Source organism: Ammodytes marinus, assembly GCF_949987685.1.
Source record: "Ammodytes marinus genome assembly, chromosome: 16".
Classification (NCBI taxonomy): Eukaryota; Metazoa; Chordata; class Actinopteri; order Uranoscopiformes; family Ammodytidae; genus Ammodytes; species Ammodytes marinus.
In genome coordinates, this window is record NC_137220.1 from 5,871,794 (window position 1) to 5,943,026 (window position 71,233).

Consider the following 71,233-nt stretch of genomic DNA (forward strand, 5'->3'; position numbering starts at 1 on the left):
TAACTGTTACCTTGTCCTTTATACTCAGACGTAGCGCTGTAGGACTTAACCTTATTACGTAAACTCTGTAAGAAATATCTGTGCTCTGCTAAAAGCTGAATTTCCCCCACTGGGACAAAAAATAGACTGAAATGAACTGAATACAAAATACAGCCAAGGTTGAAAATCTGAATCTGACACACCGGGGACCCTTATTAATGTTGAAAAACCCCCCAAAAAAGTGAATTTTGCATAATAGGGTGACCTTTGTGAATGCTAGCGTGGCTAATATCAGCCTGAATAAGGAAGGTTTCTTCTTTGCAAACTAAGTGAAATTGACTGGGTGTGCCCATGGATGAGTGTACCAGCTGTTATATTTCTTATAAGATATGTACCAAGCTTGGGGGCGCCCTTAACTCAGTTGGTAGGGCGTCCCCCCCATGGGCCTCGGCCAGCAGCGGACCCGGGTTCGATTCCAGCCCGCGGTCGTCCTCTGCATGTCACTCCCCTCTCTGCCCCATTTCAACTCTGTCTGTACACTTTCAATAAAGCATAAAAATACCCCCAAAAAAATATATGTACCAAGCTCGAGTCCCCTGAAACTGCACGATCTCACCTATAATAAGTGTGCACCAGCCGACGCTCCTCTGCCTCTGTGTTCCCACTTCACTTTAAAGTAGCATCTGCTTGGTTGCTAATGAAATGTCAATTATCGGCATTGCACTTGTGTGAGAAAACACTGCCTGCTCTATCAATAGGGCTAAATATAGCCGCTGATGTCAAATCAATCCACCTGCAAACAACCATCTTCAAAAGGCTTTCATTGTGTCACATCCACCTCCAAGCCAGCTGCTATCAGTCATTTTATATTGTATCCTGTGTTTTTTTTTGCTTTTTGTCTCTTGCCACATGTCCTCTTGAGTGTTATCTCTGATGGCTTCCTGTGTATTTCATTGTGAGCACGTTGGTGGTGACGGGCATTGGACATCCACAGTATCTTTATGTCTGCACTTACAAGCATCTGAAACATTTGGTAAACATTAGAAAAATAAATTGGATTTGCTGTCAAAGCGTTGAGGGTCTAATGTGAAAAATGGCTGTTTGCAGTAATGTTGTATTTCTTCTTGCTTGTCGGCTTTGTGCATATTAGACTATGAATTCTAGAAAAAGCAATATTCTTATTAACAATTTTGTTTTGCAAGAAAGAAACGTCCTCCTTATGTTCCTCGAAAACAACCATGTTAATACTTATTTCATTTTCCCACTCCTCGGATCGGAAGCAAATGAAGACAAATGTAATTTATTCGGTCAGATAACTATTTCATTTTCTCTCTTCAACAGAGCAGATGGGCGGCAGAAGGACATAGCAGCAGAAGAACTAGACCACATACTAGGGTGACGTCTCTCTTCCCGGGGTCCGGAGATGGCGGATGAGACGTGGGAGAACGGCAGCTTTGCCACCAACCCTTTGCCTGGACTCCCAGTGTATCTGCTCATGTTCAACGACAGCGATTTCAACGAGACGCTGTTCAACTCCACCAACTCCACCATCCCGGAGGTCGCCGAAGGCCTCAGCGTGGCAGGGGTCCTCATCCCACTCATATACATAATCGTTTGCGTCATCGGATTGGGTGGAAACACTCTGGTGATCCACATTGTCCTGCACTATTCCAAAACAGAGTCAGTGACCAACATCTACATCCTGAACTTGGCGATCGCCGATGAGCTCTTCATGCTCGGCTTGCCTTTTCTCGCCGTCCAGAACACCCTCCAAACATGGCCGTTTGGTTCTTTCATGTGCCGGCTAGTCATGACTGTCGACTCTATAAATCAATTCACCAGCATCTTCTGCCTTACTGTGATGAGCATCGATCGCTATCTCGCTGTGGTCCACCCCATTCGCTCTTCAAGATGGCGGCGCCCTCAAATGGCCAAGTTGGTGAACGGCACTATCTGGGCGCTGTCGTTTCTAGTCGTTCTACCCGTGGTCGTCTTTGCCAACATCCAGAAAGCGGGCGGCACCTGTAACATCGCCTGGCCGCAGCCGGCTAACATCTGGCGGGCGGCTTTCATAATCTACACCTCCACGGTTGGATTCTTCTGCCCTCTTCTCATCATATGCCTCTGCTATCTGCTAATCGTTTTCAAGGTCCGCAGCTCGGGTAAGAAAGTCCACGCCACTTCCACCAAGCGCAGAAAGTCAGAGAGAAAAGTGACGCGCATGGTCGTGATTGTCGTTGCCGTCTTTGTCTTCTGCTGGCTTCCATTCTACGCCCTCAACATCCTAAACCTGCTAGTGTCCTTGCCCCCAGAATACCAGGGTCTGTACTATTTTGTGGTAGTTCTCGGATACGCTAACAGCTGCGCCAACCCAATCGTGTACGGCTTCTTGTCAGATAACTTCAAGAGGGGTTTTCGGAAAGCCTTGTGTAGGTCCACGAGGAAAGTAGAAAACCACGAGCCTATGGAACGCCAGCAGCGGCGTGAGGAAGCCAGGAATGCGCTCATGCCCAGGGAGAGTCTGCGACGGGCGTTTCGGGACGAAGATGACGATGACGAGGAAGACGTTTCGGAAATGACTGAGATCTACAGAATCGCCCAAAATGGCAACAGCAGCTTCCAGCCACAGAGCTCTCAGCCGCTGCTCTCGGGCAATGGAGCTACTCCAGGGGCAACCGAGACGCCGTCGTCCCCAGACAAGAAGGACAAAGCTGGGGACATGAAAGGGAAAGATCCAGTGAATGGCTCCACGCTGACTGTGCCACTCATCCTCAATGGGAACAAGAACGGCAGCATTAAAACTCTGCCAGAGGAAAGCACTGAACAGAGCACCTCATTGGAGATCAGTTACTTATAGTGTGAAATAAAACCGATATAGCCCCGTTCACACATGTGCTGCGACTCTGAAATGATCCGGTGTTTACACTGGTGAGCTGTAAGTGTGTAGTATGAAAACAAATGTCCGAGGCTGAAGGAGCAAAGTACTTTTAGGCAATGAAATGACAAAAATGTCTGCAAACTGAAAGGATGTAGAAATCCACGTCCTTCTGGTGGTTTGAGCCAACGAGGAAAACATCGCACAAGTCCGGATGCCGCCCCTCTCCCAAATTACCCGGAGTATTTTTCATACCACATGAACAATCTACTGCTGTGTGCAGCATATTGAAAGGTAGATCCGGACATTTTTCAGGTCGGTTAGATTCTCTAAACATTTTCCGGAGACTTTGGGTGAGGGGCTTATGTTACTGTGAAGTGATCTCAGTATTACAACACAGGGAAGAGCCTGATTCTAATCCACAACACTGAATTGTTGGTAATGGAGCTAAAAGCCCATTCAAAAAATACATAAACACTTTACTCACCTTTTTTTTTTTTTTTTTATGAATGGACTTTAAATTGTTATGAGCATTTGAAGGACTTCTATCAACATACTCAATGTATGACTGTTTATTTCATTTCATTTAACTTTTATTTATCCTCGAGAGACCAATTGAGGGGTGACCCTCATTTTCAATGACGTCGAGTTAAATTGTTATTGTTATATTGTGTACATATGCATGCCTGAATGTACAAAGCTGTGCCTTTATTAACTATAATATACATTATGTACCCTGTTGATTGTTGTAATTTTAGATGTTTTATTCCACAATGTGACAATCATTTGCAGCCATCTGCACATTAGCTGAAATGCTACTTTGATGGCATGGCCTGAAACCCCATGTCAAATTAATTGTGTGTACATGCTACTTGCCGCTAATGTTTTAATGGTAAATGTTATCACTGCCGGGATGTTCTTGTATTGTTACGGGAGGTGGTCGGGTGGATGGTTGGTGTACAAATTGTTTTACATAGCGGGCGTGTCCCAAAACCTCTGTGGTTGAGGTTTAATGAAACATTGTAGTATTAATACATGTTAATATGTTAATATTATTGCTTCTTGTCACTTTTGATGTTTTCTGCATTAAACAAAAACTAGGATCTCACCTTAGCCTCCCCCAAGTGCTACCAGTAGCCAAACCTAATCATAATTTCACTCTGAGGCTCAGTCGATGTGACCTAACTTTGAACACTACAAAATTTCAACCGGATGTAGTAGCGCATCCAGGTATTTTAAGGATACTGCATTTGGCATCTAGTATTGGGACATCCTAAAACTTTTCGTACCAAACTAAATAGCAGGGAAGAATGTGTACTGGAAAGCACCTGTAGTCAATACACTCTGATCTTAAACTCAAGATCCTCCATATCCACGAGGATTAATATTAATATGATTTCAGGTGTTTTATATACCGCGGAGAGAGACTGACAATCTGCTTGTGACATTTCACTAATACCTCAGAGAAAAAGCACGAATGCCACAAATTCTCTTCAATTATTCATAGTGCTTACATATGTATTTTTCACACAATTTGTTCTTGCAGGAGGCGAAGTGTCAAAAATGTTATTGGGGGCGCCTTTAGCTCAGTTGGTAAGGCGTCCCCCTCCCGGGCCGGGCCCAGCAGCAGACCCGGGTTCGATTCCCGCGGTCGTTCTCTGCATGTCACTCCCCTCTCTGCCCCATTTCACCTCTGTCTCTCTGCACTGACAATAAAGCATAAAAATGCCCAAAAAATATCTTTAAAAAAAAAAATGTATTCAGCCGGTATTGCTTTTCCTTTCAAACTCATTGGCTGTTGCATATTAGACTTATGATAACATTATCTTGAATTCGACAGAGTTTCATGCCTTTTCATAATGCATGAGATGTTGAGCTTTTATGTGGTTTTCTATGGCTTACATTCAGGGCCTGATTTTGGCTTTACTTTTGCCATTCCTCTGAGCAGCTGATACTGTGACCCTGGTACGCTGGTGAAGGATTTTTTTTTGTGTTTTGGCAAAAATACACCAGCGATTTGTGAGAGAAAAAACCTTGATCTCCGGACAGAAGCTCGGAATTCATAAATGCATCTCGTTGAACTTGAAAACTGGCCCCGTGCTGCCTGCTGCTTGTAGATAAAGATGAAATGAAAAACCACTAAATGGAACAAATATTGCTTTAGTCGTTTCTGTTGATTTTTCATCCTGTTTGGTGTTGTATCATTTTGCATTAGTTCAACATACAGCCCCGAAAAAAATTAAGAGACCAGTCTGGATTTTTCTTAAATCTTTATCTCTACATTACTTATTGAAAATGCTCTAAATAACAATATTTTTATTGTGAATTTGGTAGAAATGTTGTCAGTAGTTTATATTATAAAATCAAAATGTTAATTTTACTCAAACATGTGCCTCTAAAGAGTAAAACAAGAGACACTGAAAATTTGGAGTGGTCTCTTAATTTTTTTGAGCTGTAGATTATGGTTGTTTTAGTGTGAAGCTAAATTATTTATATATATTCTGCATAAGTATGACACTCAAGAAATAAAAGTGAATCATTAACCCTTTTGTTGTCAGAAAAGACATACGCTTAATATGTGGGATATATTTCAGTTATTATGTTGGAGTATGAATTGCACAGTTTTGGGGTGGTGTCCATATTTAGTACGAGTGCGTTTGCTGTTTTAGAGATTGAAACTGAGACACATGACTGATATCACAGTAATCACATGATCACGAATGAATGTCCTAAATGGATGTTACTTGAGTCAGAATCAGTTTGAGCTGAAGACTTACATTTTCTCTTATAAGTCAGACAACTTTCAAATTTGTGTTGTCCGACGATGCATCATGTGACTAAATCAGATTAATACTGGTATGGCATCAGAGGAAAAATGTGACTGTTTCATAAGCATTTAAAAGTCCCTCTTTGTCAATTTAACAAAGAAGATAAAATGAGACCAGGCCTAAACAATTTGATTAAAAACAAATCAAAATCAATCACATAAACGGGACCTTATAGTGTCGTACCAAAAGGTCTGAGTACTCAATACTTAAGTGGGGGAGAAGGTGCCATTACTCCCCTTATTAACAAATGAGTGCCAACGTAGTGGCACTCATTACCCCTGGTAACGTAGTTTTTTTCTGTATAAAGGCCGACTTCACCAATTGGAATATGAAGGTGTATTGAACTCGGATATCCTATTTAGTATAAATGTGCAAAAAATAAATAAATCGGATCATCCTAGCCTGAGAAAAGGCAGAAAGAGTGTTTTATGGTCACACTGTCTAACACTATAGTTTCCTTCTTGTGACATCACAGTAAGGGTTAGGATTAACAGGACAGCAAGGGAAGACTGAGGGAAGAAAAACCTCATTCATTATATTATAATAGTGATTTCATAATGATAGAACGCCGGTTCCGTATGGGTGAAGTATTCCTTTAATGACAAAAGGCTCGTAATTATATACAATATATATAATTATATACTGGAACCTGATATTGAGAGGGCAGAGTAGAGTACTGGCAGCCTGTGACAAATGCCGGTACGCAAGAAAAAAATAAGGTACTTGAAAGCGTAAAATGTGGAAGTGCAGAGTATACCAGCCCACTTTGAACACTGAGTACTGATATACACACCTATGGAATGTTCTCCAGCCAATCAGAATAGAGTATTCAAACAGACTATAGTATAACATGTGAATAAACTCTCCACCACTGAAGAAAATCTGCAGTTATTTTGAAGTAACAGCCAATAAGGCGACGTCTCTATATCATTCATCAAAAACTGTCGTGACTTATTTAGGTGTCATGAAAATAAATCACGCTTCGTTTGGGATTGTGGCTTTTCGATACACGCTCGCCCCTTTGGTTCCAAAACTAAAAGCTCGAGATCGTCCGTCAGTTTGCAGTATTTATTTAACAAAAACAAACGCTAACATGGATCATCAAGATAAACTTTTCCCTCTAAATTAAACCAAAAGAGCTGTCACTGAGTGGTCAAAAAACTGTGCCGCTTCATCTTGCATATTAAACAATTAATCGAATATAATATTAAACCAAAAATGGCTCTAAAAAAAACTCACTCACTCATTCATAAATGTATGCACCACCCACTATCAGTAGCAACGTTATATTTAGCAGGCGGGGGGAAGACAGAGAAACAGAAGCACTTTGATATACAGCTGTTCGCACCCCCCACACACACGCACACACGCGCACACACACGCACACACACGCGCACACACACACACACACACACAAGGGATTTGCCCGGTTGGTGCTTTATTTACCCAGCCCCGGGGCATTGGCAGAGAGAGAGTATAGATCTGTGTGTGTTTGTGAGTAAAGCTATGTATGTATGTATATGTGTATGTGTGTGCGTGTGCGTGTGTGCGTGCGTGCGTGCGTGCGTGCGTGTGTGTGTGTGTGTTTTGGGCTATAAATATTGAGTGTGTGAGATCCCAGACTCCCCACTTTGCTTTACTGGTGGCTTCGCTATGACTCACTGTGATTCTCTTGTCTGCCAGCATGCATTTTCAGCATGTTTTTGGGAACCCAATGTATCATAATAAATCAGACAATTTACGTGTGAACAAATCCTTCTGTAATAACCTTCAGAATAGTGCTAGGAACGATTTAGGACAGTTTAGTTAATGTAAGTATTTCAGAAGTTGAGATTTCTGGTTCGGACTATCGAGAAAAAACAATTATGAAGATAATAATGGCCGTTAAAGATGGTTGTATAGGAGAAATATACAGATGCAAAAGTTTAGTGAAATAAACACCTTAATGTATAATCTTAAATATTTTTATTTTCAAAACTGCCAACTAGATTTTGGAGCATTTATTTATACTAGTATTGGGAGAGTAGAGAGTTATTATTTATGTGTGTGTGTGTGTGTGTGTGTGTGTGTGTGTGTGTGTGTGTGTGTGTGTGTGTGTGTGTGTGTGTGTGTGTGTGTGTGTGTGTGTGTGTGTGTGTGTGTGTGTTTGCATGCTTGTGTATTGGGCTATAAATATTGAGTGTGTGAGCTCCCAGACTCCCCTCAGTGCTAACCCACCTGTGTTCACTTTAATCTGAACCGGTGACGGTAGCTTTCGCGATGACTCACTGAGACTCCATCGCCCACGCACAACATGGAACTCCAGTTAATTCTGATGGATGCTCCCGGTTTTCCAGGGTGAAAAAGATCAATCATTAGTTCAAGAGTTAGTGGAAAAGGAAAAGCAATGCCTTTTCCCCCTTCTGGCTGGGTCGGATTAAATATCTCAGTAGCTCACAATCACACACACACACACACACACACACACACACACACACTAGAACACACACAGAGCCACACACACACACACACACACACACGAGAACACACACACAGCCACAGACAGACACACACATGTTTGTACTGCTATACTTGTGAGGACATTTATTGACATAATGCATTCCCTAGCCCCTTACACTAACCCTAACCATCCAAACTAAATGCCTAACCCCAACCCTTACACTAACCCTAACATAAACCTAATTCATATTACCTGAATCTTAAAACCTATAGTGTTAACCCTCAAACAGCTCCTTTTAAGGCCTGTCCCAAAGTGAGTACCGGCAAAAAATGTCCTCACTCTAAAAAGGTATAAAACTACACACAGACGCACACACTGACACAGGCACGCACATACACAAACAGAGAATAATGTTTGTTTTTTTTCCACAGTGGGTTGTAAACATGATTAGAGCGAGATGCGTGGGAGTTTTGATTACTTTTTGTTTCCAAAACTCGACCCACAAAAGTGTCAACGCTGTGAATCTAAATTCAAACCATCAGGACAAAACGTGAATCATGACTGTGCTGGGTAGTGGTACAGGGCGGTGGAGAGAGTTGGATGTGATATGTGTTTGTTTGTTATTGATGTAATTTTAAAGCTGCAGTTTCTATATTTTGTGCCATAACGACAAATATGTCACTGGATATATTGTTTAGAATTGAAGTATGAGGAAATAAAAAAAAATGTGTCTTTGTGAAACTGTTTTTGTCTTTATTGGTAAATAGAATGCACAATGAACTTATACAGTGTTTTTTTCCAAAGCGCTTTACAGAGCACGCACGCACGCACGCACGCACGCACGCACGCACGCACGCACGCACGCACGCACGCACGCACGCACGCACGCACACACGCACACACACACACACACACACACACACACACACACACACACACACACACACACACACACACAGCTACACAAGAAGGTTTACAGAATGGTAAAGTACCAAACGCTTCACTTCAACGTTAATTCATGCAGACGTCAAAACAATTACGAAAATACCGTGAAGCAACACAATCTGAGTCGAATCAATTAGACTGTGTGTGTGTGTGTGTGTGTGTGTGTGTGTGTGTGTGTGTGTGTGTGTGTGTGCGTGTGTGTGTGTCTGTGTGTGCGTGTGTGCGTGCGTGCGTGCGTGCGTGCGTGCGTGGGCAAGCATAACACTTTCTCCAGTTGACTTCACCTCCTACGTTTTCTGTCAGGTGGCAACAAGAATATTAATAAATAATGTGTTTTGTCCTAGTATCTCATGTCAGGAAGAAGATAAACATGTGGTAACAGTTGTATCTTAAAACCACATGACGTTAAAGGTGAAGTGAGCGATATATTTATGTGAATATACGTGTTAAATTGCTCCATATTCATACAGTGATAACGTATACAGTGTGTGTATTTCATAACTCCGATCTCTCAGTCACCAGCTCTGCATGTAATCTGCTAACTGCAGTCACTGACAGGAAGTTAGCTAAAATAACCATTTCGCTCACAGCACCTTTAACAGGATTGTATATAATAGCTTTTGACCAGATGGCAGCGCTAGAGCAAATGTCTGAGGATGGTTTAAAGTCATTAAGATTCTTCCTCTGCGGAAAATTAATGTTTGTACTGAGTTTAATGACAATCCATCCATTAAGTATTGAGATATTTCAGTGTGGACCAAAGTGCTGAAGAAGTGCCTCCATGTTAAATTGTTGCTAAATGAATCTGTTAGTGTGCCCACCTGTGCGCATTAAATGAAAGGCTGTAAAAAACCTCCACAGAAACAATCAGTCACCCTTTCCCATTAGCCAAGAATCATAATGAATACGACACACACACACACACACAAACACGCGCCGTTTAACCATCTGCTCTCGGCGCTAACGGACGGCGGTTTGGATGAGTCACGGCCAATCTGCTCGACCTGATGCATCATGGGAGAACGCTATTCTGATTTAATCATGATTAGATTTTTCATTAATTTTCGAAAATTCAAGATTATGTAAAAGAAAAAATGATCTGATAAAAGCACAAAAGATAAAACACAAAATATAGATAAAGCAATCTGATTATATTAGAGAGAGAAAAAGGATAAGTTTGAGAAGGAGCAGACAGAAGCATAATGCTTATATATTCCTGCCCCTACTCTACAGTAACTCTGCACAAACAGTATTCAAAAGTCATGCATTGAAAAGGTTTTTGAAGAAGAAGTGAAAAGGTTAAGGTTAAGGAACAATGTATGTCCACAATGTGAAAAAATGTTCTTCTGCTTCACAACAATCAACAACATTGGCAACAAATACAGGACGGCAGTAAAATATAAATATGTATGTATAGCGCTTGGAGACACCATGAATAAAACCAAGCAAGAGTGAGGGGGACTGAGGAGCTGTCATAAAGGCAATACAGGCAATTTATAATTAAAAATGTAAAACTACTTAGCCTATAGTAAGTATTGTAATATGTATTAGTTTAACAATTGAATAAAAAAATGGAGCTTGTACTGAAATGTATGATTTACAAGGCAATTAGGGATTTTGCCTGTTCTGAAGTGTAATAATTCAACATTTTAATTAATTTAACCTGTAAGATTTAATCATTTAACACTTTAGCCGTTATTCAAATATATAATATAATATAATATAATATAATATAATATAATATAATATAATATAATATAATATAATATAATATAATATAATATAATATAATATAATATAATATAATATTTAATAATCTAATTTCAATGAAGTTCAAGTTTGTTTCTAATATCAATATGTAAATCTAATGTATTCATTATTAATAGATCGTCAGTGTTGGTAAAACTTTTCTAATAATGAACAGTTTTCTGTCTTTATGCTGGCGCTTTATCGTGCCGCTGTGCTGCCCTCTAGCGGCCACAGTTCGGAATTACATCAAAGATCAATGTAAAGCTAGACGTGATGACACTACTACTACAGCACATCCGTTTGATCCTTTCAAAATAAAACAATAAGCCACGAAGGATTTAAACGTTCATTTTGTGTTCGCTTACATTTCTGGCAAATAGAGTGTTAGTAAAATCACTATGTAAAAAAATTGATAAAAAAAAATTGGTAATTAGAAACAACATAACGAACATTAAATAAAATACTGGTAATAACTGTCATTTAGCCGAATACGCTACGGCTACGCGAACACTGCCCTCCTGTGGCCACAGTGAGGAACTGCAACATGTTTTAAAAAGCGTCAAATCAGACGATATGGCACATCTTGATGGCTATTTTTTCTGTCACCATTTTTAATATGGTATTTTAATGACAGTCTCAGGACCTCAAATACGTGGTAAATTGTTGTCACAAAATGAACAGACATTTTTTATTATTCATTGTCAATTCCTCGTAAGGTTAGAGGCAAGCTAGAAGCTAGCTAGCGCTGTCTAGCATTACCCTCTTTGAAAATTACAAATGCTATGTCAATGCAATGTCAATGGATATACTCAAATACTTATTCCACTAAGACAATTGAGACAATCCAATTTATAGCCTTATTATTAATTCAATAACAACAAGCAAGCAAATTAAACAAAACTGCAGAGCAGAAGTCACCTGTGCTAATGGGTAATTCCAATAAAATGCATTTCTCTCTAGCGTGGCACGGCGGCCATAAAGACGGGAAATTGAAATAGAAGCTCCTTACCATAGTCAGAAGACGTTGTCGCATCGGCTCACGTTGCTCTGCCTCCTCACATATTGGCGGTAGCTGGATAGCTGCTGATAGCTGCTAGCATCACCTGTAGCTTGTGTTTCTCCATCTTCCTCCGATTACCATACACTTTCACTTTACTCAAGCACTTGGCCAGTAACAGTGGTAGACATTAATTGCATCTGGATAGCTGCTTCTAGCCCTATTTGATTGCTATAGTAGACTATTAATCACTGACTTTGACGGACAAAAACATATTTAGCTTTCGCTGCACCAGCCTCTCATTCTTTGCTTTTTATCTATTGTTTTTTCGGCACCTCCTTTTCTTTTCCCTTTGTGTATGGCCTACTGTTGTTCTCCACTTTTGTCTTTAAACGGGACTTGATATTGAAGTTGAAAGTAGCTATGCAGTTTGAATGATAAACCGGGTGGTGTCTGGTTTACCGTGAGCATATGCTGCCCTCCGGTGGCCACAGTGAGGAACTACATCACATGTAAAGCTAGCGATGATACAATGCAGCAGCACTTCCCCTTAATCCTTTCAAAATAAAAATGAAGAACCTAACATTAAAACATGAGGCATCGACGTTTCTCACATTAAGGTCGCCCGCAACGCGTAAGTGATATTTGTTTGTAGTTGTAGTTCACAAACCTGACCATCGGAAGAACGTTGAAAATTGAAAATAACCGTTGGTTTTAGTCTACTGGTGTAAAAGCTGTCATCCTAGGCGTATTTAACATCATATTTATGGCTAAAAGTGAGTATTAGTAATATCATATGTAGAAAGCCTCATTATTGTGGTAATTAGAAACAACAGCAACATTAAATACTTGTATTAGATCCATGGTAATAACAACTGTCAAGCTTTTATGTATAGTAATATGCTGCCCTCTTGTGGCCACAGTACGGAACTGCAACGCATGTTAAAAAGCGTCAAGTGACCAGAGGCGATGGCATAAAGATGCTTCCGATGGCTTATACTGACCCAATTGTAGCAATCAGAAACTATTTTTTTAAATTATCTGTAGCAGTTATTAAACTGGTGGTAGATTAATGACCGTCTCGGGACCTCAATGACGTGGCAACTGTATGAAACATTTAGAAAAGTTTCACTTCTTCATTGTAATTTCCTCGTAATGTTAGCTTTAGCCTACTGTTAGGCTAACACTACAAGAAGGTTATCGACTCTAACCTAAAATTAGATATAGGCAAATAAGGTAGTCTTTTACATTTATTTAACTTTGATAAAAAAAATATTAACTATATATTTCAGCCGTTTTGTAGTTATGGTGGTTAGTTAACACTGCAGCTGATCGCATCGGGAATCAAGCACACCACAGTTAGCATAGTATTACGCTTCCGGTTAAACCCGTCAAAATAAAAGGCAGAGAACACAGAGATGTAGTAGCGCACCATGACCACAGGAGGGCAGTGTAAACTCGTGAATATATGCTTAGGAAAATCCCTCAACACTAGTAAGCGTTAGGGCCGACAGACAAACAAATAAATAAATAATTTAGAAAATATTTAGCAATAGAAATACAAATTATTAGTTTAATATAAACTTAAGTTGAAATCTTCTTTCAGTTCGATTTTTTTCTGTATATTTTATCATTCTAAATGTTAAAAAAATGTCTAATGTTGTATTTGCTTGACCGTTTTGTTTCTTGTATACATTCATTATGTTAAAAACATATCTTTACAGTATGATCATCTGACTTCAAGATGATTTTCCATGTATAATTTACCTTACATTATCAATAACATATAAAATGTGTAAAATAAAAAACAAAAACGCTTAGCTATACACTATGGCATACTAACATTTATGTCTAGTCCTTTCTACATTAGATGATAAACCTTTCAAATCAAACTTACAATTGAAACGTGTCAAAATGAACCAACCACATGATGAGACGACAGTGTTTCTAACATTGTGGAGGTCACTTGCAATAGTGTGAACACAGGGTGACCAAGCATTCATAAAAGCAGAATATAATTAATGAAGTTACAATTACAATGAATACTAACAGGAGGACCATCACTTACAATAATTTATTTCTTAAATTAAATTAAATTCAAATGTACTTACAAATTATTAAAAAAATAATGAAAGGGAGGCATGCAATATCTCTTCTTAGAGCTTATGAAGAGATTAATGTGTTTGAAGACCCCTAGCAAAATGGAGATTTACATTATAAGTCTATTTTATTTCAATACATTTATTTATATAAAAAAAACATTTTTACTATTCTATTATACTGTTAAATATTTTACTTTTATACAAATTATCCTTCGTATCCGGTATGCTTTGATATTTTGAGAAGTCTTATTTTCATGTTTCCTTTGCCTTGATATTGTAAAGGAATTCCTTTTCAATAAAAAAAATGAAATGTTAATGTTGAACTTTTAAACAATGACTGTTGCAGACAAAATACACGTTATAATAGATAAATGTCATGTTTATTGTTTTTTTACATAGCTATCTAAAGCATCATGACTACTTTATAACAATTGTAGCATTTATTGTGACATCGGTCTCTGTGAAACGCAACGGCAGGAAGCACTTTTCACTGCCGCGTCACTTCCTTTCTCCGCGCGCTCCGCCGGGTGTTTCTCACGTTAGCCGATCTAGATTTAAAAACGGAGTCTCCAGGCGACCCACCGCTCCCGGTAAGTTTATAACGGAACATCTACATAAGCCTCAAACGTCTGTGTGTTCAGTTCACATGTTCGGATTAATCGCAGCGCGTCCTGGGGTCAGTTCACATGGACTGTCCATCTGTTAGCCTGTTAGCTTAGCATGTTCTTCGCTAGCGCCACCTGGCAAATACCACTAGCACACACACACACTAGCACTACTAGCCACCGTTAGCATGTGACTGTACACTCACACACACTCATACGCACTGCTTACACCCTGTACACCACACTAATGTTGCACTCACTGCTTACACCCTTACGCTATGCTAATGTTGCTAACGTAAGCCAGCTGCTTCTGAAAACTAAGAATATGTCATGAAGGACACAGGGTTTAAAAAGCTCTGTCATAAGACTTAGATCAAGTTTATTTTCTTGCGTTCTTCAGATTGGATCAGATAAGTTTATTTTGTATTTAGTCCAAACCATCAGCACCATGGATCAGTTATAACCCATCAGCGCAGACCTTGTCTTTCTCTCATGGATCAATACAAATCAGCTGGATTTCCGTTTGAATCGATTAAGTTGCTCTGTTTCTAATATAAGTGTTTTTACTCTGTCTGGTTTCACATGCCGTGGAAATGTATGCTTTTATAACTGGTAATTGATTGAAAAGCATGTAGTTGAAAAGGCCTTAACTGACCCCACACAGTGTGACAGTGACCTCCTTATTGTTGGACACATTGTAATAAATGTCTATATGTCTATATATTATCTGATTGAATCACTTTACACTTCCGATCTTAATTTTTTATTTTCTTGTTTGGATCTGTCACTGACAATATTAATCTAGAACCATTTTGATCAGTGTTTAATTCAGTTATTGATGAATAAGAAATGTGGATATTTTCTCTCAGATGTGGGGACATTCTGCTTTCCCTGTTTTTATTCAAGCTTTAAATTCAAACTAACTTCTCCAGGTGTCAGAGAAATTGTGATGAAACTTTTTAATTAATAATGATGACTAGCCCACTGAGCCTATTAGTGTAGTTCATTGGTGGAGGAATGAGCGCTTCTAGTTGCGTGAGACCCTGTGTATCATGGGAGAGAGATAGGTGCAGAACATTATGGTTGTTTTGAGTAATATTAGGCAAACTAAAATTATGAATGTATTAGATGCTTAAGAACACAACATTATCAGGGATACATTTAAGAGCTTAAACTATGTCCAAAGGAAACCCAGACAACCTTTAAGGGGCTATGTTGGGCTCCCTACAATTATTCTACTATCCATAGAACATGAAGAGATTTAGTCACTAAACTGTCTCCCTCTCCACTTCAGGTCATGGCCAAGTTCAACGCCCCGGTCATCCAGGACAACCCGTCCGGCTGGGGTCCATGTGCCGTCCCGGAGAAGTTTAAAGACATGCCCTACCAGCCCTTCAGCAAGGGAGACCGTCTGGGAAAGGTACGTTATCCTAATGTTAAGAGACATGAGTAATCGAGTTAATCTACTTAACAATGTCCGGTTTGGGGCGAATGTGGCTCAGGTGGTAGAGCGGGTCGGCCAATGATCGAAGGGTTGGCGGTTCGATTCCCGCCCTGCCACCTGTGTCATGGTTGTTGTGTCCTTGGGCAAGACACTTCACCCACCTTGCCTTGTGTGAATGTCTATGACTGCTATATGTTTGTGGTAGTCGGAAAGGCCGTAGGCGCTGAATGGCAGCCACGCTTCCGCCACCGGTATGACTGTGTGTGAACGAATGGAACCTGGAACCCTAGAAAAGCGCTATATTAATCCGATCCATTATTATTATTCTTTGTTTTCTTCTCTTTTCCTCACGTTGTGTTTTCTCTCCGTCAGGTTGCTGACTGGACTGGAGCCACTTATCAGGACAAGAGATACACAAGTGAGTGAGACAGGTGTTCGCCCAGATGGGAATCCACCCAAAATGACTGTGCCGTTTATATTTGATTAGATTGACTGTGTGGTGGTAATACACACACATTAAAGCTCCTTTCATCCTGATCACAAACCCGCTAACATCCGGTTCAAATGACAGGTAGACACAGGTATTTATGGCCTTCACCTCCGATCGGCATTGATAAACACGCTGATTTACTGGACAATCAACTATTTTAAGACGGATAATTAAGTCTCCTCATTAAAACATTTTCAAATAACAATCATAACCTCTTTTCAATGCATAGTTTATGGAAGGGTCAAACTATTTTAAACACCATTAGTTGGTTCAATACAATAGCACCTGATCACTGGATGTTTTCAAGTGTATTTCTCAATGTAATTCTGTATTTATTTCGTGTCTCCAGATAAGTACTCGTCCCAGTTTGGCGGCGGCAGTCAGTACGCTTACTTCCACGAGGAGGATGAGACGAGCTTCCAGCTGGTGGACACGGCCAAGACGCAGAAGACGGCCTACCAGAGGAACCGCATGAGGTTTGCTCAGGTAACGCAGCACAATGACACACACTCACTGGATGTCACACGTTGCCTTAAACAGGGGGAGGGTACCCGTGGGGTCTTCAAAGCATTAAAAAAGCATTGAATTTAATATTCTAAAAATAAGGCCATTTAAAGTATTGGATTTCCTTACAAAGGTCTATGTTTTTTTTTTGATTGACCTTGTAGAATAAAATAAATCAGAAACACTTTGTCGAGGTAAGGCCATGGAGAGGGTTTGTTATGTGACAAATAAGCACTTTTTCACACACTATAAAGAGCTATTGTTATATGAATGAGTTTAATGTTTTGTATTAAGAATACTTTGAACTGCGTACAGATTTTCATTTATATCCAGTATGGCCATGATGTTCATTGCATTAAATTACATTTTTTGTGGCATTAAAAAGCTATTCTAAGTTCTTTATTTAAACTAGGACTAGGATTCCTGGGGGTAACCTGCCTAAATGTATCAGTTAATATTTGAGCTTGTCCCATAACTGTCTCACTGTTTGTTTCAACAGAGGAATCTGCGTCGGGACAAGGACCGCAGGAACTTGACTCAGTTCAACATGCAGACGCTGCCGAAGAGCGCCAAGCAGAAGGAGAGGTGAGACTGAAGGAAAAACACATGAAGAAGAAAAATGTCCCGGTGTGAGATCATATCTGCACACTTTCCCTGCGTTCCAAATCGCATACTCTTTCTTTTTTCTATTCTACATACTACATCTGACCATAGAAATAATCTAGTTAGGATGCATTAGGCATACACTTGGGACATACTTTAACTTATTTATTTCATCATAACATTGCGCCTTGATCTTACCTCTTGCTTTTATATCCGTTGCTTCCCCGTCTGTTTTCATATAAAGGCTCCATCGATGTGACGTCACTTCCGGTGCGCACTGGATTATGGGTCAGAATCGCCCAAATAGGATGCAGTTTTCAACACTAATAATCTTGGTCGGATGTAGTAGACACCTGGGTTTTTCTCACCATACTAAATCTGGCCACAAGAATCCGGACATCTTAAATCTTTTTTCTACCATACTGAATAGTAGATAGTATGGGTATTGGAACGCAGCCTTTGTCTTGAGTTTAACTAACGTTTGTGTCTCTTCCAGGGATCGTATGCGTCTGCAGAAGAAGTTCCAGAAGCAGTTTGGTGTCCGTCAGAAGTGGGACCAGAAATCCCAGGTCGGTTCATTGATTTAAACGTGGTGCTGGATTTGCTGGTTGTACCTTTTTAAAAATGATTAACTTCATGTTCTTGATATGAGAATCAGTAAACATGATATGTGATAGAAAAATGTATATGTTAAAATGGGTTTAAAAACGACTGAGACATTTTTATGGACGTTTTTCACCATTTTCTGACATGATGACAAAACAAGACATCAAGTAAAATGAATGAATGAACGAAATCTTTATTCCGAACGATAAAAAAAACGTTTTTTATTCGTTTTTTCAGCTGCATGTATTTGTTGAGTGTGTTCTTGTAGCAGGCTATGTTGTTAACGGTTCTTTTGGATATTTCTCTCCCTTGCGTGTCCATGTTGTCACTGGCCCAGCTGAAGCCCAGGGACTCGTCTGTGGAGGTGCGTAGCGACTGGGAGGTGAAGGAGGAGATGGACTTCCCTCGTCTGATGAAGATGAGATACAACGACGTGGCCGACCCCGAGGACATGTGAGTTACAGCGGCTTTGGCTCTTTGTCGTCAGTCATTAAAGGTGCAGTCAGTGATTCTGGAGAATGCTTGTGGTCAAAATCAGTGAATATATCTCGCCACGACCTGCTACCTGTCCGTACTCTGAGTTCGCTGGAAAGAAAATCTGGTGTTCTCTGAAACGCAGATCTCAACTTCTAAAGCACTTACATAAACTAAACCTTTCATATTCCTTCTTAGCATTATTCTGAAGGTTATTACAGAAATATTTATATTGATTTTGACAACATGCTTTCTCCAGAATTGTTGACTCCACCCTTTTAAGGTCGAAAAATTTCTTGTAAACATGTCTTTGGATGCATTGAGAGGCAGCAATAGGCAGACTGTGCTGAGCTATGGTTGTGTCTGTGTCGTGCAGTGAGTGCTGCGGTGCTTTGGAACACTACGACAAGGCCTTTGACCGCGTCACCACCCGCAACGAGAAGCAGCTCAAGAGCATCAAGAGGATCTTCCACACCGTCACCACCACTGACGATCCCGTCATCCGTAAGGTAGGGAGGGTTTTTTTATTTATTTTTTTATTAACAATATGGCATAAAATGGAGGTTAAAGAAAGTGAGGCAAATGAAGACCATGTTGCCTTCACTGATACCCACCTCCCAAATGAAACAGCAGAGAGAACGTCCAGGTCTAGAGGGGAAAGCCCTGGCACCACTGCGTCTGCTTACAAAGTAAAAGAACAAAAAAACAATATGGCATAATGAACATGAAGAAATTGAATTTTTATTTAAATCAACATTTGACATATGTATATAAAATATTACTCATATTTGACATATATATTTTGACCCCAAAAAAGGGTAATGTTCAAATAATGAGCAAAGACACTCTCTGATATGAAACAGCTGTATAAGGAGTGTGTTGGTTTTGATGTGTTAACGTGAATTTGTTTTGCTCTGTTCTGTTTGCAGCTGGCTAAGACTGTGGGTAACGTGTTTGCCACTGACGCCATCTTGGCCACCCTGATGTGCTGCACGCGCTCAGTCAACTCCTGGGACATCATCGTGCAGAGAGTCGGCAACAAGCTGTTCTTTGACAAGAGAGACAACTCTGACTTTGGTGAGTGTTTGAAACCAGTACAACCCCGGTTTGTAGATCAGGACTCAATTGGTTCAACTTGCAAACCTTCCAAGAACCAGTTAGCTTTTCCCTGGGCTAGAGAGCCATGACATGACGTCACTGTATGCGTCACCGCTCTTAAATCCAGAAAATAAGTACACGATTTTAAAATAAAAATAGCAAGCGAAACATAGCCAAATTTAATTGAGAAGAAGTTACGTTCTTTCTTCAGAGATACACGTTTAAGTAAAAGTAACAAAATATATTACAAAAAAATTACTATTAACAACAACAATTTATCCATAAAGTTACTCAAGTAATTATAACGGAGTGCCCACCTCTACAGTTTTACAAAAAATAAGACGGTAAGCCACCCTACCTGCAGTATACCAGTAGTATACCTTTTCCACTAACTGTATTGATGCAGGAGCTTTACGTTTCACCTCCTTGTTGTCTCTTTAACACTGACCTGTAACTTGTTCCTCTCAGATTTGCTGAGTGTGAGTGAGACGGCCAACGAGCCACCGCAGGACGAGGGAAACTCCTTCAACTCTCCTCGTAACCTGGCCATGGAGGCAACTTACATCAACCACAACTTCAGTCAGCAGTGTTTACGCATGGTAAGACTGCTACACACCCCCTATAACCCTCTGTTTAGCCTTTTATTTAACAGACAGCTACAAGTTACACATTCCTTTGGTTAGGTTTCCAACAGTCCAAAAAGAAAATTCCATTTCCCAGGCCTGAAAATGGTTTGGGAAAAGTTTTGAGTCTACTGCTTATTTCTGCTAGTGTTTTATAGTTACGCGAAATAGTTCTTTGCATTACTATTTTTTTAAATCTTGTTTGCTTGCTTATTTTAAAGAATAATCTGGCAAACCTACTTCAAGCTACTTAAATAAGGTGGTACAAATTTGGTACAATATAAAAGTTTTGAAAAATGATTGGTAAAAATGTGTGAACTTGTATGCTCCTTTTGTGGGCTCGTAAACATAAATGGATCCCTATAACTCCCTAAATGGAATTATTTTATATCTTTTTTTTTTTTTTGTTGTTCAGGGTGGAGACAGGCACAAGTTCCCCAACCCCAACCCATTTGTGGAGGAGGATGCGGACAAGAGTGAGGTGGCATCTGTAGCCTACAGGTGAGCACTGAGCCTTGCTGGTTGGTTTACAGTCACTTCACACAGACAACTCTACAAGCCTGTACAAAGGTTAACATAAAGTTGCTTCGATGAGCTCAAGATGAGCCCCTTAAAATGGTAATACAACTAAATAATACGTAATGAATGATGATTTTTTTCAGGTACCGTCACTGGACGCTTGGAGAAGACATTGAGCTGATTGTGCGCTGTGAGCACGATGGAGTGATGACCGGAGCCAACGGAGAAGTGTCCTTCATTAACGTCAAGACCCTCAACGAGTGGGACTCCAGGGTGAGGGCAGACACCAGGGCGTTAGTCTGACAGTAGTTGGGTTCCTATCACACTGTTGTTATGCACATTTTTAAAATATTGCATCAGAAAAGCGTGATGGAAATGCCAAAATATGAAGAAATAAAAGATTATCTCATTCACAAATGGTTGAAAAAGTGAAGGCTACCTTTACCAACTTCTTAAAGGAAACGCACCTCATTATTTATTTTTATTTTTTGCAAACTTTCACAATATTTGCTTCACATTTTTATGGAAACCCGGCTATTGTCTGATGTCCACCTTCACTCTCTTGTAATGGTGTAGATCCAGCTGCTGTGTAGTGAAACTGTGTCTGTTTTTCGAGAATATTCAGTTTTATTAAAGAACGCTCTTGGTTTTTCCATCAGAGTTGTAACGGAGTGGACTGGCGTCAGAAGCTGGACTCTCAGAGAGGAGCCGTCCTGGCCACCGAGCTGAAGAACAACAGCTACAAACTGGCCCGCTGGACCTGCGCTAGTATGCTGGCTGGATCCGAGTACCTGAAACTGGGGTAAGAACACACACTCAAGGGGGTCTGTTGGAGGTAGAGATGGAGGCCAGATCACATGTGTAGGATTTAGCTTAACAGAGCTGTGTTATAGATTCTTCTGCAGCATCACAAAAGAACGACACAATCAGTTAATGTTGGTAGTGTGATGAGAAATATTGCATATTTTATGTCTCTTGCATAATACTATTTCTCATCACAATATTTTATTAGTATTCATAACTTATTACACTCAAACTTATGCAGTCTAGTACAACTCTCCTGCAACCACAATTAAGATTATAATGCCAAGTGTTTGTTGAAACGGTTTTTTAGTTAGTGTTAAAATCCTCTCTATGATCATTTTGGAGGCTTTAGTGGGACTGTATTGCATTACACAGACAGGGTTTTTGTATTGGTTAGCTAATTCTCAGTGTCTAATGCAGTACAGTTCACTGACTCGACAAACTACATTCTCCAAAATGATACTACAGTTGAATCATCACCTTAATTTTCAATATTTGATCAAGTTTTATTTTTAATGCATTTGTTTAAAATCCTTGAAACAATGGTTTTACTCATTCGTCCCAACCCCCATTCATATCTGTACTCTGCCACATTCTTCCTGTCGTAAAGAATCCCTCGTCGTAACTAAGACAATATGCTCATATTTTAAGAGACAAAGCCAAACTTAATTAATTTGCGTCTGGCTGTTGTTTTTTCTCCAGGTACGTGTCTCGTTACCACGCCAAGGACTCAGCGCGTCACGTCATCCTGGGCACGCAGCAGTTCAAGCCCAACGAGTTCGCCTCGCAGATCAACCTGAGCATGGAGAACGCCTGGGGAATCCTCCGCTGCGTCATCGACATCTGCCGCAAGCTGGACGAGGGGAAGTACCTCATCCTCAAGGACCCCAACAAGGTCAGCCGCCATTTTCTTTTCTTTTCTTTTTAAGATTTTTTATTTATTTTTTTCATTTATTGGGCTAGTTTTGGAGAGACAAAGTTGAAATAGGGCAAAGAGGGGAATGTCATATAGAAAACGACCACAGGCTGGATTCGAACCGGGTCTGCTGCAAAGACCACTGAGCCTCTATGGGGGATGAGCTTACCACTACACCAAGAGCGCGCCCCCAGCAGTCACTTTTTAGTCACAAAAGACTATGTTGAGCTGATGCTTTGCAGAGGTGTAAATCGCTGGTTTCATCACAATACGATTTTTTTGTCAAAATCAGTGAATATCTCCTCATGATTCGCTCCCTGTCTGTACTGTGTGCGCCCTGAAAATAATTCATTGCCCACACCGTACAGACAAGAAGCCAACAGTGAATAGATATTCAGTGATTTTGACAACAAGCTTTCTCCAGAATCACTGACTACACCTTTTTTAAAGATGGCTATATGCATCGATGTTTTAGGCGTTGCATACAGCTCGAACGTTCGCCAATGAATAGATACATCGATTTATATTGTTGTATCGTTCAAACCCTAATCATTTGTCGTGTGTTTTTTCTTGGTCAACAGCAAGTGATCCGGGTTTACAGTCTGCCTGACGGAACCTTCAGCTCTGATGAAGAGGAGGAGGAAGAGGAGGATGAAGAGGATGCAGAGGAAGAAGGTGAGATTCAGTTGTTGCTGCTTTTACTTTGCATGTGACGTACTTTGATATCATTTACAGTTTGAGCCCTGTTTTTTGGATTCTTATAAGTTAAATGTGAAATGTTTGGCATCAATAAACATTGTATTGTTTAAAATATTAAAAAACTGCGATTTTTCATCCATGGCATAACATTTTTTTTTTTACTTTTGGGGTTGAGCAATACATTTCATTAATTAAAAATGTATTTATTTTACTTTGTAAAATATCTTGTTTTAAAAATCTACTCACTTCACTATCAAGTTCAAAACTTAACAATGCAATTTTCATTATCAATGCTGAACTATTTTGAACTTGAAGTTCTAAAAATATATTTCAGTCATGTTTTTCTTGTTGCATTTTCTTGAAATTCTACATCGTGAAATATCCCCAAGCATGCAAAATAAGTTTATGTTTTAGCCTTATTTCCCTCCAATGAACTTGGATTAAAATGTATATTAATTCAAACATCCTTTTATCTTTTACGTTACTTTTCTTGTCTTTGTATAAATGTGGTGCTCTTTTCTGGGCTTTACAGTTATCTGAAAACATAGATCTGTTTCTGTATGAATCCTGTTTTGTTTACTGAAACTTTTTTTTTCTCCAATTTATTTTTAGAAGAAGAGATTTGAAGTGTGGACCAAAGCAAGCCTTCACCCGACGTAAAGAAACACAATATAATTCCTTTGGACATTTAATAAAGCAAGAGATTGGCCATCTAAATGTGTCTTCGGCTCATGTGTGTTTATTTATCAAAACATTAGACATAACCCATTTCAATGAATACATCTTGTGCTACATATTAACAAAATTTACCAAATTCACATAAACTCGAGGCTTAAAACATAAAAGAATCAAACGCATACATATTACTGTTTATTAATATATATGCTCAGAGTGTACATTCATTTAAATGTATTTACTCGTATAGCATTTTCATCAAGACAGGATTGCAGAAGAGATTTGCATTGCAACAAAATAAACATTTGACCGATAAGCAAAACACATACACCACTTATTTTGAAATAGCAGATTCAACTGATCACATTCCATAAAGCAAAAAACATTTGTTTTCATATCTTTTTTTAGGATAATGTTAACTTAACATTAAAGGCTTCAAATGGCTCTTCTAAAGTTAACTAACATTGCAATCTTGCTTTCGCACACAATTTCAGTTAAAGCATTTGTTAAATACATACATATTAGAAATCTTCACATGACAAAAGCTACGATATATAGACTTTGACAAGGAAAGAAAGAGGTGGAATTCGTGTTTTCTGCTTCTCTATGTTTCCAGATGTCCCACCCTGGGACGCAAACAGACTTTAAAGGGGTTTCAGGGGCTCAACTCCCCTGTACTGTGTGCAGGCAGCCAGGAGGCCTTACTTTTTGGTATAATGATAATTTTCAAACAATGCCCCTTAACTGTGTTATAATAAGCACATACCGTGACCTGTTGTAAGCTATTGTTTAATATCTAAGTAACACAAGATAGATATCTTTGTTTTTGCAATTTAGATGTAAATTCCAAGAACTGGTATATAAATCAGTGATTCTTGAGAAGTGGGACAAAACAGGGTGCAATGTTGAAAAAATACAAACTTAAATTACATGTATGTATCCAACATATACTAAGTTACTGAGCTAAGGTTTGACACAACCGCCCAGCTTTTGTCTTTTTTAATCAAAATTTACTTTTTACCTTGCTTCTCCTTTTTAGCTTGCCATTCCTTATTTTGTGTCAACTCCGTCAGACACCAAAAAACACAAATAAACGTTCCCTCATTTTATGCTAGACCCATGAGATGTATAGTGATCACAAATATTCACCAAAACTGATAGACACAAAAAAATATTTTCAAAATGTATATGAATATACATGTTTTTGATTTCTGACCGTGTTGACATATTTAACGTTTCTTAAAGGTGCAGTGTGTAATATGACATCATCAAGAAAGTTCTACAAAGTTCTAGAATGCAACACTCCCTGGGTAACCCCAACCCTTTCGAATAATAACAGAAGCTACAGTGGCCTTCAAGGACAAGAACAATTCTAAATTTTAAACAATGCACCTGATGACATTCCAACTATGACACTTTCAAGATGGCGGCACTAGGCCTTGGTCCAAAATATGCAGAAATATGGACATATAAGAGACCCTTTCTAAGGGAAAAATAAATAATAATAAAAAAAAAATTCAGCTATTATGCACTAAATTAAATGTACTTATGGATATTATAATTACTTTCTACAAAATCTGCTAGGAAATAAAACCCAAAATGCTACACACTGCAGGTTTAAACATAACAAATAGAGTTTTTCTAGTAGCAGTTTGGTTTTTCTGTTGATGATAGGTGCTAGTATGAACTACTTCAGGAAAATACAATTATCGAAACATTTCATATAACTTCTTCAGAAATTGTAAGTCGGTGTTGACGTATGATGGTTGTGACGCAGGACTTTCAAGATTTGTAATGTAAAATATTCTAAAACTACAACACTAATCAGAGCCTGTCTGACTCTAATGTACTCTGCACAGATAGCTTGTGACAACAGGTCCTTCACGGAGACAGCTGCCCCTCATATTGCCTGATTTTATTAAATTTTAATGAAATGTCTGATGGTGGTGACAAAAAGTGTCCCCCCACTTAGAAACCTTATAAAACATGAATATTTTGTAGTAAAACATTTTTTATTGATATGAGAGATTATTTAGTGTTGCCTTTGATGTAAAAATATCTTTTTAATCATTAAAGTACATTTTTAATAGGTGTTATTGCATATGAAAGATTGAAACCTTCTCTGAGGACACACTGTTTTTGACGTCATGAGAAGATAACAAGTGTCATAAATTTGACATAATAATAAAATTTAATTTAAGGGGATAATTGTGCTCCAGACATTCTATTCTTAATCCCTAATAACATCTACAATTTTAAATATTTTTATTTTTAAAGATAACAGCAGTTACATTTTGTCCCAGCCTTTTGTCCCGGTTCTCAAGAATCACTGAAATCTGATTCTTTCATCACCCCTCACCTCCACTCAAGCCAAGACCACCAAACCACCATAACTGGGATAGAAAGTGGCTGGTGGGAGGTGCTATTAATTTTTTTTAAAGAAAGAAGAAGAAGCAACACAGCAAAAACAAAAAACAAAGCACCCTAGAAAAAGCACTTTCTCTGAGGGGATCTTCCTGGTGTCAGTAGACCTTCGCTCATGCAGTCATAGGTTGTCTCCAACAGTCCATTTCTGATTTTTTGTTGCCATGCTCCTTCTAAAATGGAGTGTCCAGGACAGCTTTGTTCTTCCCTGATGCCACCAGACCTTCTCTCAGGGAGTCGTGGATCTTCTGCCATGCGTCCATCTCTGAGCTCCAGAGTGCAGCTCTGGCTCTGATGAACTGGGAGACTTCAGTCTCGCTGCCTCTGGCCAAACTGATGCTGTCTTTACAGATGAAGAAGATATCCATGCCAAGGAAAAGAGCATTCAATGCGATGGAAAAGACCCTGGCTGACTTGGAGAGGGCAAGGGAACCTTTGGCTGCTGCCTGACCAATATCTGGGATTTCTGAGGCGACCCTGGGAACATTACTTAATGCTTTACCTTCCTGGACCGTCCCCTTGCCAGTAATTGCCAATACCTTTAAAGCAGAGGCATCTTCAGCAATTGATATAATTCCACTTCCAATAGAGCGAGATTTATCCAACAACTTTAATACTTTGCTATACTCTGCTTTCAATTGAATGGTAGTGTCTAATTGGCCGGTCACCTGTTCCAGACAAGCCTGGAGAGCCTGAACATCCTTCATGAAGCTCTGTAAGACTTCTTTGGCTTTCTTTGTATGTGTAATGTTTACTCCAATCTCTGTAGCTGTGGTAACAACACTGTTGACTCCACTGGTTACTCCTATTGCTGTTCCACCTATGATCAGACCTAGAGACACTCCAAATGTTACAGGAATTAATGCCAAACCAATGATTAAAAGCACACCTCCAGCTACCCCAACTGAGCTGCTTACCACACTGGAGATCTTTGCCCCCTTATTCATCCTGTCTAGCTTAACAGCATTCTCCTCGAGATATTTTAGAAACTGCAGCATCCTCGGCTGTCGCGTGCTGAACTCATTGATGAAACCAGAACAAGACACTCCTTGGAACAGGAACACCATCCTAAAGTTTGGGTCCATCCTTATGAAGAGGAAAGAGAAATGGATAAAATGGAACATGAGGAGAGAAGTTTCAAAAAGCATTCTGTAATTTTGAATGTTTAAGTGAGTAAGTGAGTGTTAATAATGTATCTGCTGTGGTTTAGAAAAGGGTCTAAAACATACTATAGCTTGGTTGGTACTGTGGCTGTTTTTCAATGAAGCCATAACTTCAAAATTGTACTAACAACATATTTGGCCAAATCAAATTGTACATGGTTAAAGCTTACCTCATTTTAGCAAGCTGTTCAATGTGACAAAGCATCCTTTGTATATCATCTTCAGTCAAGTCCACATTGATAACAATATGAGTTTCTTTGATGTTTTTCAGGTAAAAGTCAATGTCAGAGCTGTGAAAGACAAAATTACTTTAAATGATACTGAAGGTTCTGTAAAGTGTATCTTGCAAAAAAGGTACTTTATGTTATAACAATAAAAACAAAGTGTGCTGTTTATGTAATGTCAGTTTACCATTTCTCCAAGTTGTCACAGATTATCTGGGTGGTCTGTATGTATTGGTCCAGCTGATATGCCAGGACTTCCACATTCTGAAGTCTGGGAGAGAAGAAGACACTTGCATCTCTTTTAAACTTCAGGAGCAGAGGGCAGATTAGCCGTGCAGCAACGATGAGATGTTGAACATGTTCAAGGCAGATCTCTTCGGGCAGATGTAACATCTGGTTCTCTCCATCAAACACATGAAGTGAAGTGACCGCCAGCTTCTCCACTGCATCCAGGAAGCAGTCCAGCTCACCCAGAGTGTCCTTCAGCACAGCAGCCAGGTCAGGTTGGTTTATTTTGTTTTTGATCTTTTTCAACTCTGTCTTCCTGGCACCCATCCATGTAGAGATCGTCTCACAGAATCCTTTCACTATGTTGATGTCGATGAATGTATTTGTGATGTAGTCGTCAAAGACCTTCTGCAGGTTCTCTCTGTAACACAAAACACCAATATCCCATGTTTGGTATCTTCCTTGATAAGCAATCAAAGACATGGTGAAGAGGGCCCAAAGGCCCTTCAGTATAAAACAAGTACAGCTTAGTTAGGCTTTCTTTGAATCATATGGCCATGTGTCATGTTTATTAGATACTTTTGTAAGTATGATTATATGACAATAGTGAAATATTGAAAATGTTTTGCACAGTTAAAAAAATAATTAGCTGATGCTGTGTGCTGTAAAGGCTCGGTATACAAGCTGGTTCCTTTCATAGAAATAGGAACAGGAATCTATCTCCAGGGAATGAGAAGGTGGACTCTTTGTAATATAAGTGTCTGAGACAAAGGCTCCGCCTGTTGTCAATAAACTGGTTACTGAGTGTACATTATGGAAGTAAATTAGTGTCATCGGATTTTGAAAATAAAAAGCCATTGAATTTTAAGCACTGAATATTTATGCATTGAAATAACGTATCTGAATTTTTTGCAGCATTGAAATAATGTATCTGAATTTTTTGCCTCTGAATTTAACTCATTACATTTTAAACAACTCATTTTCACCTTTATTTTATAATTTTCTCAAATTCAAAATCAAATATTCAACGTTAAAAAATTCAACGTGCCAAATTCAACTGCAAAGTCCCATGTATGAAATTCAGAGTAAAACTTTGGGGACCCAAGGAAGAGCAATCGATCATAGATGCTAGATCGCGTTCAACAAAGAGAGCAAGTGGGAATATTAGCTTGTTGCCTTTGATTCCCCTGACTGATGCAGGAAGGCAAATCAGGTTTTAGCCATGTCAAACGGCAACACAAGTAACGATGGTGCTTGGGTGAGTGAGTACAAACATGTTTCTATATAGGGAAGAATATAATGGCTAGCAATGGCAAAACATTCAGATACGTTATTTCAATGCATAAATATTCAGTGCTTAAAATTCAATGGCTTTTTATTTTCAAAATCCGATGACACTCATTTACTTCCATAGGTACATTCCACTAACAGCTGTCAAAGACATTGAATCAGTACACTATCAGCTGTAAGGCCCCTGTATTCAATGTAACCTGCCATATAAAGGGAAAACAAAACAAAACTTTGTAGGAATTTGAAAAATCTGAATGCGCCTTAGCCAACAAAGTAAAACATAAAAAAAAAAAAAGTTTAATGGGAGGAGAACCAATGTGAAAAAAGACACACGGAAGAGGCTTTTCTGTTCAAAACCTAAAGGTATCACATTTCTCTCTCTCTCTCCTCACTCTGTCTGAACTGAAGTATCTGCAGTATATGTTAAGACTGGCAGGTTATGGACAGCTAAGAGCCAACAACTAACAGTGAACACACAACAATACATAGCACAACACACAAATACAAAATCACCACCCTGGTGTACATCAAGCACAGATTAGTTACAACACTCAATATCAATGAGTAATAGTGACACTACTGACAGAACAGACCTCAACAGGAGAACAGGAAAAATGAAGCCGCAAATTCAGAACATAATCAAACAAAAATTAATTCACGTTTTTGTTTTCCTACATCAATAGGGAGCAGTGAGCTATACAATTATGATCGCAAAATACTGTACACCTTTACACTTAACAGAAAGCCATTTTCAGAACTGTATTAAGTCTTGTTTAACTTGCATTCACGTACCCGTGTAGTTAAGTAAAAATAAATGTAAACTTACCTTGACATTTTCACACCTCTTCTTTACAGTGCCGACCGTTATTTCCAGGTTTACATGAAAAAAATTGAGATTCTCAATGTGTTCTCTAGTGTCACAGAGCCAGACAAAGTACAGACCTTTGGACCCCACTGTGTATTTATGATACTGACGTTATCAAGGTAACTCTTTATATTTCCAGGAGTGGCTGTGATGCCTCCACACCAAACAGAGTCTGTCACTTCTGTACTGAGCACAAAGAAGCATTATGAGACTATAATATGGGTCGCAGATTAGGAGTGTAGGACCAGGATGCTATGTAAATAAAAGGTAAAGGTTGGGCTGAAAAGCTCATAGACAATAGGTATAAAAAAAAATGAGAAACATTCAAATACTTCAAATAGCAGCATAGCTCCAGTGGTTGAAAGTAACTATGTACATTCACACAGGTACAGTACTTCAATACAATCGTTCTGAGTTATATATTTTCCCTTTATCCCACTACATGTATTTACCTTAGTTACTTTGCAGATTACCATCAACAATACACATTATGATAAACAAATAAATATGACAAATTGTGATTATTGAACATCAAGTTTTATTGATCCATTGTGGGAATTCACAACTCCACCTTTACCAGCTGCAACATCAAAGTGAAGTACATATTAAGGCATAAATAAAAAAGTATTCATTAATATGATGTACAGGATCATTCTGCATACTAAGTACTTTCACTTTTGGCACTTTTAAGTATCTTTACATTGTCAGGAAGCTCCCTTCAAACTTCATCATAGCAACAGTGAGAGACATACACATTTAAAGTGGCAGTTGACTACTATATTTGTGTCTCAAAAAAGAGAAAACATTAATGTATATTGGATATTAACACAATATTTCAGATAAATAAAGACAGTTTGGTCACCATAGGCACAATTCAGATATTGAAGAAGAACAAGAACAGAGGTAAGTCTGTAAATCAAAAAATACTATAAAATAATATAAATAAAATAGAAAATAAGATTAGACAAGTAATATATACAGTACACATGACTAGTGTTGCACTTAGCTCATGCTCTGCTGTCAAAGTACATGCAAGTAAAACTATACCACTTAATATAACCATACACCAGAATAGTATACAATACAGAAATATAAATTGATGTTTTTATATAGAAAAAGTTATATAAATTATCACGTTTTTTATTTTGTTTATCATCATGTCAAGTTCGTATTACTAAATTACATATAGTAGAGTTTAGGTTTCAAAAATGTCACAAGTGCTTTTAAGTTAAACAAGTTGACTCAATAACTTGGATCCTGTCAGAAGGTGTACAGTTGTTTCAGAATGACTCAGACACATTTTAATTATATTAAATGCTGAACAGTATTATTATAAGCAGAGTTTGATTTCCAAATACATTAAATGGATCTCATATCTGATATTTTGATTTGTATTTAACCTTTATACCCATCATACTCAATCTCATTGAGAGACGGGGTCTCATTTTCAAGAGAGACTTGTTCATCATACCGTCAGCGTTGGCAGAAAGGCACACAGTTATCTCGGCTCACTGAGCTCTACTGAACTACACAACCAGTTTCTTCCGTCAGAGTTTCATCCACTTCGTCAAATGCCGTTTCCATTTCTGTTTCCGTTTCACTGTCTCTCTTCATCTCCTCCTCTGGGTAAAATGGAGTCTCCAGGACAGCTTGGTGTTTCCCTGATGCCACCAGACCTTTGCTCAGGGAGTCGTGGATCTTCTGCCATGCGTCCATCTCTGAGCTCCAGAGTGCAGCTCTGGCTCTGATGAACTGGGAGACTTCAGTCTCACTGCCTCTGGCCAGACTGATGCTGTCTTTACAGATGAAGAAGATATCCATGCCAAGGAAAAGAGCATTCAATGCAATAAAACCGACCCTGGCTGACTTGGAGAGGGCAAGGGAACCTTTGGCTGCTGCCTGACCAATTTCTGGGATCTCTGCGGCGACCCTGGGCACATTACCTAAAGCTTTACCTTCTTGGGCTACCGCCCCGCCAGCTCTAGCAATCAATTTCTCGCTTTTTAACATTTTAGCCGCAGAGACCGCATCAACAAGTGAATCAATACCTTTTGCAATAACACCAGCTTTATAAAGCACCTTGCCTATTCCTAGAGCCACATCTATCTCGTTTGTTTCCCTTTTCATAACCTCCTCCAGACAATCCTGGAGGATCTGAACATCCTCCATGAAGCTCTGGAAGACTTCACCGGCTTTCTTCTGACACGTACTGTTTACACCGATCTCTGTTGCTGTGGTAACAAGACTGTTGACTCCACTGGTGATTCCCAGCCCCACCCCGGTCATCGTCAGGGCGAGAGAGACTCCAGCTGTGAACGGGATCAACGCCAAACCAACGATAGACAGCACACCCCCAACTGCCCCCACTGAGCTGCCTACCACACTGGAGATCTTTGCCCCCTTATTCATGCTGTCTAGCTGAACAGCATTCTCCTCCAGTTCATTTAGAAACTGCTGCATCCTGGGCTGTCGCTCGCTGAACTCACTGATGAAACCACAACTTTGATCCTGGAACAAGAAAACCATCCGGAAGTTTTGGTTCATCCTGGTGAAGAGAAAAAAGGTCAAGATTGAATCAATGAGAGGAAACATCTCAACGTTTAGCATTAGGGCAGAAGGATTCAGGGACAATAATGTGGAAATGGTTAAAGTAGTTTGGGGCCGAAAAAATATGCATGGGTAATGCTTACCTGATTTCATCGAGCAGATGAATGTGATCAAGCATCCTTTGTGTGTCGTCTTCAGACAAACCCACATCGAGGTCTACCAGATCTTCAATTGTGGTCAACTTTAGGTGAAACTCAGTTAAAGAGCTGTGAAAGACACAGTTACACTTACTTCCTAGAAAGAGACATTACATTTGGAAAATGTACATTATTATGAAGAAGTTTACCTTTTCTCAAATTTGTCACAGATTATCTGGGTGGTCTGTATGTATTGGTCCAGCTGATAAGCCAGCACTTCCACATTCTGAAGTCTGGGAGAGAAGAAGACACTTGCATCTCTTTTAAAATCCAGGAGCAGAGGGCAGATTACCCGTGCAGCAGAGATAACAACCTGAACATGTTCAAGGCAGATGTCTTTGGGCAGATGTAACATCTGGTTCTCTCCGTCAAACACATGAAGTGAAGTGACCGCTAGTTTCTCCACTGCATCCAGGAAGCAGTCCAGTTTCTGCAGGCCCATCAGAGTGTCCTTCAGCACAGCAGCCAGCTCCTCCTGCAGCTCTGCACGCTTGCTGGTGTTCTCGGCCCTGACTATAATATCCATCATCATGTTTAACTCCGACTCCCTCCCAAGCATCCATTCAGAGACCCTCTCACAGAATCTAAGCACTGTGTCAATGTTGATGAGGGTGTCTGCGGCGTAGATGCTCAAGGCCTCCTGAAGTTCTTTCCTGGAATGACAGAACAACAGTTTGAATATTGTTTTGAAATCTCACGTTCAATCCACTGAACCATGGAACTACTGAGCTGTTCCCATCTGGCAGACGCTACAGAGCTACCAACACAGGAAACCCCAGTCTCAGCAAACTAAATAAACCAAAAAATATTTTTAAAAAACAGATTCAATTCTGCAATCCTCCAAGCACTTTAAATCCTTTTTTGTTGTATCCCTATGCAATGACAATAAAAGCTTTCCTATTTTCCTATTGTGGAATTTGTCTCACATTGCAAGTTCTAATGTGTCTCCAACCTTTGCTCTGTGAAAGTGCATGAGAGATTTGGCAGAAATGACCACCACTCCGCCATTGCTGACAAATAAATCTGGGCATTCTGCCAGAGCCTCTGTTTGAGGTCATTGTTACCATTTCTTGGTTTGGCTCAGTTAACAGGAGGCCCACTATCTGTCTGCCCACAAGACAAGTGTCAGCATTTCTTAAAGCTATAGTGTGTAACCTCTGTTGCACGCACCCATGAGGATTTCAAATTATTTATTACAATGACACTGTTGTTGCATATACATGATGTAAGCCCTCATTGATCTTGATTTTATTCCTTCTGCTGTACATCCAGGTAGAATCAACTACTGAAACATTTGATGGGCACTCCTCCTTGAGCTCCTGTGCCAGTTTAGGGCGGTGACACCAGTTTGTAAACACTGAAATACTGAGAAATACTTTTGAGAAGCTAATAGGTTTTACCAAGTTTGTGTCAACTCATTTGGCAATGGCTTGAATCTAACCGTTATCATTCGTATGGAAAAGTTACGCACTATAGCTTAAAGAGTTGTGCTTCACCTGCAAAATGTCACTAAAAGACACAGAAAACAACAGCAAAAGACAGACAAATAGGACTACGAAGAGTTGCAGGCCAAAAAGGTTTGGACCCACTGGTCTTTGTCTAAAATCATTCAAGTTGTATCACTGTTCATGTTTTTAGTTGCATTTACACAACTTGACCAGCAGGTGTCGGCAGCTCACATGTGTTCACCATGTTTTCACATAAACGAAACAACAAATCAGCTGTTTGGACCATCGAAAGAGAACATTCTATATATGTTGGGTACAATAATTTGCTGCGTAATACGTTGTAAGATGTAAAAATTATATTAAATTGATGATGAATAAAATTACTGAGCTAACCAACGCTAAAAGCAGGTGTTTAGTTATCTTTGTTGCCTTCGTTTTCTAAAATGCAACATTCTAAAAGCACAAACTAAAAACTATCAAATAGTCTAGGCTATATGAGCATTAAAATGTCAAACATCTTCATAAAATAATATCAATTGTGTTGTGTTCAATGTTTCAGGCAAAGGTCTGTATAAGCAGTGTACACACTTTGTTTAGCCTATTTCACACTTTGCTGTTGCTAGGCTATTGGCTCTTCTTGCATTTTCTATGCCAAAATACATCAAAATTCAAACTGTTTACCTTGCCGTCGACATGTCTCCTCGCTTTAAGCTGTCTTCAGTTCCTTATTGACGCCTCGTCGTATCTGCGTGGTTAAGAATAGTATGACCAACACTGAAAATTTTATCATGGCTATGAGGTTTCGTTTTCCTTTCCAGACGTCACCTAGCTAAACCACACCACACCCTCTATATAACCGAATGAGAGGCTCGTTATCAGGTCAGCTTATTCAGGAAACTGTGCGCGTTAGCACACCTTTATAATTGGTCCATGGTTGGCAAAAACAACGTGATGAGAGTCAGCCTACAGCACACGTTATCATTTGCAAAGTTTATTTCCTGATGTTGCCTTCATTGAGTGTCGGAAATGTAGGCTTCACCTCCGCACCAGATAATAAGGAAAATAAAATAAAGTTTTGGCGAGCACAAGTGTTAGGGTGTGAGTGAGAGTGCACTGGGCAACTGAAATGAAGGATCATACCAAATCTCTGCGTTTTATTCCCCTTTTGTATACATTTATTTGTTTTTTAGTGCATTTGCATGACATTAAACCCAAATCTTCTCAAGTAGGCCTATGTTATCAAGTCAACCTGCAGCTATTATTAATATAACATCTGGAAATGATGCACGACCGAATTGCTGTCCCCCATTTTAAGTCTTTAGACGTTTTTATTGGTTACAGTTACCATTTAAAAAATAAAATAAACATTTGATGTTCTGCTAATGTTAGGTTTGATGGAGGGGAATGACTGACACTATATTAGTCTTATTGTGTATCTGGTAGAAAGTTGAAGTTGCTACTGTAAACAGCAAAATTACGAATAAAGCAAGAAAATAAAGAATTATAGGAAAACTATGAAAAGTGAGAAGAAAGCTTGTTTTTTTATTATGAAGAAAAACAAATGTTGTTTCCTCTCATTATTCAATATTCATAAAGTTTTCCATAATGATCTTGTGGTCTTGAGAGAACAAAACGTATTTTCTCATGATAAAAAGTTATTTATTTTATTTTCAGATTCTGTACCTGCAGTGTCTGTACAGCATCTGTAGTTAACACTTCACTGCACTAGTGCTTCGCTCACAAAGCTTTCTCTATCTCTCTCTCACACACACACACACACACACACACACACACACACACACACACACACACACACACACACACACACACACACACACACACACACACACACACACACACACACACACAAATGCACACTGGTAGAAGACAACAATGACTCATGGGATCAAATGATGAGCCACGTGGCTATCAGAAACGATGTGGAGCGACCAACATCCCTTAAAGGGACACTACTTAGTTTTGTTAAGAAGAAATAAACCCATTATCTCTCCTACAATAGAAATGTGGAAGCAGAAGCAACTGTGTTGAAAGATGTAGGCTACACAGAACTCATATATCTGTATAAACATTAATTCAAGATTTTACTTAAGCAAAAGGAAAAAAGTACAATCTTAAAAGTATCTTATAGTATCATACATATTACATTATTGGAATATTAGTTTCCTGCTTGATATTCTAATCTACATGGATGCATCAAAGTGAAGTGGTTGATCACACATTATGTGTGTCAAATTTTAATCTTAGTACATGTTGAAAGCAATACATTACAAGGAACTATTGAATTTATTTTCATCATTTATTTCAGGAATTCTTCAAACATCATATGAGAGGGTTAAATGGAATCATTTCATCTTTGTCTATTTATAAAACCATACAGTGAGGCCTGCTTCACTGCCCCAGAGAACTCCTCACTGGAAAATACTTTCTTCAATTTGGGTTTGAGCGCCCCATGGTGGTCAATATACCAAATTGTATACAGTAGAAGTGGAAACACTGCTGACATGGCAGTTTCCTCACACCAGATCCAAATTAGGTGCAATAAAAGGTAAAGGCAAAACAAACCAATGTGCATAACAAGGCATCGGTAAAAAGAACATAATAATAAAGTATTAGCACTTTCTGTAATTGTATCTTTACAGTATCAGGAACAAATGATGAATTTTTTATATATTAAGGTTTATTTCTTCATATAAACACATTTTTAATATTATGTAATTAAACTATACAAGAACAATACAAATCAATTAAAACCACAAGCAATATGGTATAATATGACAGTACTGCTTTAAGTAACATAGAAATGTGATTAGTAGCAGCAAAATACAGTGCACGTAAAATCATACCATCTGTGTATAGTCTGTGTATTTAAAACACAATAGAGTATATACTGTAGAACACGATTTAAAACCATTAAACATACAATATACTTACATATACATATGTTGTCACAATCAATGACAACAAACACTTTTCAGATTGAATAATACGTAATAATGCACATCATATAATTCCTATAATTATGTGAGTAAATCCAACTTTTTATTAACATTTAATTATATAATTCATAAAATGTATTCATTTAACTTATTATCATCAGTTGAAGTGTGCATTACTTTTAGGGAGATGTTTGATTTATATGTGGTCATACCATCAGAGTGGGCAAAAAGGAACACAATAATCTCTGCTTACTGAGCTTTACTGAACTACAGATCAATTGTTTTCTGTCAGTTTTTCATCCACTTTGTCAAATGGCATTTCCCTTTCTCAATTTTTCTCTACTTCTCTGGATAAAACAGAGTGTCCAGGACAGCTTTGAGTTCCTCTGCTGTCTTCAGACCTTCTCTCAGGGAGTCGTGGATCTTCTGCCATGCGTCCATCTCTGAGCTCCAGAGTGCAGCTCTGGCTCTGATGAACTGGGAGACTTCAGTCTTGCTGCCTTTGGCCAGACCGATGCTGTCTTTACAGATGAAGAAGATATCCATTCCAAGGAAAAGAGCATTGAGTCCGATGAAACCGACCCTGGCTGACTTGGAGAGGGCAAGAGGACCTTTGGCTGCTGCCTGACCAATATCTGGGATCTCTGAGGAAACCCTTGACACATTACTTAATGCTCTACCTTCTTGGGCCAACAACACCTCGCCACTTCTTAACGTCTTAACAGCAGAGACACCATCGACAATTGAATCAATACCCTTTCCAATAGTACCACCTTTACAAAGCACCTTGCCTATTACTCCTAGAACCACATCTATCTTGTTTGTTTCCCTTTTCATAACCTCTTCCAGACAATCCTGGAGGATCTGAACATCCTCCATGAAGCTCTGGAAGACTTCACCGGCTTTCTTTTCCTGGTGACGGTTCACTCCGATCTCTGTTACTGTGGTAACAGCACTGTTGACTCCACTGGTGATTCCCAGCCCCACCCCGGTCATAGTCAGGGCGAGAGAGACTCCAGCTGTGAACGGGATCAACGCCAAACCAACGATAGACAGCACACCCCCAACTGCCCCCACTGAGCTGCCTACCACACTGGAGATCTTTGCCCCCTTATTCATGCTGTCTAGCTGAACAGCATTCTCCTCCAGTTCATTTAGAAACTGCTGCATCCTGGGCTGTCGCTCGCTGAACTCACTGATGAAACCACAACTTTGATCCTGGAACAAGAAAACCATCCGGAAGTTTTGGTTCATCCTGGTGAAGAGAAAGGTGGAAATCAAGAAAGAATAAATAAGATGGCACATGTCAAAAATTAGCATGTAAACTCAGTACGAAAAACACATTGGGATTTTACAAGATGCATAACATCCAAATCAAGCAATTATAAGCAGAAGTGTACAGGTAATTAAGGTTGATGGGATATAATATGTTTTACAATACATATGTTTTACACCAAAGTTCTGAACAACATTTTACCTGATGGTGTAGCTAGATGAAGAATCTGAGGTTACCAAAGTCAGGATTTGTCTCCTTGACCATTGTTATTTTTATTAAATGTCATGCAGATCCATCCAACGTTGAGGGCCAAATAAAGAATGCACAGGTAATGCTTACCTGATATCGTTTAGCTGACGAATGTGATCAAGCATTGTTTGTATGTCATTTTCAGACAAATCCACATTGAGATCTACAAGATCTTTAATTGTTGTCGTCTTCAGGCAAAACTCAGTTAAATAGCTGTGAAAGACACAGTTACAGTAACTCATTAGAAAACATTTTAATTTGCTTAATGTGCACAATATTTTGAGGAACGTTTTTTTTTTAACCTTTTCTCCAACTTGTCACAGATTGTCTGGGTGGTCTGTATGTATTGGTCCAGATGATAAGCCAGCACTTCCACATTCTGAAGACTGGGAGAGAAGAAGACACTTGCATCTCTTTTAAAATCCAGGAGCAGAGGGCAGATTAGCCGTGCAGCAACGATGACAACCTGAACATGTTCGAGGCAGATGTCTTTGGGCAGATGTAACATCTGGTTCTCTCCATCAAACACATGAAGTGAAGTGACCGCCAGCTTCTCCACTGCATCCAGGAAGCAGTCCAGTTTCTGCAGGCCCATCAGAGTGTCCTTCAGCACAGCAGCCAGCTCCTCCTGCAGCTCTGCACGCCTGTTGTCAGCAGTCATCTGGGTCACCTTACTCTTCATGTATCTAAGAAAGGCTTTTCCCTTGTCCTGTGACTTGGTAACATGATCAATGTTTAAGTCGATGTTGTCGGCCCTGACTTTAATATCCAGCATCATGTTTAACTCTGACTCCCTCCCAAGCATCCATTCAGAGACCCTCTCACAGAATCTAAGCACTGTGTCAATGTTGATGAGGGTGTCTGTGGTGTAGATGCTCAAGGCCTCCTGAAGTTTTTTCCTGGAAGACAGGATTACAGTTTCTGAGAATTTAATGATAATTCAAACAATTCCCTTAACTGTTGTTGACTTTGTCCAAAATTGATGAACCTAATGCCTTTCTATCCTTGGTTTGTTCTGCGACAATGAGGGAGAAACCACTCCGCCATTACTGATATATAAATCTTGTCACCACGACCCCTTGAACTCCTGGGCCATATCCTCTGTTTGCGGTGATTGTTCATATTCCAAATTGGACAGAGTTTAGATAAGAGAAATTTCCACATACACTTTTTTTTAACTTGAAAAATATAATCAGAGTCTCTTAATATTGAGAATCTGTTCAACGTGTCACACTGGCATCATAGCCTAAGGCTCAAGAAGTTGACAAAGATATTAATGTTCTCTCTTTCATAATTAAGAAGTTTTTAATTAATTGTGTTGTGTTGAATATTTCCGTCATTGAAAGATCTGTATAGACAAACTCTTTACTTATTTGACACTTTGCTGTATCTTCCTGGGCCTTTCTCTATTTTTTTCTGTGAAAAATAAGTAAAAAGATTCAAACTCTTTACCTTGCCGCAGACATGTTTCGCCTTTCTGTATTGTGTCTTCAGTTCCTTATCGGGGACTTGGTTGTATTACCAGTGTGGTAAAAATCGAAAATATTACCAATATTGCAAAGCTAATCAGGTCAGTCTTCAAAAGCTGTGCTAGAGATCACAGCTGCTGTTGCCGACCGATCAGCTGAAATGACAAACAAATCCCAAAACTTCGACAGGTAACATTCAACTGTGTTCGTATTGGTTTTGCTTTCTACACATCAACAGATTAAACCACACCCTCTTTACTTGTCTAAAAGCTGGTAAGTCTAGTAAGTTCAGTTAGAGAGGGTAAGTGCCTGTCTGCGCAAACAAAAATGAAGTGATAAAATACCAGGCTGCAACATACCTTCACTCTTTAAAGGTTATTTCCTGATGTTGCCTTCAGTTGCTGTCAGAAATGTACACAAGAATTGATCCCATAAATTGAACCGAATAAACAACATAGTTTCCCCTCTGCAGAATAATGCTCATCTCCTGTTTAGTTCCGATTGGCCACTCCAAACATTAACATGATTTGGATTTTTACAACCACATCATAACTACAACCTTACCTTGGTATATTAACTATAACCATGGACAGGCTGCTCATCTATTAACTTGTTCATTCATTTTATTGATTGAATATTTACTTTTTTTTAATACCAATAGACATTTGTGCAACAGCTTTAATGAACCTGCACTAATGTGCACAATAACCCAACAGACTTTCTTTTTGAAGAGCCTACAAAACAAGGAATGTAAACATTGATGCTGACTGACTTTCGATTCCCCTGAGGCTGAGCTATTGGTATGTGGATGTTGTATAGCAACTTTAGAGGGAAGCTGTACAAATGATATCCTCATGTCTTACTAAATACTATTATATAAAGTATTGTATGTTTAATTGATTACTTGTAGGTCCCTGTGGCAATAAAAACAACGACAGTACAGCTTGTGCTGTCATTTCACAACTGTGTTTGGTTAAAAATACTTTTCCAAAGGAGAAATAGCTTTTTTATCCCATTTCCATCCCAAACTCTGAACATAACCTTACTCATTCAGTATTAGTTTCCATGGTAATCTAGACAGGTTTAAATAAAGCCATACACCTTCGTGACAATGAAAAATGTTGCCTTTAGACTCAACACACCTCCCTTATCTGTCAACCTCGCTTCCTGGTTCACCACTCTGATGTTTGCCACAAAATAAAAAAACAGATGTAGTCATGCACGTCTGGTGTAGTGAACAAAGGGGTTGTGAGCACTGTACAGTCAATGCAGACAACGTATCATGCCAAAGAAAATAACAGGCCAAGTTACTGGCGCCAACATGGGCATACTTTTGTAGACAAAAGGTCACGGTCATAGGACAACCAAGTATTCACAGTACCTTCCAAAACATTACCCACAGGCATGCCACTTTAACCTCTTAACATTGTGCTTTAACACTCATTACCAGTGGTGTACCGCAACGTTCAATTGTAAGGCAAGGCAAGTTTATTCATATAGTACAGTTCAGACACAATTCAGGCCACTCAAAGTTATTTTTAAATTAATAGAAATAAAATATTTAAATATAATTTAAAAAAATTACAGGTTAAATGGGTAACAGAAATGTCTTGTAGGCCCTATTTTTGTTTTCTATTTACATGCTTCCACTCGGTCAGATCATCTAATGCCACAATGCGTTCTTTGAGTATAGCGGAGACGACTCACAGATATACCTTCGGCTGAAACCTGGCATGTCATAGATTGTCAATGATAGTAATTGCTGGATGGCACAACACGCTTTATAACACAAAGACTATAAAATCAGAAATGATTTTGCTCTGTCCCCCCAACCCCATCATATATCTTGAAGTCAACCTTGTTCCCTTGTCTTCTAATGTGAAACCTGTTGCAATACATTTGGGAGCAATGTTTGACTCTAATCTAAGTTTTGAAACTGATCAAAAAAGTTGTCCAGTCCTGTTTCATTCAAATGCTTCAAATGATCATTTTCTAAAGCGGGGGTCAGTAAAATTTGCCAAATTTTGTCAAATTGAGTCCCGGTTTAGAAAATTATGCAGACCCTTTAATAGTCTTATTGTGTATCTGGAAGAAAGTTGATGGCTACTGTAAACAGCAAAATTACGAATAAAGTAAGAAAATAAAGAATAATAAATGGAAAACTATGGAAAGTGAGAACAGAGCTTGTTTTTTCATTATAACAAAACCAAATGTTGTTTCCTCTCATTATTCAATATTCATAAAGTTTTCCATAATTATATTGTGATCTTGAGAGAACAAAACGTATTTTCTCATGATAAAAAGTTATTTATTTTATTTTCAGATTCTGTACCTGCAGTGAAAGAAGAGGAACAGGAAGAGGATGGGCAAACAGAAAGAATGAAATGGAGGAAAAAAGTAGGTGTAAAGATAACAAGAAGGGGAATAAGTTACAGAAAAAAGAAAGTGATTGGTAACATGAGGACAGTAAGTAGGCAGTGTGATTTGGTTGTTACTCATTCCTTTCCTCTAACAAGCAGACAGCAAACTGATCAACTGATGAACCACGTGGCTATCATGAACAAAATGTGAAGCGACCAACATCCCTTAAAGGGACACTACTTAGTTTTGTTAAGACGAAGTAAACCCATTATCTCCCCTACAATACAAAAGTTTAAGCATAAGCAACTGTGTTGAAAGATGTAGGCTACACAGAACTCATACATCTGTATAAACATTCATTCAAGATATTACTTAAGCAAAAGGAAAAAAATACGATCTTATAAGTATCTTATAGTATCATACATATTACGTTATTGGAATATTAGTTTGCTGCTTGATATTCTAATCTACATGGATGCATCAACGTTTATTGGTGGATGATATGTTATGTGAGTCAAATTTGAATCTTACATGTTGAAAACAATACAAAACAAACAACTATTGAATTTCTTTTCATAATTTATTTCAGGAATTCTTCAAACATCATATGAGAGGGTTAAATGGAATCAAATCATCTTTGTCTATTAATCAAATCTGCAGTGAGGCCTGCTTGACTCTGCCCCAGCGGACTCCTCACTGGAAAATAATTTCTTCAATTTTGGTTTGAGCGCCCCATGGTGGTCAACATACCAAATTGTATACAGTAGAAGTGGAAACACTGCTGACATGGCAGTTTCCTCAGACATGCATGATCCTGTAGCAGCAACACATGTGCAGCTAACAGAACAATAACACAGCATGACACACAACGTGACACACTGTTACATAGCAGAAAACATATGAGTGTTGACAAAATATTTGGTCAAATAAAATCAATCATAGTTAAGGCTTACAATTTAGTCAAGCAGATTATTGTGACACAAAGTGTTCTTCTTATGTCCACATCGTAATGTGTGCTATATAAAAAGATTCAGATTAATAATACAAAATATAATGAGAATTATGATTCATTTTATTGGATAAAATAGGACCTTTATTGATCCATTGATAAGATGTACAATCAACCAAGCAGCATATATGCAAACAAGAATTGTCTCCAGAGTTAAAAGTTACAAAATCAAACCAATGTACATAACAAGGCATCGATAAAAATAACATAATAATAAAGTATAAGTATTTTTTGTAATTTAATCTTTACAGTATCAGGAAGCTCTCACCACACATCATTATGACCACACTGAGAAAAAGACAAAATTATAAACTATGAATAAATTAAGGTATATTTCTTCTCATGAACACATTTTAAGATTCTCAAGAAATAAACCGTAACACTTTATTTCAAGGGGTATGCATAAGACTGACATAACACTCTCATTACACTGTCATAACCGTGACATGACACCTGTCATGAACATTATAAATAGTTACGACTGTTGTCAGAAAGTGTCCTTCGGTCAATTATGTCACGTTTAATGCATCATTGACATTGTATGAGATGTCTTTGTTATGACAACCTGACATAAAATAAGACAAAATATCTTGTCGATCTCTTGGTTATGTCAACTTGACATTAGCCAATAACATGACCTCTCATAAACATGTCATAGGCCTAATAATCAAATGTAAACTTTTTCGATTATGTCCAATTTTTGACATTTTTTACTTAAAGGTGCAGTGTGTAATATGACATCATCAAGAAAGTTCTACAAAGTTCTAGAATGCAACACTCCCTGGGTAACCCCACCCCTATAGAATAATAACAGAAGCTACAGTGGCCTTCAAGGACAAGAACAATTCTACATTTTAAACAATGCACCTGATGACATTCCAACTATGACACTTTCAAGATGGCGGCACTAGGCTTTGGTCCAAAATATGCAGAAATATGGAAATATATGAGACCCTTTCTAAGGGAAAAAAAATAATTCAAACTTTTTTTTTCAGCTATTATGCACTAAATTAAATGTACTTGTGGATATTATAATTACTTTCTACAAAGTCTGCTAGGAAATAAAACCCAAAATTCTACACACTGCAGGTTTAACTTGAGGCAAACAGAATCATTCATGACAGTTTAATGTAATCTTACCACGTAAATCGAAAACGTTTCATTACATTTGATTATCAAGCCTGCTATGACATGACTACTATATAATACAATTCAATACTAGTGATTATTAGTGTTTGTATTTATAACACAATAGAGTATATACTGTACAACACAATTTAACAATAACACATTAAATTGGTCTTATATGTGGTCATACCATCAGAGCTTGCAAAAAGGAAGACAATCATCTTTGCTCACTGAGCTCTACTGAACTACGCAAGCATTGTTTTCTTTCAGTGTTTCATCCACTTTGTCAAATGCCGTTTCCATCTCCATTTCTGTTTCACTGTCTCTCTTCATCTCCTCCTCTGGATAAAACAGAGTCTCCAGGACAGCTTGGTGTTTCCCTGATGCCACCAGACCTTTGCTCAGGGAGTCGTGGATCTTCTGCCATGCGTCCATCTCTGAGCTCCAGAGTGCAGCTCTGGCTCTGATGAACTGGGAGACTTCAGTCTTGCTGCCTTTGGCCAGACTGATGCTGTCTTTACAGATGAAGAAGATATCCATGCCAAGGAAAAGAGCATTGAGTCCGATTAAACCGGCTCTGGCTGACTTGGAGAGGGCAAGAGGACCTTTGGCTGCTGCCTGACCAATTTCTGGGATTTCTGAGGCGACCCTGGGCACATTACTTAATGCTCTACCTTCTTGGGCCAACAACACCTCGCCACTTCTTAACGTCTTAACAGCAGAGACACCATCAACAAGTGAATCAATACCTTTTACAATAGCACCACCTTTACAAAGCACCTTGCCTACTCCTAGAGCCACATCTATCTCGTTTGTTTCCCTTTTCATATTCTCCTCCAGACAATCCTGGAGGATCTGAACATCCTCCATGAAGCTCTGGAAAACTTCACCGGCTTTCTTCTGACATGTCATGTTTACACCAATCTCTGTTGCTGTGGTAACAGCACTGTTGACTCCACTGGTTACGCCCATTACTGTACCACCTATGATCAGACCTACAGATGCTCCAAATGTTACAGGAAGTAACGCCAAACCAATGATGGAAAGCACACCCCCAGCTGCCCCCACTGAGCTGCCTACCACACTGGAGATCTTTGCCCCCTTATTCATGCTGTCTAGCTGAACAGCATTCTCCTCCAGTTCATTTAGAAACTGCTGCATCCTCGGCTGTCGCTCGCTGAACTCGTTGATGAAACCACAACTTTGATCCTGGAACAAGAAAACCATCCGGAAGTTTTGGTTCATCCTGGTGAAGAGAAAAAAGGTCAAGATTGAATCAATGAGAGGAAACATCTCAACGTTTAGCATTAGGGCAGAAGGATTCAGGGACAAATGCTAAATTGTGATTTTTCTGACAGATATTTTGACGGATCATTATTACATTGGCTACCCCACACAGAGTAACAGCCAAACCTAGACAACCCTAGTTGTCCTAGACAACATATGACATGATGATGGCACTAGAGGAAGAATCAGAGATTTGCCAAAATCAGGTTTTATCCCCTGGGCACAGTTCTGTACATCAAATTTAATAGCAATCAATTTAATCTGGAAATGGTTAAAGTTTGGAGCCAGAAAAATATGCATGGGTAATGCTTACCTGATTTCACCGAGCAGATGAATGTGATCAAGCATCCTTTGTGTGTCGTCTTCAGACAAACCCACATCGAGGTCTACCAGATCTTCAATTGTGGTCAACTTTAGGTGAAACTCAGTTAAAGAGCTGTGAAAGACACAGTTACACTTACTTCCTAGAAAGAGACATTACATTTGGAAAATGTACATTATTATGAAGAAGTTTACCTTTTCTCAAACTTGTCACAGATTGTCTGGGTGGTCTGTATGTATTGGTCCATCTGATAAGCCAGCACTTCCACATTCTGAAGTCTGGGAGAGAAGAAGACACTTGCATCTCTTTTAAACTCCAGGAGCTGAGGGAGAATTTCCCGTGCAGTAGAGATAACAACCTGGACATGTTCAAGGCAGATGTCTTTGGGCAGATGTAACATCTGGTTCTCTCCATCAAACACATGAAGTGAAGTGACCGCCAGTTTCTCCACTGCATCCAGGAAGCAGTCCAGTTTCTGCAGGCCCATCAGAGTGTCCTTCAGCACAGCAGCCAGCTCCTCCTGCAGCTCTGCACGCCTGCTGTCAGCAGTCATCTGGGTCGCCATACTCTTCATGTATCTAAGAAAGGCTTTTCCCCTGTCCTCTGACTGCTTAACATGGCCAATGTTAAGGTCGATGTTGTCAGTCCTGACTTTAATGTCTCTAATCATGTCTAACTCCGACTCCCTCCCAAGCATCCATTTAGAGACCCTCTCACAGAATCTAAGCACTGTGTCAATGTTGATGAGGGTGTCTGCGGCGTAGATGCTCAAGGCCTCCTGAAGTTCTTTCCTGGAATGACAGAATAACAGTTTGAATATTGTTTTGAAATCTCACGTACAATCCACTGAACCATGGAACTACTGAGCTGTTCCCACATGGCAGACGCTACAGAGCTACCAACACAGGAAACCCCAGTCTCAGCAAACTAAATAAACCAAAAAAATATCAATAAAAGGTTTTGTTCTGCAATCCTCCGAACACTTTAAAAGATATATTTTTTAAGGTGTTTTGACATGACATGCAGTGAATGGCCCGGGCCGGAGTCAAACCCAGTTCCGCTGCTACAGGGACGGAGACCTAATGGTAGGCATTCTACTCACTACGCCACAGAGCGGCCACTTTAAATACTGTTTTATTTATCATCTATCTATCTATCTATCTATCTATCTATCTATCTATCTATCTATCTATCTATCTATCTATCTATCTATCTATCTATCTATCTATCTATCTATCTATCTATCTATCTATCTATCGCATTTGTATCCCTGTTGAATGTCCTGTTTTTATGTTCTTATGATGGAATGCATCACGTGAACAAATTCTGTTGTATTCCTATGCAATGACAATAAAACAACAACCATTCCGCCATTGCTGATAAATAAATCTGCATTCTGCCAGAGCCTCTGTTTGAGGTCATTGTTACCATTTCTTGGTTTGGCTCAGTTAACAGGAGGCATTTCTTAAAGCTATAGTGTGTAACCTCGGTCACACCCATGAGGATTTCTGAGTTATTACAATGACACTGTTGTTGCATATACATGAGGTAAGCCTTCATTGATCGCTGTCTGATTTGATTCCTTCTGCTGTACATCCAGGTAGAATCAACCACTGAAACATTTTGCTTCTTGAGCTCCTGTGCCAGTTTAGGGCGGTGACACCAGTTTGTAAACACTGACACACTGAGAAATACTTTTGAGAAGCTAATAGGTTTTCCAAGTTTGTGTCAACTCATTTGGCAATGGCTTGAATCTAACCGTTATCATTCGTATGGAAAAGTTACGCACTATAGCTTTAAGAGTTGTGCTTCACCTGCAAAATGTCACTAAAAGACACAGAAAACAACAGCAAAAGACAGGCAAATAGGACTGCAAAGAGTTGCAGGCCAAAAAGGTTTGGACCCACTGGTCTTGGTCTAAAAATCATTCTTCTGTTTTGTTTTGTTTTTTTTGCATTTACACAATTTGACCAGCAGGTGTCGGCAGTGCAAATGTGTTCACCATGTTTTCACAGAAACAAAATCACTGAAAAGAGAAAATGAGACTTATATATACTGTATTAAAGCAAAGAGTATTTATTCCATAACAAGAGTTTCTCCGAAGGATCACTTCTGGCTGCTCAAGGCAGTCAGGAGTGATACAGGTTGTAGGAAACATCACATATGTATGGTACATCTCCATCACAGGAGGCAGGTTGTATACACTCACTTTATTAGGTACACCTGTTCAATGGCTTATAAAAACATATAGCTAATCAGCCAATCACATGGCAGCAATTTAATGCATTTAGGCATTTAGACGTGGTCAAGATAATGTACTGAAGTCAAACCGAGCATCAGAATGGGGAAAAAAGGGGGTTTAGGTGACTTTGAACATGGCATGGTTGATGGTGCACGGCAGGATGGATCCATACTTTCATGTTGTTCACGCCAAATTCTGAACCTGCTATCTGAATGTCGCAACTGAAATCGAGACTCATCAGACCAGGCATGACTTTTCAATCTTCTATTGTACAATATTGGTGATCCTGTGAGAATTGTAGCCTAATTTTCCTGTTCTTAGCTGACAGGAGTGGCACCCGGTGGGGTCTTCTGTTGCTGTAGCCCATCTGCTTCAAGCTTGCTCGTGTTTTGCGTTCAGAGATGGTATTCTGTATACCCTGGTTGTAACGAGTGGTTATTTGAGTTACTGTTGCCTTTCTATCATCTCGAACCAGTATGCCCATCCTCCACCAACCTCTGACATCAACAAGGCATTTTACGTCCACACAAAGGTCGCTCACTGGATATTTTTTCTTTTTCGGACCATTCTGGGTAAACCCTAGAGATGGTTTAGAGTGAAAATCCCAGTAGATCAGCAGTTTCTGAAATACTCAGACCAGCCCTTCTGGCACCCTCAACATTGCTATGTTCCAAGTCACATGGCTAAATGCATTGAGTTTCTGCCATGTGATTGGCTGATTAGTTATATGTGTTAACAAGAAAATGGACCTCTGCACCTAATAAAGTGGCCGGTGAGTGTACATTGGTCAGACAGGAAGTCTACAGGTTGGCTGGATAGAATTTGGTTTACAAGAGGCTGTCTGGGGCAGACAGTGCTGGGTACTAAATGTAGGCTATGACATGCGTCTTAGTTTGTTTATTCCAATGTATAGTGAAGCTTCGAGATAATTTATCATTACACCACATATGTATCAGCTCTGGACCATCGAAAGAGAATATTCTACATATGAGGGTACAATAATTGTCTGTGTAATACGTAAAATGTAAAAATTATATTACATTGATGATGAATAAAATTGCTTACATAACTAAAGGGGTGTTTATCTTTGTTGCTTTCGTTTTCTAAAATGCAACATTCTAAAAGCACAAACTAAAAACTACCAAATAGTTTAGGCTATATGAGAATTAAAATGTCAAACATCTTGACAAAAAAAGATCAATTGTGTTAAATGTTTCAGGCATTCAAAGAGCTGTAAGCAGCCAGTACACACTTTGTTTAGCTTATTTCACACTTTGCTGTTGCTAGGCTATTGGCTCTTCTCGCATTTTCTGTGCCAAAGTTAGTAGCCTACATCAAAATTCAAACTGTTTACCTTGCCGTAGACATGTTTATCCTCGCTTTCTGTCTTCAGTTCCTTATTGAAGCCTCGTCGTATCTGCGTGGTTAAGTTAAGGCATATGATCAAAACTGCAAATCTTATCATGGCTGTTAGGTTTTGTTTTCCTTTCCAGACGTCACCTAACTAAACCACACCACACCCTCTATGTAACCGAATGAGAGGCTTGTTTTCAGGTAAGCTTATTCAGGAAACTGCGCTTAGCACACCTTTATAGAGGTCCATGGTTGGCAAAAAAAAGTGATAAGAGTCAGCCTACAGCACACGTTCACATTTGCAAAGTTTATCGGTGGTCTTGAGAGAACAAAACATATTTTCTCATGATAAAAAGTTATTTATTTTATTTTCAGATTCTGTACCTGCAGTGAAAGTAGAGAAACAGGAAGAGGAAAAAGAAAAAGAAAAGGAAAGAATGAAACAGAGAAGAAAGGTGTAAAGATAACAAGAAGTTAACGAAAAAAGAAAGTGAATGGTAACATGAGGACAGTAGGCTAAGTTTAGTGTGAGCCCAGTTAAAAGTATTGCAAATGACAAGCTATCTGTCCTCTGTTTTCATTTCCCCGAGTAAAACTGAAAAGTCTCTGATTTTTTCTGGTGCCCTGCAAGCTGCAATCATGTGGAGCGCTAACTTCCTGTTCTTATCTGCTTCAAAATAAAGGTTAACTCGCGCTTGCCTAGTGACAGGCTTTTAATGTGAAGGTGTACAGGAAATGTTCTGTTTGCACAAGGAATAACTTAACTGCATTAATATAGAAAGCCGTGGACTGGTGGCGGTGACAAGAGTGTATCAGAGGCAGACGTTAGAATAGCCTCACAGCGAGCACACATCTTTCACCAGCCAAAGTCATGGAGGCTGGAAGTGTCTGTCTGTCTGTGCCAACAACAATAAAGCGATAAAATACCAGGCTGCAACACACCTTAACCATTCCAAAGGTCGTTTCCTGATGCTGCCTTCAGTTTCTGTCAAAAAGGAGAATAATGCTCATCCCCTGTTTAGTCTATAGGCCACTCCATGATTTGAGTTTTTATAACTACATATTAACTATAACCTTACCTTGGTATTAACTATAACCATGGACAGGCGTGCATGTGTGTGTGTGTGTGTGTGTGTGTGTGTGTGTGTGTGTGTGTGTGTGTGTGTGTGTGTGTGTGTGTGTGTGTGTGTGCGTGCGTGCTTGTGTGTGTGTGTGTGTGTGTGTGTGTGTGTGTGTGTGCGTGCGTGCGTGCGTGCGTGCGTGCTTGTGTGTGTGTGTGTGTGTGTGTGTGTGTGTGTGTGTATATGCGTGTGTTTGGCCTTGTCAAAACGCTCACTCAGCTGCACTCAGCTCAATGCAGACACTCAGGGATCAGAGTGGAAACACTGCTGACATGGCAGTGTCCTCACACACACATGACAGCAGCAGAACACACAGTAACACGGTACAACACGGAGCTGTGTGATTCAGTCGATGATATAATCTGTAGGAATAAGCCTTTTTATTATTTTGGATACTTGGTTACATGGTATTTATTCCACTCTGCTTTGTCCACCCAGTTCATATCAACGAGGGCTATAGGCTATACAACAGAAACACCTGTATGCTCTGTATAGTGCAATACAGTTGCACTTCAGGTGAAATTCATGGCTCAAAGGTGACTGCAATTTTATATTTATCACGTATTTATGTAATAAAAAAATGTTGGGAAAGAAAAATCATCAAAGTTAGATTTTTTTGTTCCATAATACAATGGCCTCAAAAGTCACATATCAACCAGGTTCATGTCTTTGTTTTAAAACAGTTACGGAACTTGTAATAAAAATAGCAAAATAATATTTTAAAAAATAAGCCAAATCCTGTCTTTTGCCGGCTTATAAAACCTGGAACATATGATGTTGTGCTAATAAAAATTCAAACCCTACTCCCGCTAACCACTCTCTTTGAAATCTAAATGCCCTTCTTTGAGTGTAGAGATGTTTTAAACCCTGCAGACCAGAAGGGCCCATGGGTGCACCCTCACCCAGAGACTCCCTCTAATCAAGTTCAATTACTGAGGATAGAAACGTTCAAAGAGCGACCACCTTTAAAACAGCCTCTGTTCCCCCCCTCCCCCCTTCTCCCCCCTCTCTCCCTCCCCCCTCTCTCCCTCTCATGTCTTTTACTCCAGAGGACAATTTACTGGAAGCCCTCCCTGAGCCAATGCTCGAGGGGCGCTCTAACAAGGCCCCGATTAGGGCTGGATTTGCAGCTTGCTGAATTAATGTCAGATTGGCATAAAGACGTCCACGTGGGACCAGTGTGGGTGCGGCTGGCCTGGGACCTGATTTCCTGCAGCCTCTTCGCTTGTCAGGGATAATTGTTTAATGAAAGTGAAGGGTGCCCCAAATCCTGGCAGAGAGGCGGAATCAGAGAGGTCTTTAGTCAGAGCTCAAGGTCTCTCTACAGGGAGAGAAAGTGATGGTAGCCGCCAGGGAGGTTCTGCTTCCTCGAGAGTTTAGAGTAGAATTTACACTTATGTCATAATGAAGTTGTTGAGGGACAGTGGAACATTATTGGGGCCATGACAGTGAGAAAACATTTTTATGCACTTTGAGAGAAAAGTCAGAATGTTGTAGAATAATGGGGAAGTGCAATTTTGTGAATAAAGATGAAACACAATGTCGAGATTAAACTCAACAGTTCAAGACTGGGGTAGAGTTGGAAATATATTGACAGATTCGAAGCTCCAGGATCAATAACGCATAAGCAAAATGTTATTTCTATTAGAAATGATGCATCGTTGCTACAACTGAATTTGCTCGACAATGTATCAGAGTTTTTTCTTTGGTGTTGCCCTTTGTTGAGAGCAATGTTATTAGGGAAGCTTAGAGGAAGTCTGGTTTCAGTTAAAATGAGGTTGTAGCCCATTGTTTGTCTTAGGGCGATAGCAAAGATGTATCATTTGTGTTTTAATAAAAGGTGTCTTATGAGTTATTGATCCCAGAAGTTCCAATCTGTCAACATCTTTCTCACTTTACCGCAGTCTTGAATTGTCAACTGTATTCTCTCAACATTGAATTTTCGTCTTTATTCACAAAATTATGATTCTACTTTATTCTCAACATTTCCAATGTACTCTGAAAAATGTTTCTGTCCTGTGGCCCTATACTTTTCCATAAAGACAGACTTCATTGAAAGAGAATGCATTTATTTGACCCTGTTACTGTGCATATTACAGTAAGGTTTCCACTCAAAACCAGCTAGAATGTGTTTTTGCATATCCTTTTTTTTTTTTTTACTTGGTACTCTCTGCACCTTACATTTCCTCCTCATACATGCTTTAACATGCAGCCTCTCAGTGGCTCAGAGAGGATAAATGCTGAACTAAGCGCAGCAGAAAAAACCGACCTGTCCAAACGTGTCTCTGCCCGGATCATCTGAAGCTGTGACATGTGGCCCCCGAAGGCCGCAGAGAAACATGATGGCCATGTTTTTTTTCACATGAGACATCCAACCTGCACAAGCGTTCTCTGTGACGTTGTAAGTTACATAAGGAAAAAAAAAAATCTGGACATCATCAGAGCTGTTGGTTCTCATCCCCAAAAAATAAATAAACCACAGGTGCTGACACACACACAAATGTGGACTGTCGCAAACTCTGCCATCAAAATGGGATTTTTCAGAGAATTTGTAATAGACATGACATTCATGACATACTGTAAATGAAAGACATGCCTATGCTTTTTTTTTTTTTTTTAATATGTGGGTAGCTGTTGTTGTTTGGAGCGTCTTGATGTCTAACTTGATGTCTATGATTGATCTTCATAGGATCCCTGCACAATCTTCCAGTTGGGGTATCAAGCTTTCTCCAACAACTTGAAGGAGTACACTAAAACGTTGCTGAACTGTCCATAAAGTACATTTTAATTTTTCATACAACAATATCAAAAATCAGTGCAGATAAAATAAAAAGTCCTAAAAAAAATCTTTAATGGGGAACATTTGAAGAAATTCCAGGAAGAGTAGGAAATATGTGTGTATAAATATAAAGTGATAAATAAGATATATAGATAGGCTGTAAAAGTATATAAAGAGATGCTATGTAAGAGAGAAAACCCAACACATGTTACAGTAAGAGATAAATTAAACAATACATGAGATGATAAATATACCAATGAAAAGTCATTTTAGGAAGGACAGGCAAAATAGTTCGACTGACTTTGGAGTTTGATTTTTTTTAAATTAGTTGTGATTAAGATGTTTGAACAGCAGGGGGCGACAGACTCCACAGAGGGAGAGCATAGCTGGGGGAGCTGTCCTTTCAGCACCACAGAAAAGACCACTTTCTCTCTCTCTCTCTCACACACACACACACACGCGCGCACGCACGCACGCACGCGCGCACACACACACACACACACACACACACACACACACACACACACACACATGTATTTGTTGAGTTCAGACATTTAAACCCTGAACACGACCTAAATCAGTTGCAATATGTCACTATAGGTAACATTCATCCAAACAGAGGATGACACCGTATAACTGCCTCCAAAGTATGTGAGCTGCTGCAGCCAAAAATTAATGACAAGAGCGAGATGAGTGAAGCCGCAAGTCGGACGTTTAGTGAGATTACTTCAGGGAAGAGTGCACGGGGAGGTGTGTGAGAGAGAGAGAGAGAGAGAGAGAGAGAGAGAGAGAGAGAGAGAGAGAGAGAGAGAGACAGAGAGAGAGACAGAGAGAGAGACAGAGAGAGAGAGAGAGAGAGAGAGAGAGAGAGACAGAGAGAGAGACAGAGAGAGAGACAGAGAGAGAGACAGAGAGAGAGAGAGAGAGAGAGAGAGAGAGAGTGCTGCAACAATTGGATCGGACAATAATAAGCCGTGAATGCATAAACCTCAAGCTGTGTGCACAAGTGCAATATAGTAATCCTCAATCTACCTTTCCAAAGACACACACACACACACACACACACACACACACACACACACACACACACACACACACACACACACACACACACACACACACACACACACATATATTCAGAGAAAGAGAGAGATAGTTCGAGAGAGTCCACCATCGCAACACCCCCTCCTTCCGCCCCCACCACACACAGAAACGGAATTAAAAAATCTTTAATATCTTTCCAGCAACGAGCCTCCATTGCTGCAGCATTGAGCACACACACACACACACACACACACACACACACACACACACACACACACACACACACACACAGACTGTGGGCCTTTTAAAACGTCTGCAGACAGCAAGAAAGAAGAAGCCTGCACAATAAAAAGCAGCGTCTTAACACTGGCGTTACCCATCACCCGAAAAATAGTGGGGGACAGAGGGTGACCTGAATGTATTGAAAAGTATCACGCCGCTGACACTGACATCGTGACAACACCAGCTCCGTCTGTGGATCTGTTCAAGTCTCTCCTCCTGATTGTGTAATAGCCTAAACACACACACACACACACACACACACACACACACACACACACACACACACACACACACACACACACACACACACACACATTTTTTTCTTCTTCCTGCAAGCGGCCAAAGCTGCATCCGAGCGCGCGCAAGGCGAGAAGAGAGAGAGAGAGAGAGAGAGAGAGAGAGAGAGAGAGAGAGAGAGAGAGAGAGAGAGAGAGAGAGAGTGAGAGAGAGAGAGAGAGAGAGAGAGAGAGAGAGAGAAGAAGAACAGGAGGAGGAGGTGAAAACAAGAGGGGATTGCAACATTCATCAGAATTTATTTTTCTTCCTTATTACATGGCGCAAGGGCTATACAAACGGGACCGTCCTGGGTGTGATACCGCCACGGTGAATTTGGATATCCAAACCGCAGCAGTGGTGGTGGCGGCAGCATCCTTTTCCATCCACGGTAGAAACATCTTTGGCTGCGGCGGCGCCCACACCGACTCCTCGTCCTCCTCCTGCCCGCTCCATGTCGAGTGATGGTCGGCTTGCCTTGCTGGATGCTCCCCGCTCTCTCCGGATCGTCGACGACCGAACCTCCTCTGACCGCAGACCCCCATTTTCGGCGGAAACCGTCCCAGGGCTATAGGGCTACATATGGAAACTGGGGACCAAAATTTTAGGAAAAAGGAAAATCAACGCGGTTAATTTATTTGTTTTGGTTTCATTTATCGAGTTCTATCTGTTTTAAAGCCTGCTGATTGATTAATTAATTAATTAATTAATTTGTTAAGCCTTGATTTCCCCATTCCATCGTGTGCAGGGTTGATTTGCGAGGAAATTTGCTTGAGATATTTTCCTTTTCCCACCAACAATAGGTTGTTATAAAACACCCCGGGAATCGCTTTTATTTTCCTCTCGACGGAGATTTGAATTCGTCCGTTTGTTTACTCTCTTAACGTTTCCACTAATATGATAGATTTCCCTGCAGTCTTTCGTTTTCCTTCCCAGTTTAGTAGCCTATCTCCTTGCTTTTCCCCCTTTTGACTAAAAAAAAACACAGTAGAAGAATATTAATAACAGTCTTTAGGGTATAGCTTCGGGTATATATATATATAGTTAGCCTGTAATTCTGAATTCTTACTAGTAAAACGCAATGTTGTAACCTCTGACTAAAGTAACTGTAACCTCACTGTAACAGACATATTGAACTGTTGTACTGTAAGCCTGCCATTACTCTAACAGCGCCACCCCCACCTCCCCCAACCATCGCTGTGCTCCATTTGAGCTCATGTTAATTCAGCTCTGTGCTCAGCTGTAACCTTTACTAGTGGAGACAGAGCCTAGGTCTTTTCAGTCTTTTTCTATTGCAGGCCTGTAGAGAATAAACCCCAGATTGGTTTATCTTAACCTCCATTTGCCACTAATCCTTTAGAACTCACTGTTAGTCTTCACGTTTGTGGCTTTCTCTTGCTGCTATACATCTGCAGCTGAAGGCCCCGTGGAGGCTCTGCCATCCTCTGAATACCTGATTATTTTCATCCTCTGGGGTTTCAGAATAAGAACAAACAAGAGAGGGAGAGACATCGGCGTCTCTTTCTCTCTTCAGAAAACCTCCCAGACCTCCTCCATTTTTCTCTCTTGTTGGTCCTCACCCAAACGCAACCATAAGGTTCCTACCGCATCCTCCTCCTCCTTCTTCCCTCTCCTTACGCTCGAGTATATCCCGGTTTTTCGGTTTGGTTTGGTCCCGCAAATTTTCAAATATTTACTTCCTGTACATCAAGAGGAAAGGGGGTCCCCCTTTCATGGAATGCGGAAACATGGGTCTGTTCGACCGCGGAGTCCAGATGCTGCTGACCACGGTGGGAGCCTTCGCGGCCTTCAGCCTCATGACCATCGCGGTCGGCACGGACTACTGGCTGTACTCGCGCGGCACCTGCCGGAGCAAGTCCATGAACGACAACGAGACCAGCAAGAAGAACGAGGAGGTGATGACCCACTCGGGCCTGTGGAGGACATGCTGCTTGGAAGGTAAGAGGAACAGTAAAGGTCTCTCTCTCTCTCTCTCTCTCTCTCTCTCTCTCTCTCTCTCTCTCTCTCTCTCTCTCTCTCTGCTGCTCAAACATATTCCCAACATGGGTGTCAATTGTGGGTTTTCACAGCTGTCGGTGTCACCCTGGCTCTGAGATCTTCCTCCTATTCCACCATGTCAGTTGCAGTGTAAGGATAACCCTTCAGTGACTCCTTTCCCCACTAGATGAAGTGCACCACTGCAGGGTTTGACGGAAATTGGTGTTTAAGGCCAGAGAAGCTCCCAGCGCTGAGGCGGGAGATGAGCAAATGTGACTGCAGTCAAACTCTGAAGATCCAATAAATGGAAGGTTTCCATCTTGGGACGTCCCTCAAGGGAATTAAAGATGATTCCGTGGGGGTCACAAGGTTAGGAAAAGGAAACAAGTAAAAAATCTTAATTCTGGATTGCTCAACGTCATGTCTCGAAACATTTCAAATGACACGTAAGCTGTTGTGAGATTGCCTCGATTAAACACTTTTATTTCAAGGGCTCTAAGGTTAAAGAAAGAGGATGGATATGAATCCATACTAATGTAATTCTTTTAGGGTGTTTTAAGGTGTTCTCGGTGAAGTAGGTGCTGGTTTGACACCCCTTGAAGACTCACAAAATATATCTGCATATTTAGATTTATTGTAAAGAAGAAGTTCTGCTACCATAACTTCCATATTTCTTCTCTTCTTTGACTCTGGCTTGGCTGTTCTGATGACACATGCCGGAAGACACTGCTTTATTTTCACGGGGTCACAACAACAACAACAAAGGCTTTGGATAGAGACCATGAAGACTAATGTGAATCTTTCTGGGTGTTCAGCTCCTGCAGGCATGAAGCAGGGTGAAAACAGGTTTCCGGTGGCAGCCTGGAGCGGTTGCATAAAAGCCTCCCACACCACTCTGGAAAACAGTTTGTGTAGTCGGATATTCATCCGAGTCGGAGTTCAAAAAATGAAATAATAGCATGTATAAGAGCTGTTGTTAGGGAGGAATTTTCGTCATATATATTGTCTGATATATTGATAAACCAATACACTGGTGTAAACTTGATTAAAGTCAGAGTCAGCCAATCTGGAGAATGTTTGATGTCAAAATGAGTGAATATCTCCTCATGATCAAATACTTGTCCGTACTCTTTGTGGGCTGTCGAAAAAAATCCAGTGTTAATACACAGCCTATGCTCTGTAAATGGTAACGTTTGTTTAAATTTTGATTACATACCAGTTTACAGAGCCTAGGTTGTGTATAACCAACGGACACACAGTACACACTGGTAAGAAAATCGTGAGGACATATTCACAGAATTCGCTGACTCCACCTTTAAAAGGTTCACTGCAGGGGCATGTCCAGTTAAACCAGGCTGTGACACTTTAGACTAAAGGTGTTTTCATTTTCATAATGAAGCCCCAGAAGTGAAGTCAGCTTCTGCCATCTGTTCTGACCTGCCTGTCGATCTGGAATATGGCGAGGCAAGGCACTGACCTTTGCCCTGACTGTGTTCTGAGATGTCAATCAGTCTCACCTCCTTGAGCTTATAGGTTTTTCGAGACGACCTCCCACGTCAAAAAACGAAAGGCGGTGTGTCTCCTGTCATACTTGTTACAGTGAAGGCATCTGGTGCTGACGATGCGGGAGTGCGGCACTGTAACCTTGCGAGGGCGCACAGCGTTACGAATCTGCTCATTTTCTTGAGCCGTGAGATCCTTTAAAAAGGCAGCGGCCATGTGTCTGATAAGCAGCAAGGCTCTGTGTACCTTCTTCTGCTCAAGGTTTAATACCAGGGTGTGAGGGGGGAACAAGTCCAATTTAAAGCGGCTATAATATATTTTTTCTTTGCAATAACAATGTTTCAAAGGAAGACGTGAAAGGGGTTTAAGAGTTATCGCCTGAATCTTGCAGAACCTCTCCACTTTACGGCACTTTATGGTGGTGTAGAGTTTGAGTTGCAGAGTTTTTTATTTTATTTGCAACTTTACTATTTCATTTCACTCTCACAGCCCTCAAAGCTCTACAAACCCACTGTAAACTATACCAGCTCAGCGCCAGCCAGCACACACACACACACAGGTAAAGACTAGCTGCCGTACAAAATGGAGCATTAAGCACATAAAGGAATACATCATTCCTTTAGGAGCTGGTGGAGGCCAAAAACAGAGCTAAAAAGAGAGAGAATATTGGCCTTTGATTCACAAGGTGAAATAAATGAGACTCTAAAGAATGATCGTTTTGCTCAATAACTGCTGGATGTGTAGATGATCAACAGTTTGCCAACAAGTTCAACATATTACCCTGAAATATGATGATATCTCAAATGTTCTGTAAACACACACACACACACACACACACACACACACACACACACATAAACACACACAAGCACGTTAAGAAACGGTTTAACCTCTAACATTGTATTTTTATAAGCTTATCAGATGTTTCCTAAGCTAATCTGAAACACATACAGAATGTATTGCAGCAAAAAGTACAACATTTCTTTGTGAAATGTAATGCAGTTCAAGTATGAAGTGACACATGATAGATAGTACAAGTACTTCAAACGTGTACAGTATGTAGGCCTAGTGATTGTTCTGCCTTGCCACCAGCAGTGTGTGTGAATGTGGGAATGAGAGAGCTAACTGAAATGGGCCTTGGATCAAAGCAGTATATAAATTCAGGCCATCAAAGGGTTCCTAACATGCGGAGTGAGGTTTCGCTTTGGTTTAAGTATCAATACTGAAAGTCAAATTTCAAATTGGTACCTCTGTAGAATTAAGTTTTATTCATTTCACAGTGTTTTCACCTCAGCTGTTCCCCGCTTAGGTGACAAGAGCAGAAAACTGTGACTGCTCCGGTTCACCTTCCAGACCTGAGTGAGAGTGTGTGTTTGTGCGTTTGCGAAGGTGACGACGCAAAGTGTTTCTGGGGAAAAGGAGCTCACGCGGCCTGTGCCTGTATAGATGACAGAGATATCCTCGGATGCTGATACACACACACACAGTGCTCCGGTGTGTATCAACTGTTCCTACGATGATTACATTAATGCACATAGGATTAATCACAGCTGGAGTGTAATTGTGACAGTGACTGGCCTTTATCCCCGCCAGGCCATTATTTAATTGGCAAACAGAAGGGCTCGGAGTCAAGGCGAGATCAAAAACATCACACTCTCGGCTCGGTGTGTGTGTGTGTGTGTGTGCGTGTGTGTGTGTGTTTGTGTGTGTGTGTGTGTGTGTGTGTGTGTGTGTTTCTATTGTATTAGCACAATGAGTCTCATCCCTTTTTGAATCAGAGAGTTCAAAATGGCAGGAAATGAACCCGGATTTGTCATTTGTGATTCATGAAAGATCCCCGGCCCCGTGAAGAGGCGAAGGGAGCAGAGAGAAAGGTGGCCATTGCATTTACTTAGCTAGGGTCAGATTCATTTAAATTCTCATTCAAATGACTTCCTGCTCAGGAAATTGGGTCTTAAAAAGCGAATACATTTAATTATCCCGTAGTTTGCACAATTTAAATCACACACACACACACACACACACACACTGAAAAAAACATAGGAAAGCACAGAGCAGATGCAGCTGGAGAGAGGCAGAGATAAGCATGCGGCACACACAGCCTTGTTTCAGCAGATATAATCAGGAGGAGCGGTATCAAGTTTAACATTTCACATGTTAATTAAGCTTCACTTTGCATCTCGGCTCAATTAATTCAAAAAGCCGAGATGACTAGTGTTCATCTTTCTCACAGCTCCTCTTAAAGGTGCAGTGTGTGGAATGTATCGGCATTGTTCAGAACACACTTGGAAGAAGAATTGGAATACAATATTCATAACTATGTTTTAATTGGTGAATAATCATTTATTTTATTTCCTTAAAATGAGCCTTTTATATCTACATTGGAGCAGGTCACCCCATACGGCGGCCGCCATTTTGTACCGACATGTTTCTACTGTAGCACAGAATGGACAAACTTAATGGCCACATGCATTTTTATATATAGTGGGTGTTCTGGGATATGCACGTGTTGGAAGACCAAGAAAAGTACTATAGAATAAATACATTAATAAGTACATCTTCTCTTCATAACTTGAAATTACGGAAAGACTTGAGGCAGTTGTGGATGATGCCATCTTTAGTAACTAGCTTCTTCTCCTTGAAGGCCACTGTAGCTCCTGTAATTATTTAAAAGGTAAAGGCTACCAAAGGAGCATTGCCATCTAGAACCTTCACCACTAAATACCACTAAACCTTCCAATATTATGCACTGCACCTTTGAATGAAGTCTTACCGGTGATAAAGCAGCATCTACCAGCTTTAAACAAAGCGGTTGATGAAGCAGTCGCTCTCTCCGGCCTTATCACAGCAGAGAACACAGACTGTGTGTTAGGCAGTGCGGGCCCACACATCCTGTTCGCAGAGTGGACACAGGTGGGCGACGGCCTGTGTTTGTATAACCAGCTAACGGCAGAGGAGAAACCTGTGAAACGGCAAAATGGGAATACCCACACTGGGTGCTTCAACACCTCGACCTCTGCTACACTCACTGCCTTTCAGAGAAACACCGACAGAGGGGAAAAAAAATCTCTTTCCAGGAAGAAGAAAGGATTGTGTATCTGCTACAAGAGCGTAGGTTTGGGTTTCAGCAGTGGAGGGGGGACTAAATGAAGTTAAATGTGTGTGTGTGTGTGTGTGTGTGTGTGTGTGTGTGTGTGTGTGTGTGTGTGTGTGTGTGCGCGTGCGTGCGTGCGTGTGTGTGTGTTTGTGTGTGTGTGCGTGTGTGTGTGTGTGTGTGCGTGTGTGTGTGTGGATACAGATAAGAGATGTCAAGAGCAGATAAAATAAGAAATGTTTTAAGGGTTTGGTATCAGCTTTGTACATGTGCTGCTCACTTGAATCCCTGCCAGGCTACAGTGCAGTATTTTGTTTCCATATCAGGGCTTGAACCATTTGGAGAAAATATCTAATGACAAATGTTTCCAATGTCAGATATTCCCAGTCATTTATTGTGGTCCCTTTTGAGCTTCCATACAGTAGATTGCGCGTCTAGTTTCTAGTTTTGGTGGGTGGTGTTTTTATCAGGACACATTGACCCGTGTGACTTTGTGCTCGCAGCCAAAAGCCGTATTGTAAAGGGGTTTTGGAAGTGTGTAATTCACTGGTTACAATGTTGAAACAGTGTTAAAGGTTCAGTGATTGCTGTACACAAACACAGATGTGGCTGCAGTTAGTGTGTGGGTGCAGAGAGAGAGAGAGAGAGAGAGAGAGAGAGAGAGAGAGAGAGAAAGAGTTTCAGCTGTATAGGCATGAGCGATGCTCACAGTAAACATGTTTGCTGCTGATGTATTGGGCCCTGGATCCCACCACTGCCCCATCAGTCCTATGTGGGACAGTGTCTTTAAGAGCAGGGACTGTTACCCCCCCCCCCCCCTCCCGACCCCCCCGTTCACTCAGCCAGGTGAAGCGCTCTGAGTTTGCTCCTAATCTGAGGGATTCATCTTCATTACAGCGCTGCCCCCGTGGCTCCACAGTGGCTAGGAAGAGAGACAGAGTCAGGGAGGAGGTGTGGATGAAGAATGGTGGACTCTTTGTAATGACTGAGGTCCAGCACAGTGTCTGATGTTTTGTCTTATTACCTGTAAGGGTTTCATATTCCAATGTGTTCGTTCCAAGCCTTCAAATCTAGTCCTTCAAACAAATTGATTTGTCCAAAAAGTCCAAATGACACAAATATATAATAAGTTTATATTACATAAGACAAAGAAAAGCGACAAATATCATATTTGAGAAGATAGTAAGAAGTCATTTATGCTTCAAAAACCTCTACAGCAATGTTTGTAGCTCCGTGCCAAATAACATGGCAATCCACATAATAGTTGTTGAGGCATTTCACATGAAAGCACACATTCCTACTTCAGGTTGATGCTAAAGGAAAAGTCAGCGATTTGACCAAATGTTTAAGATACATTGTTCATGTGCCAATCCTTTTCAGCAGATGGGTAAATAAATTTGGTAGAGCCAGAGGAAAAACATAGGGATACTGATGACTTAAACAATCTTTAAAATAGTTGCTCATTTTTTGCTTATTTTTTTTCAAGACCGATTGATAATCAACTGAACTGATCTTCGGACAATACAGATTTATTTGATTGCCAAACAGCAGTGATCACACCTGGAGCCACATGTCCAAAACTCTTCACACAGTCAGATGCACTTTATCTCACCTCCAAAAACTCACTCACACCAACAAAACCCTTCATAGAGCTCTCACAACAAGCGCGCTGGTGCGAAAACACTGGCAACATATTTCAATGCGAAAAGACACACATTGACGCACACATAACACACAGACCTACAAAACACTAACAACAAGCAGCATTTCATAAAATATTAACTTTTCATTTTTTTTAAAATCTTTGAAGTTTACAGTAAGAGGAGATTGTTTGGAAATATTTAGGTGATTCAGGAAAATATGACGTTGCAAGAAAAATAAATCCTTCAATAATAGATGAAGAAGGATTCCTTATACTGTTGTCAACAAGAGACTTTCTGGCTTCTCCCTCCTGACTGTAAGATTCACAATTGAGTTGTATTCACAGCAAGGCTTTCTTTTTTCAAACACACCGCCATGCATCAAGTGTTCTTTACATAACTGAGATTATTTAGAAATATGTGCATTAGCTAAAATGGCTACCACTTCAGTATGGCCTCCCACAGCTCCTGCCAATCACCACAGATCACAGTTCACACATACTGCCTCATGGTTTTATGTATGAGGGTGTGGGAGTATCAATGCAGTGTACATTCATGCATTTGAAAAACACATGTGGGAGTATGTTGTGTGCATGTGTGTGCGTGTGTTGAATGTGTGTGAGTGTAATATTGTGTGTGTGTGTGTGTGTGTGTGTGTGTGTGTGTGTGTGTGTGTGTGTGTGTGATGTGTGTGTGTGTGCGTGCGTGCGTTCGTGCGTGCATGCGCGTGTACTTATGTATGTTCGAATGTTTGTGAGTGTTTGTGTGTGTGTGCGTGCATGTTTGAATGGTGATGTTTGTGTGTGTATTCTCGCGTATGTGTGTGTGTGTGTGTGTGTGTGCGTGCGTGTGTGTGTGTGTGTGTGTGTGTGTGTGTGTGTGTGTGTGTGTGTGTGTGTGTGCCTCAGATAAAAAGCAGATATCAGAGCAGAGCGGCAGAGTAGAGCGGGATTAGTCTCATAGTCCAATCAGATAAGGATTACCCAGCTGTAGTGTGTGTGTGCCCACCCAGGCTAATGTCCCGGTCCTAAAGTGGCATTACTCTGTATTATGACACCGAACCACTGTACATCCGGCTGCATTGGCCGGATTACAGTTAGTCATAAATTGAGACCAGCGTGGATGGGCAAAAGTGTATTCAGGGGCCTCCCAGCCACTTGTTGGAGTAGAAACTGATTCTGCGTTCTATTTCGCATTCTCGTCCTTTCTACTATTCTACATACTACAGCTGATAATGAAAAGTATCTAGTTAGCATACAGTATTCTACAATAAGGACAAACTTTTACTTCAATATTTGATCATAACATTGCGCCGGAGGCTCCATAGATGTCACGTCACTTCCGATGCGCAGGGGATTCTGGGTCAGAATCACCGAAATAGCATGCTGATTTCAACACTAAAAAATCTCGACCAGATGTAGTAGGGCATTTGGGTCTTGTTAAGCATGCTGCACCTGCCCACAAGAATTGGGACATCTTAATCTTTTCTACCAAGTCAAGTCAAAGCGACCCACGGTGCATTAAGTATAATAGGATGAAATAAGATAAGATGAGAGAAGTAATATGTACAAGAAATACATTCTAAATACTGCAAACGGTAAGGCTAAACCAAACGGTATAACAAAAAGTAAATGAATAGCAGGGCAGTATATTGGTATTGGAACGCAGGGTGAGCGTCCTTCTCTCCTCCTCTGTCATGCTGCTATCACTACTGTGGGCTGCCTCTCTCCCCCTCAGCTGATATATCCGCCTGTGCAAAGTGACTGAGCTCTATGGCACTGTGCACTGTCACTCTGCGATGGATGGGATTCATTTTGTCCTCGCCTGCCTTTCACCGGAGCTCCGTAGAGACCGCAGACAGCCACTACCAAACACCTATACTGTTTTGATTGCTCTCCACCTTTCCCCTCTCTACTGCACACTAATGTCAAATTACAGGCCGGGACATTACCGGATTAGGCTGACGGGTCTGAGTAAAAACAGTGCCGGACTCTTGGCCCTTAGGTTGTGTTGCTGTTGACGTTGCCATTTGTTATAATTCTTCAGTAAAGGCAATGTGCGTCAACAGACGGCGGTATTATGCGGGTATCAGCGCAAGAGTTCATTGATTGTGTTCGAGTGCAGCCTCAGGTCTGTTTAGATTTGAGAACAACACTGTTATGGTGTGTGTGGCACATTAGGCGAATGTAGTATTATTAGGAGAAGGATTTAGGAACAGTCATTCCTCCAACTGACCTTAAGGGGAAGCCATTTTAAATCTGCATCACAAGTTGGGTGAGAAACTCTCTGCTGAGAACATAATGTGGAGCCTAATGTGAAATGTGTAAATTAGGATTAGAAAACATGATTACTGTCTGTTGACTGACTACATGAGAAGTCTATCTATCTATCTATCTATCTATCTATCTATCTATCTATCTATCTATCTATCTATCTATCTATCTATCTATCTATCTATCTATCTATCTATCTATCTATCTATCTATCTATCTATCTATCTATCTATCTATCTATCTATCTATCTATCTAGTTTAAACAAGGTGAGGCCATTATGCCTCCATCGCCAGTATTAGCCGATGTGGATCATTCCAGAACCTCAAGATCAAACTTGAGAGGACAATGTAGGTTTTTGAAGTACAGACGTTGAGCGGTTAAGAGACACCATTATGATTCCCGTCTTGTTATATTACAGGTAATAGTCTCTTGGTAGATTCCTGAAGCAGTAACGTTGGTCCGTCAGTCTGGGGTCCAGTCTGTGAGATTGGATGGACAGTAGACGAGTGTGAGGGCATGGTAATTGGTTTAGGGTTATGATTAATGACTCCGATGGGCTTTGGTTCGATGGGAGAGGGGCTGTAAAACTTCAGTGGCACTCTCCCCATAAACGCTGTCACCCGTTCAGTGTGGAGACGTCCAATACCCCCCGTTCTCCACCCTTCCCCCAATCCCCCCCCCCCCCCCGCCCCACACACACACACTCTCACTCTCACACAGTCCAGAGAGTATATAAATTAGAAAAAAATAAAAGCAAATGAACAAGATTTAAAGATGTGTCAAAGAAGAGCAGCGTTACAGCTACTTCATAATAATTATCCCCACACTGACCCCAACACATCGGCATCATCACCGCCAGCAGCAGGACCGCATGCGTGTGTGTTAACGTGCGTGTGTGTGTGTGTGTGTTTACGTGTGTGTGACTGTAGCCCTGATTTACGCCTGTTATTTTTAGCTGCAGTCGCTCCTGTTGGGTGGGGTCTATCCTTATCCCACATGACCAGAGAAGAAATCAATAGCAAACACACCCTGGGCCGGTCTCTGTGTAAGCGCACGGTGTGGCACCAGACCATGACAGGCCAGGATTGCGGACGGCCAACTGCAAGCTTGGCCAATTCCATGTTTTCTTGCTCCTGTAACTAACAACATATTTCCAATTTAAAAAGGGATTTTGGTACGTGAAAAAATGCAGTTTTAATGCATGCAGATACTTGAAGGAATAGTCCACTGAAAATGTATGTTTTTAATGTGAAACCAGTTACTCCTGTTGGAGAGTGACAGATGAAATCAGCTTAGCAAGAGAGACAGAGAAGTAATTTATTTAGCCATGTTTTGGCAGTAATGGGATGGTTTTGGAGCATAAGAAGGATGAAGATGGACAGAGGAGATGTGAAATATGCTGCAGGAGTGATTTGAAAAGTGTCTATAAACAATTTAAGCTGCAAGCTACAAATATTTCAAAGCCACTTTTCGAGCATAAAGACAGGCAGATATGAAGCCACAGCCAACAGTGGGATATTTCAGCTTAGCATGAAGACTGGACATGTTTCAAAGTTCACCTTCCAGCACCTCTAATGCCAACAACCGGACAAGTTATATATTGTTTGTTTCAAAAAGTATAGAAACAGGTTGGGATGTTAAAAAGGGAATAAGGGTTTTTAACACCTGTTTCAAAAAAGGTGTTACAGGTTATTGTGTGACATACAAATGGGACACTGGCTCAACGTTTGCCAAATGCCAAACATTCACTGATGTATTTCTTTTTTCTGTGTCATAAATGATTAAACATTGAATATTTTTGAGTTTGGGAGTGAAGATGAAAAATATACGGAGACCACATTTGGCTTTTCCCTATTGTCTGAGGTTTCATAGAGGCATTGATTCATGAGTAAAACAATCTACATAATACAATAGTGAAAACCATCCAAAGTTAGGAGGACCAAGCTCTTCGTGCCACTGCAGGGCTCAGAGGTCGAGAGAGAGAGAGAGAGAGAGAGAGAGAGAGAGAAAGCAGTGAAAGTTTGCACCAGTATCCAGTTATAACCAGACTCCACAAACATCATCTTGTGTTTGCTCTCGGCTGCAGTTTTTATTGAACCAACGTTGTTCCCTTGAAAAACGTAAAGTTCCCGGGTCTAAAGTGGTTTGAATAAGCACTCGATTTTCCCAGAGAGATTGCGCTCTCTGATTACATAGAATTGATCCTCTAACAATGAAAGTGTAATTATACCAGCAGCAGGGCCCATCGCAGCCGAGCCCTTCTCCTCCATTTCCACTTCACCGGGCGTATCCTTAAAGCTGTGGAAACGTCCCTAGGAGACCCTGTACTAAATGATAATTAACTATAAGATACTATCCATTCATTTTAAGGAAGTGCGATTCACTCCTTTATTTCCCCCCCCCCCCTCACATACACACACACACACACACACACACACACACCACACACACACACACAGACACACACACACACCCCTGCAATGGCACGACGGAGAAAGCGCGACAATCTGCCTTTTGATTAATTGGCGGTGTCCGTGGCGCAGTTCATTTGCAATCTATTACGGTGTATTTGCTTTGTGTCAGAAGGCAGCCCAAACACACTGCATCATGGCAGAGATGGGGGAAGGAGCCGGGAGCCTGAGTTAGAGTCTGTTTGGTGGATTCACCTCAGCCGACTTCACCACTGCATGCGGATCATCATACTTACTATTATAATAACCATAGTAACAATTATAATAACAGTTAGGATTATGTGATAGGAATTTCAAGGCTGAGAGCTTCAGTAGTTTAACTCTGATTGTCTGTCTTTGTGAGAGGGTCAGTTCGACCAAATCACAAAAAAACTGAATTACTCCGAGTGCAGTTTTCATTGGGAATATTTCTCCGACACTGAAAGACAACATTCAACAAATCATTAGGCCAACTGCTGTCGAATTGATCACATTTGACTTTTTGATGCTTGGAGTGTCACCTAAATGCAGGTGATCAAACACTGATGATTCGGTATTTTTGTTTCATAACTTTCAATGGAATTTCTTAAACTTTTCGATGGCAAATATGTTGATTTTGGATTATTGGTCGGACAGAACAAGCACTTTGAAGACGCCACTGTGTTCATTTTTCATAATTATTTGACATTTTATGGACAGAACCATTAATGAAGACATCAGAAATATAATTAGCAGATTAAATGATCATTAGAATAGTCGTTAGTTGCGGCCCTTAATCATGTTGTGATCATTACAATACATTACATCTTGTTATTGTTTTACAAATTGATTCCAAGCAAATTGTCTGTGCAAAATTATTGGATTCTAAAATAATCCAATAATTTTCGACAAAAATGGTTTGCATGACTGGAAAGGGTAGACAATGAACAAACCGAGCTTGAAAGAGGCAACAGAGATGTTCCCACCTCTGCGACGCCCTCTTAGCACCTAGCGGGAGAGCTGACAGGCACAGTCCCAGGACTGGTCCAAGGTAGGAGAGTGGTTGGAGAGGGTTAAGAGAGGGGCTGGAGGTTCCTGTAACTGAGCTGTGGGTCACCGCCCCAGGCCGGGTGGAGGATGGCTGGAGGTATAACGCCATGCGGGGCAGAGTATGAGTCGGACAGATGGAGGAGTGAGCACAGGGCAGATATAGAGGGCAAGCAGGAAGAGAACAGAGAGCACCATGGGACTTTACAGGGATGTTACATACAGAGGGAGAAGGTCCGTGTACTATATAGGTGAAGGAGTGCTTACATGCCCGTTTACAGCAGGCTGTGTATTATCAACAGATTATTTTCAGCACACACATTACAGGTGGATCGGGAGGAGATATACACTCATTTTGACAAATAGTGATTTTGAGTACAAGCGTTCTCCAGAATCGCTGACTCCACCTTTAAGTGCATATAAAAGGCTTCATGGAGTATTTAGATATCAGATGTCTTTGGTTTCTGGACATCCAATAGGATTGATCTGTTTTCTGTGAAACAATGCAGAGACACCAGACAGTGTTGTAATTTCAGACAGACAGCTGATCTGACTGAATTGATTTTTTTGAAGAGTCTGAAACTGCAGGGCCGAGACACTAACAGGTTGTGTCTGACCTCCATGTTTATCAACCAAAACACAATAACTAGTGCTTCAATTGATTAAACGTATTATCATTTAATAAATACATTTTTAATGAGTGAGTGACTTGAAAAAGGTGTGTATCTTGTGAAAGTACAGTCCTACAGTAAATTATTATGGTGTGTATTCTATCAGGGATGCAATATATTGTTTGTTTCTGAACTAAATGACTGGTCAAGTGAACTTTGTATGTTTGGGAGACAATGGTTGTAAGAATATTTTGATGATTATCGTGACAAAATCAGGGATCACAATCATTCTGGCCAGCATCGTTGTCCCATGCCTATTCAGAGATATGACACGACCCCGTGTCTGTGGCACCAAAGTGTCCCCTTTCTGCCCGTCTGTCTGTGTGAGGACGTCAGATGCTCAGATGGCGGTTGTTTACTGCACTCCAGAGCGAGTATTTACTGCAGTGGAGAGGACTGGCAGACCCCACTGTCACAGCAAATGGTACTGTTGGGAAAACAAACAGTTTGTAATGAGGCCGTATCTGTCAAATAAGACTGGCTGAAGGAAAGGCCCGCTTCCATCACAAAAACACACAAAAGGTTGTTGTGTCGCGGGGGTGATTCCAGGCATTGACAAGGTTAAATCTGAGGTTAAATCTGAGGTTAAATCTTACTTTGATGTGACACAGAGAGAGGGAGAAGGTGCATGTACTATATGGGTTAAAGGTGTGTGTCTTCACTTTAAAGATGGAGTCAGTGATTCTGGAGAACGCTTGTTGACAATATCACTTTTGGTCAAAATCAGTGAATATCTCTTCATGATGCTACCTGTCCATACTGTGTGTGTGTTAAGGTTCAATCTAAGAGCAGGGGAAGATTGACATTTGGCGTTAGTTTATGTTGGTGTTTTGGTCGGGTCGATGTTCTAAACTTCTAAAGGAATCAAAATAAAAAAAAAATTTTTCATGTTGTATGTGTGACCTCACTTTAATTGATCTAGATGCTGTTTGTTTTATCACTCACGCATCTTAGCGGCAGCAGCTTGATAGAGTGAGTCGGGGGCTACACCTGAAGGATGATGATTTAATAGGCCGGGCCACCTACAGGATATGATGTAAACCTGGTGTCTGCGAAAGGCTGAC

At 40.2% G+C, this 71,233-nt stretch overlaps 6 protein-coding genes across 6 annotated transcripts in view; 3 read left to right on the plus strand and 3 right to left on the minus strand.

Annotated features, from left to right (window-relative positions):
- Window positions 1–1,402: 1,402 nt before the first annotated feature.
- Window positions 1,403–2,836, plus strand: LOC307262987 (somatostatin receptor 3; the record flags this gene model as incomplete). The annotated part of the gene is made up of 1 exon (XM_080044006.1): window positions 1,403–2,836. One exon carries the CDS (start codon window positions 1,403–1,405, stop codon window positions 2,834–2,836), a length of 1,434 nt encoding a protein of 477 aa, XP_079900132.1.
- An 11,586-nt stretch (window positions 2,837–14,422) lies between these two features.
- Window positions 14,423–24,021, plus strand: eif3d (eukaryotic translation initiation factor 3, subunit D). Its single transcript, XM_080044779.1, has 16 exons — window positions 14,423–14,505; window positions 15,815–15,940; window positions 16,337–16,382; window positions 16,804–16,940; window positions 17,458–17,543; window positions 18,058–18,130; window positions 18,505–18,620; window positions 19,018–19,150; window positions 19,571–19,718; window positions 20,208–20,338; window positions 20,778–20,863; window positions 21,025–21,154; window positions 21,541–21,683; window positions 22,388–22,580; window positions 23,183–23,276; window positions 23,913–24,021. Exons 2-16 carry the CDS (start codon window positions 15,818–15,820, stop codon window positions 23,924–23,926), a joined length of 1,653 nt encoding a protein of 550 aa, XP_079900905.1. The 5' UTR covers window positions 14,423–14,505; window positions 15,815–15,817; the 3' UTR covers window positions 23,927–24,021.
- Window positions 24,022–30,726: 6,705 nt separating this feature from the next.
- On the minus strand, window positions 30,727–35,300 carry LOC307262624 (uncharacterized protein). Its single transcript, XM_080043573.1, has 4 exons — window positions 35,043–35,300; window positions 33,063–33,566; window positions 32,860–32,982; window positions 30,727–32,714 (listed from the first exon to the last, which is right to left on the minus strand). Exons 1-4 carry the CDS (start codon window positions 35,054–35,056, stop codon window positions 31,688–31,690), a joined length of 1,668 nt encoding a protein of 555 aa, XP_079899699.1. The 5' UTR covers window positions 35,057–35,300; the 3' UTR covers window positions 30,727–31,687.
- Window positions 35,301–36,719: 1,419 nt separating this feature from the next.
- LOC307263154 (uncharacterized protein) lies at window positions 36,720–40,417 on the minus strand. Its single transcript, XM_080044224.1, has 4 exons — window positions 40,296–40,417; window positions 39,146–39,742; window positions 38,934–39,056; window positions 36,720–38,573 (listed from the first exon to the last, which is right to left on the minus strand). The coding sequence occupies exons 1-4, from the start codon at window positions 40,307–40,309 to the stop codon at window positions 37,658–37,660; spliced, it is 1,650 nt and encodes a 549-aa protein (XP_079900350.1). The 5' UTR covers window positions 40,310–40,417; the 3' UTR covers window positions 36,720–37,657.
- Window positions 40,418–43,739: 3,322 nt separating this feature from the next.
- Window positions 43,740–50,154, minus strand: LOC307263615 (uncharacterized protein). The gene is made up of 4 exons (XM_080044805.1): window positions 50,016–50,154; window positions 46,614–47,210; window positions 46,411–46,533; window positions 43,740–46,056 (listed from the first exon to the last, which is right to left on the minus strand). Exons 1-4 carry the CDS (start codon window positions 50,027–50,029, stop codon window positions 45,048–45,050), a joined length of 1,743 nt encoding a protein of 580 aa, XP_079900931.1. The 5' UTR covers window positions 50,030–50,154; the 3' UTR covers window positions 43,740–45,047.
- Window positions 50,155–57,246: 7,092 nt separating this feature from the next.
- Window positions 57,247–71,233, plus strand: part of cacng2a (calcium channel, voltage-dependent, gamma subunit 2a) — a gene marked incomplete at both ends in the record, with an annotated part of 74,323 nt that continues 60,336 nt past the window's right edge. The window contains one exon of the mRNA XM_080043371.1: window positions 57,247–57,472. Within this exon, the coding sequence (XP_079899497.1) occupies window positions 57,247–57,472 (226 nt within the window). The remainder of the gene's footprint in view (window positions 57,473–71,233) is intronic.

Excerpts from the sequence above, each read along its gene's own strand:
- eif3d (XM_080044779.1), top strand. The coding sequence starts at position 15,818 with ATGGCCAAGTTCAACGCCCCGGTCATCCAGGACAACCCGTCCGGCTGG. Across the intron at positions 21,155-21,540 it reads TCAACGAGTGGGACTCCAGG|AGTTGTAACGGAGTGGACTG; the intron begins GTGAGGGCAGAC and ends TTTTTCCATCAG. Across the intron at positions 22,581-23,182 it reads TCCTCAAGGACCCCAACAAG|CAAGTGATCCGGGTTTACAG; the intron begins GTCAGCCGCCAT and ends CTTGGTCAACAG.
- LOC307262624 (XM_080043573.1), bottom strand. Across the intron at positions 32,983-33,062 it reads TGTGACAAATTTGAGAAAAG|CTCTTTAACTGAGTTTCACC; the intron begins GTAAACTTCTTC and ends TGTCTTTCACAG. Across the intron at positions 32,715-32,859 it reads CATCTGCTCGATGAAATCAG|GATGAACCAAAACTTCCGGA; the intron begins GTAAGCATTACC and ends TCTCTTCACCAG.
- LOC307263154 (XM_080044224.1), bottom strand. Across the intron at positions 39,057-39,145 it reads TGTGACAAGTTGGAGAAAAG|CTATTTAACTGAGTTTTGCC; the intron begins GTTAAAAAAAAA and ends TGTCTTTCACAG. Across the intron at positions 38,574-38,933 it reads CGTCAGCTAAACGATATCAG|GATGAACCAAAACTTCCGGA; the intron begins GTAAGCATTACC and ends TCTCTTCACCAG.
- LOC307263615 (XM_080044805.1), bottom strand. Across the intron at positions 46,534-46,613 it reads TGTGACAAGTTTGAGAAAAG|CTCTTTAACTGAGTTTCACC; the intron begins GTAAACTTCTTC and ends TGTCTTTCACAG. Across the intron at positions 46,057-46,410 it reads CATCTGCTCGGTGAAATCAG|GATGAACCAAAACTTCCGGA; the intron begins GTAAGCATTACC and ends TCTCTTCACCAG.